The sequence below is a fragment of the Coregonus clupeaformis genome, chromosome 9, assembly GCF_020615455.1.
Source record: "Coregonus clupeaformis isolate EN_2021a chromosome 9, ASM2061545v1, whole genome shotgun sequence".
NCBI classification, from domain to species: Eukaryota; Metazoa; Chordata; class Actinopteri; order Salmoniformes; family Salmonidae; genus Coregonus; species Coregonus clupeaformis.
This window is the reverse complement of record NC_059200.1, coordinates 38,443,836-38,508,546: the sequence shown is the minus strand read 5'-3', so window position 1 is coordinate 38,508,546 and position 64,711 is coordinate 38,443,836. Positions and strand designations below refer to the sequence as shown.

The window sequence follows — 64,711 nt, the reverse complement described above, 5'->3', positions numbered from 1 at the left end:
TTTACATTGCCTTAGGAAAGTATTCACACCCCTTGACTTTTTCCACATTTTGTGTTACAGACAGAATTTAAAATGGATTCATTGAGATTTTGGTTAATTGGCCTACACACAATACCTATTAATGTCAAAGTGGAATTATATTTTAAGACATTTTTACAAATTAATAACAAATGAAAAGATTAATTGTCTTGAGTCATTAAATATTCAACCCCTTTGTTATGGCAAGCCTAAATAAGTTCAAGAGTAGAAATTTGCTTAACAAGTCATATAATAAATTGCATGGACCGTGTGCAATAATAGTGTTTAACATGATTTTTGAATGACTACCTCAACTCTGTAGAGAATTTCAAAACACAGATTCAACCACTGTCACGATCGTTAACGGAAGATACGGACCAAGGCGCAGCGTGATAAGCGTACATTTTATTAAGTACTTGACACGACACAAAACAACAAACAAACGATACGTGAAGTCCTAGGTTACACAAAACAAACCTTTACGGAACAAGATCCCACACCGACTAGTGCCAAACAGGCTGCCTAAGTATGGTCCCCAATCAGAGACAACGAGATACAGCTGCCTCTGATTGGGAACCACCCTGGCCAACATAGATCTAAACAATCTAGAACATCAACATAGAAAATATAACACAGAAACTACACACCCTGGCTCAACATTTCAGAGTCCCCAGAGCCAGGGCGTGACAACCACAAAGACTCTCAAAGAAGGGCACCTATTTAAAAATAAAATAAAAAAGCAGACACTGAATATCCCTTTGAGCATGGTGAAGTTATTAATTACACTTTGGGTGGTGTATCAATACACCCAGTCACTACAAAGATACAGGCGTCCTTCCTAACTCAGTTGCAGGAGGAGAAGGAAACCACTCAGGGATTTCACCATGAGGCCAATGGTGACTTTAAAACAGTTAGAGTTTAATGGCTGTGATAGAAGAAAACGGAGGATGGATCAGCAACATTGTAGTTACTCCACAATACTAACCTAAATGACAGTGAAAAGGAGGAAACTTGTAGAGAATACAAAAACATGCGTTCTGTTTGAATAAGGCACTAAAGTAAGACTGCAAAGAAGTTGGCAAAGAAATTAACTTTATGTCCTGAATACAAAGTGTTGTGTTTGGGGCAAATCCAACACAACACATCACTGAGTACCACTCCATATTTTCAAGCATGGTTGTGGCTGCATCATGTTATGGGTATGCTTGTAATCGGCAAGGACTAGGGAGTTATTTAGGATAAAAAGAAATACAGGTCAAATCTTAGAGGAACACCTGGTTCAGTCTGCTTTCTAAAAGACACTGAGACAAATTCCCCTTTTTAGCATGACAATAACCAAAAACACAAGGCCAAATATACACTGGAGTTGCTTACCAAGACAACGCTGAATGTTTCTGAGTGGCTTAGTTACAGTTTTGAAGTAAAAACGGCTTATAAATCTATGGCAAGACTTGAAAATGGCTGTCTAGCAGTGGTGTAAAGTACTTAAGTAAAAATACTTGAAAGTACTACATAAGTAGTTTTTTTGGGTATCTCTACTTAACTATTTATATTTTTGACAACTTTGACAACTACTTCACTACATTTCTAAAGAAAATAATGTACTTTTTACTCCATACATTTTCCCTGACACCCAAAAGTTCTCGTTACATTTTGAATGCTTAGCAGGACAGGAAAATGGTCTAATTCACACACTTATCAAGAGAACATCCCTGGTCATCCCTACTGCCTCTGATCTGACGGACTCACTAAACACATGCCTCGTTTGTAAATGATGTCTGAGTGTTGGAGCGTGCCCCTGGCTATCCGTACATTTTAAAAACAAGAAAATGGTGCCGTCTGGTTTGCTTAATATAAGGAATTCAAAATAATGTATACTTTTACTTTTGATACTTATATATATTTTAGAAATTACATTTAGTTTTGATACTTAAGTATATTTAAAACCAAATACTTTTAGACTTTTATTCAAGTAGGATTTTACTGGGTGACTTTCACTTTTACTTGAGTCATTTTCTATTACGGTATCTTTACTTTTATGACAATTGGGTACAATTTGGTACTTTTTCCACCACTGCTGTCTAGCAATGATCAACAACTTGACAGAGCTTGAAGGATTTAAAAAATAATAATCTACAAATATTGTACAATCCAGGTGTGCAAAGCTCTTGGAGATTTACCCAGAAAGACTCACAGCTGTAATCGCTGCCAAAGGTGATTCTAACATGTCAGTACACTGTATTGACTCAAGGTCTGAATACTTACAGTATGTAAATATAATATTTATGTATTTAATTTTCAATAAATGTGCAAAAACCTCAACAACAACAAAATCACTGTAATTATGGGGTATTGTGTGTAGATGGGTGAGAAAAAATAAATATTTAATCCATGTTAAAATGTCAATGGGTATGAATACTTTCTGAAGGCACTGTATATTCAAAATAGAACTGTTTGCCCATAATGACCATCGTTATGTTTGGAGGAAAAAGGGGGTGGCTTGAATGCCGAAGAACACCATACCAAACGTGAAGCACGGGGTGGCAGCATCATGCTGTGGGGGTGCTTTGTTGCAGGAGGGACTGGTGCACTTCACAAAATAGATGGCATCATGAGGAAGGAAAATTATGTGGATATATTGAAGCAACATCTCAAGACATCAGTCAGGAAGTTAAAGCTTGATCGCAAATGGGTCTTCCAAATGGACAATGACCCCAAGCATACTTCCAAAGTTGTGGCAAAATGGCTTAAGGACAATAAAGTCAAAATATTGGAGTGGCCATCACAAAGCCCTGACCTCAATCCTATAGAAGATTTGTGGGCAGAACTGAAAAAGCGTGTGCGAGCAAGGTGGCCTACAAACTGACTCAGTTACACCAGCTCTGTCAGGAGGAATGGGCCAAAATTCACCCAACATTGTGGGAAGCTTGTGGAAGGCTATGTGTGGAAGTGTATGTACACTTCTGACCCACTGGGAATGTGATAAAAGAAATAAAAGCTTAAATAAATCATTCTCTACTATTATTCTAACATTTCACATTTTTTAAATAAAGTGGTGATCCTAACTGACCTAAAACAGGGAATTTCTACTAGGATTAAATGTCAGGAATTGTGACAATCTGAGTTTGAATGTATTTGGCTAAGGTGTATGTAAACTTCCGACTTCAACAGTATCTAGGAAAACCGAAGTACCAAAGGCTGGGCCTAATATTGTGTATAAGAGGTCATGCAATAAGTTTTGTAGTGATTCCTATGTTGTTGATGTGAAGAATATGTGTTGGTCCGTGGTGTGTAATGACGAGCAACCAGACGCTGCACTTGACAAATTTATGAAATTGCTTATCCCAGTTACTAATAAGTATGCACCTATTAAGAAAATGACTGTAAAACTGTTAAATCCCCGTGGATTGATGAGGAATTGAAAAATTGTAAGGTTGAGAGGGATATGGCAAATAGGTCTGGCTATACAACCGATTGGCAAACGTACTGCAAATTGAGAAATCATGTGACTAAACAGAATGAAAAGAAGAATAAACTACACTATGAAACAAAGATAATGACAAAGAATGAAAGTAAAAAGCTTTGGAGCACCTTAAATGAAATGTTGGGCAAAAAGGCAAGCTCCGCTCCATCATTCATTGCATCAGATGGCTCATTCATCACAAAACACACTGATATTGCCAACTACTTTAATTATTTTGTCATTGGGAAGATTAGCAAATTTAGGCATGACATGCCAGCAACAAACGCTGACACTACACATCCAAGTATATCTGACCAAATTATGAAAGACAACCATTGTAATTTAGAATTCTGTAAAGTAAGTGTGGAAGAGGTGAAAAAAGTATTATTGTCTATCAACAATGACAAACCACCGGGGTCTGACAACATGGATGGAAGATTACTGAGGATTATAGTAGACATATTGCCACTCCTATTTGCCATATCTTCAATTTAAGCCTACTTGAAAGTGTGTCCTCAGGCCTGGAGGGAAGCAAAAGTTATTCCCCTACCTAAGAATAGTAAAGCCACCTTAACTGGCTCAAACAGCCGACCAATCAGCCTGTTACCAACCCTTAGTAAACTTTTGGAAAAAATGGTGTTTGACCAGATAAAATGCTATTTTACAGTAAACTAATTGACAACAGACTTTCAGCACGCTTATAGGGAAGGACATTCAACAAGCACAGCACTTTACAAACACAGAGGGTGTTCTTTAATGGAAGCCTGGCCAACGTAATCCAGGTAGAATCAGGAATTCCCCAGGGCAGCTGTCACATACTTTTTTCATATCTTTACTAACGAGTAAAGCCAGTGTGTCTATGTACAGTGGGGAAAAAAAGTATTTAGTCAGCCACCAATTGTGCAAGTTCTCCCACTTAAAAAGATGAGAGAGGCCTGTAATTTTCATCATAGGTACACGTCAACTATGACAGACAAAATGAGAAAAGAAAAACCAGAAAATCACATTGTAGGATTTTTAATGAATTTATTTGCAAATTATGGTGGAAAATAAGTATTTGGTCAATAACAAAAGTTTCTCAATACTTTGTTATATACCCTTTGTTGGCAATGACACAGGTCAAACGTTTTCTGTAAGTCTTCACAAGGTTTTCACACACTGTTGCTGGTATTTTGGCCCATTCCTCCATGCAGATCTCCTCTAGAGCAGTGATGTTTTGGGGCTGTCGCTGGGCAACACGGACTTTCAACTCCCTCCAAAGATTTTCTATGGGGTTGAGATCTGGAGACTGGCTAGGCCACTCCAGGACCTTGAAATGCTTCTTACGAAGCCACTCCTTCGTTGCCCGGGCGGTGTGTTTGGGATCATTGTCATGCTGAAAGACCCAGCCACGTTTCATCTTCAATGCCCTTGCTGATGGAAGGAGGTTTTCACTCAAAATCTCACGATACATGGCCCCATTCATTCTTTCCTTTACACGGATCAGTCGTCCTGGTCCCTTTGCAGAAAAACAGCCCCAAAGCATGATGTTTTCACCCCCATGCTTCACAGTAGGTATGGTGTTCTTTGGATGCAACTCAGCATTTTTGTCCTCCAAACACGACCGAGTTGAGTTTTTACCAAAAAAGTTATATTTTGGTTTCATCTGACCATATGACATTTTCCCAATCCTCTTCTGGATGCACTCTAGCAAACTTCAGACGGGCCTGGACATGTACTGGCTTAAGCAGGGGGACACGTCTAGCACTGCAGGATTTGAGTCCCTGGCGGCGTAGTGTGTTACTGATGGTAGGCTTTGTTACTTTGGTCCCAGCTCTCTGCAGGTCATTCACTAGGTCCCCCCGTGTGGTTCTGGGATTTTGCTCACCGTTCTTGTGATCATTTTGACCCCACGGGGTGAGATCTTGCATGGAGCCCCAGATCGAGGGAGATTATCAGTGGTCTTGTATGTCTTCCATTTCCTAATAATTGCTCCCACAGTTGATTTCTTCAAACCAAGCTGCTTACCTATTGCAGATTCAGTCTTCCCAGCCTGGTGCAGGTCTACAATTTTGTTTCTGGTGTCCTTTGACAGCTCTTTGGTCTTGGCCATAGTGGAGTTTGGAGTGTGACTGTTTGAGGTTGTGGACAGGTGTCTTTTATACTGATAACAAGTTCAAACAGGTGCCATTAATACAGGTAACGAGTGGAGGACAGAGGAGCCTCTTAAAGAAGAAGTTACAGGTCTGTGAGAGCCAGAAATCTTGCTTCTTTGTAGGTGACCAAATACTTATTTTCCACCATAATTTGCAAATAAATTCATTAAAAATCCTACAATGTGATTTTCAGGATATTTTTTTCTCAATTTGTCTGTCATAGTTGACGTGTACCTATGATGAAAATTACAGGCTTCTCTCATCTTTTTAAGTGGGAGAACTTGCACAATTGGTGGCTGACTAAATACTTTTTTCCCCCACTGTATGCGGATGACTCAACACTATACACGTCAGCTACCACAGCAACTGAAATGACAGCAACACTTAACAAAGAGCTGCAATTAGTTTCAGAATGGGTGGCACGGAAGAAGTTAGTCCTAAATATTTCAAAAACTAAAAGCATTGTATTTGGAACAAATCATTCACTAAACCCTAAACCTCAACTAAATCTTGTAATGAATAATGTGGAAATTGAGCAAGTTGAGGAGACTAAACTGCTTGGAGTAACCCTGCATTGTAAACTGTCATGGTCAAAATATATTGATACAACAGTAGCTAGGATGGGGAGAAGTCTGTCTATAATAAAGCGCTGCTCTACCTTCTTCACAGCACTACCAACAAGGCAGGTCCTACAGGCCCTAGTTTTGTCGCACCTGGACTACTGTTCAGTCGTGTGGTCAAGTGCCACAAAGAGAGACTTAGGAAAATTGCAATTGGCTCAGAACAGGGCAGCACGGCTGGCCCTTGGATGTACACAGAGAGCTAACATTAATAATATGCATGTCAATCTCTCCTGGCTCAAAGTGGAGGAGAGATTGCCTTCATCACTACTTGTATTTGTGAGAGGTATTGACATGTTGAATGCACCAAGCTGTCTGTTTGAGCTACTGGCACACAGCTCGGACACCCATGCATATCCCACAAGACATGCCACCATAGGTCTCTTCATAGTCCCCAAGTCCAGAACAGACTATGGGAGGCGGACAGTACTACATAGAGCCATGACTACATTGAACTCTATTCCACATCAAGTAACTCATGCCAGCAGTAAAATAAAAAAACAGATAAAAATACACCTTATGGAACAGTGGGGACTGTGAAGCAACACAAACATAGACATATGCATACTAACACACGATAACATATGCACTATACACACATGTACACATGGATTTTGTGTTATAGATATGTGGTAGTAGAGTAGAGGTCTGAGGGCACACATTTCATATGTTCTGAAATCTGTTATGAATGTATTGTAATGTTTTTAAAATGTATAGTTACCTTAATTTTGCTGGAACCCAGGTTCAAGTCTGGGCTCTGGCTGGATCACTCAAGGACATTCAGAGACTTGTCCTGAAGCCACTCCTGCGTTGTCTTGGCTGTGTGCTTAGGGTCTTTGTCCTGTTGGAAGGTGAACCGTCACCCCAGTCTGAGGTCCTGAGCGCTCTGGAGCAGGTTATCATCAACGATCTCTCTGTACTTTCCTCCGTTAATCTTTTCCTCAATCCTGACTAGTCTCTCAGTCCCTACCGCTGAAAAACATCCCCACAGCATGATGCTGCCACCACCATGCTTCCCTGTAGGGATGGTGCCAGGTTTGACGCTTGGCATTCAGGCCAAAGAGTTCAATCTTGGTTTCATCAGACCAGAGAATATTGTTTCTTATGGTCTGAGAGTCCTTAAGGTGCCTTTTGGCAAACTCCAAGCGGGCTGTCATGTGCCTTTTACTGAGGAGTGGCTTCCGTCTGGCCACTCTACCATGAAGGCCTAATTGGTGGAGTGCTGCAGAGATGGTTGTCCTTCTGGAAGGTTCTCCCATCTCCACAGAGGAACTCTAGAGCTCTGCCAGAGTGACCATTGGGTTCTTGGTCACCTCCCTGACCAAGGCCCTTCTCCCCCGATTGCTCAGTTTGACCGGGCGTCCTGCTCTAGGAAGAGTCTTGGTGGTTCTATACTTCTTCCATTTAAGAGTGATGGAGGCCACTGTGTTCTTGGGGACCTTCAATGCTGCAGACATGTTTTACTTCCCTTCCCTAGATCTGTGCCTCGACACAATCCTGTCTCGGAGCTCTACGGACAATTCCTTCGACCTCATGGCTTGGTTTTTGCTCTGACATGCACTGTCAACTGTGGGACCTTATATAGACGTGTGTGCCTTTCCAAATAATGTCCAATCAATTGAATTTACCACAGGTGGACTCCAATCAAGTCGTAGAAACATCTGAAGGATGATCAATGGAAACAAGATGCACCTGAGCTCAATTTCAAGTCTCATAGCAAAGGGTCTGAATACTTATGTAAATAAGGTATTTCTGTTTTTTATTTTTAATACATTTGCAAAATTTTCTAAAAATCTGTTTTTGCTTTGTCATTATGGGGTATTGTATGTAGATTGCTGAGGATTTTTTAAAAATTCAATCTGTTTTAGAATAAGGCTGTAACATAACAAAATGTGGAAAAAGTCAAGGGGTCTGGGTATTTTCCGAAGGCACTGTATGTTTCAGTAAGATTGGATTTTTTGCATTTATAGCAATGGTTATCAACTGTACTGCAGGGATGGAACGTAAATCACAGAACATTGAGGTGGTGGTGGCAGCTGCAGAGAGGTATTTGGGTGTGCAAGACTTGATGCCAGAAGAGTTACAGGGTGTGTTAAGTGGTGGTGTCCCATCCTTTCAGGCTGTTGGCCTGAGGTAGGACTAAATATATTTAAATAGTGGAGTAGGGTGGTGGGTTTTTAGTGATTGTAGGGTTAGATGGTAGGGTATTTGTTTATCATATATATACAACAAATTATCAAGCAAAGTATAAAGGAGTTATACTCCAGTCTAGTAGGTGGAGGTAATGCAACATTTATTGGATGCCAACGGCTGTTAAACCTAATCGAAGAAGTAGACACTAAAGAAGAAGACGGAGAAGAAGTTTACGGAAAATGGCAAGCTGGGGCAGGGTTGCTGGAGTTTTGAGAAACTTTTGGAGGAGACCTTGGTCGTACAGAACGCTGCATCGTGCCCTGGGACCAGGCGTTGTGGGGTCTGTCGTTGGAAGCGGACTGATATATTATCACTTTGAGCCGAGCAAGAGATTTTTGCCCTTCACCGTCCATGCCGAGGAGGAAAAGGTAAAGTATCTTTGGTAAAGTGGCGCAGCTAGCTGGCTGGCTATCTGTAACGCGTTAGCTAGTTAGCCACGAACTTTGAGCTAACTAGCTATCCGAACTTGCCATGAATCTTGCTAGTTAGCTGTCAGTGCCTGGTGAATCATTATTTGTATGCTAAACTCGTCTACCAGGCATTATCACAACTGAATATTAGTACAGTACACAAGTAAACAGCCATATTAAGGACGATGCGCGGCGTCCTATATTGTAGTAGGCCTATATTAAACAACAAGTAGCCTATTTAGCTAAGGCTCGGCGTACAAATAATATGGTAGCTAGTTAGCTCAATGTTTTTTGGATCCAATCAACATTTGAGAATACTGTGGTGCATTCAGTACGACAGAACGGTGTTAAACGTTTAATTAGACGGAAACGGTACTGTACTGAACGACCAGTTGAAGAACGGCATGATGATTGTGTGTGTTCTTTATATTTGGTGTATGGGTGTGCTCCACGGTTTTTGTGAAATGTCGTTCAACACAATCCGACACTCAACATAGCAAACGTTGAACCGAAGTGAACACAGATTGGTGCACCTCCCAGTTGATTCCAATGATGTCACACATCTTTGGATCATTGGTGACTCTCCTATGTTTTCTTAGCCCCACAAGTTTGCTGTCATGTAAACAGTTAATAACTTGTAAGTACAGTTATTATAACAGTAACATTCTGTCATAGGGCATAACATTGAAGAAGTGTTTGAGTTAAGTCACGCTAAAATGACTACCTGTTTAACAGCTCGTGTCCCACGTTGAAAGGTATATCCATAGTCGGTTGACAGTTCTTATTAAACCCTTACATCAGTGTTTCCCAACCCTGGTCCTCGAGGACCCCCAACAGTACACATTTTCATTGTAGCCCTGGACAAACACACCTCATTCAACTCATTGAGGGCTTGATGATTAGTTGACAAGTTGAATCAGGTACTCGAGGACTAGGGTTGGGAAACACTGCCTTACATCACCGCACCAAGCAGTGCACAATAAAGTATTAAATCCAGTTGTTAGATGCTACTTCTACTTCCTGTCTGTGGCAGCACGATGGCCATATTGCGAGGTTGATTAACTAGGACAAACGGGTGTGAAACAGACAGGGAATGTGACCTTGCTCTGAGGAGACAGGAAGAGATGGTGACTCTGGCCTTGGCCAGGGGCTGCTTTACAAGTGGGATGCACTGTTGAGCGCTACATCCCGAGGGGTTCGTGCTGAATGTACGGAGATTGTGACAGCCGGTTAAATGGCGTCCCTAGACAAGGCAAGAACTAGATGTATGTCAGGAGAAGGGCAGTACTATCATAAGAATAGTTATACTTGGAATACGGAGGAATAATGGAGGGGAAAAGAGAGGCAGAGGAGGTCTAAGAGAGAGGGAGGAAGAGGGTGAGCTTGAGTCAGTTCAAAATGGCGGGGAAAATGGAGATGGTTTGTTAAAGAAGAATGGTAGAAAGTGTAAGCAGAGTGAGTTGAAGACAAGAGGAGAAATGGAAGTGAATGAGGGAGGTATCGGAGGTGGTAGGTGTGGTGAAGTTCTCGGAGCCCGAGATTTGCACCGAGGGTCAGGATAAAGATGAGTCTGTGACAGTAGGAGTCAAGCTTTTGAAAAAGTGGATCCTTGCCTTTTGGCTGATCCATTTGTGGTTTCAGGGTGGGTGAAAACAGAGTTGGGTGCTGTGGAATCAGTGAGGGTAACCAGAAGTGGTCTGGTGATAATTGTTTGTGTTTCTGCTGGTCAGAGGGAGCAGGCGCTCCATGTTTAACTAATGGGGGCAATAGATGTGAATTGTTTTGCTCTCAAGAAAAGGGTGCCATTGAAAGGCATGTAAATATGAAAGCTGGGTAAGATTCCCAGTGTTTGTGATGCTCGTCATTTGGTGGGATGCAGACAGGGTGGCGTGAGTGAAGAAACAGAAGAGTCATTGTCTGTTCTTTTGAGTTTTGATGTTGAGTCTTTGCCCGACAAAGTGATGTTAGGATATATAAGTTATCCGGTACGAGCTTTTGTGCAGAATACATTACGTTATTACAGGTGTCAAGTTTATGGGCATGTGGCAGCAGTGTGTAGGAGGGAGGTTCCTAGGTGTGAGAAGTGTGCGGAAGGGCATGAGACAAAGGAATGCGTAGCATTGGGGAAAGTAGTGGTATGTGTTAATTTTAGGGGTGCCCATGGGGCTGGGGATCCGAAATGTCCGGTGCGAGAGAGGCAGGTTGAGGTTACCAGGGTTAGAGTATTGCAAAAGTTGTCATATGCTGAGGCAGGAAAGATGGGTCAAGGGGGAGGGATCCTGAGAGGAATGGTGTGAGTAGTAGATCTGTACCAATACAGAGGGATAAACCAACAAGTGATATATGTTTCAGTAAGATTGGATTTTTGGCATTTATAGCAATGGTTATCAACTGTACTGCAGGGATGGAACGTAAGTCGAAGAAAATAGAGGTTGTGGTGGCAGCTGCAGAGAGGTACTTGGGTGTGCAAAACTTGATGCCAGAAGAGTTACAGGTTGTGTTAAGTGGTGGTGTCCCATCCTTTCAGGCTGTTGGCCTGAGGTAGGAATAACTACTGGAGTATGGTAGTTATTATTATAGTTTTTTGTATTTTTTGAGAGTGTAGGGTATTGGTTGTATTTTTATTTATTTTTTAAAGCAAGGTATAAGGGAGTTATACTCCAGTCTAGTAGGTGGCGGTAATGCAACATTTATTGGACACCAACCGCCGTTAAACCTCATTGAAGAAGAAGAAACAAATCTCCCGACATGGGAAAAGGGCCGCTAAACAGGTACTTTCACAAGTCTGGAATTAAGTCGCACGGTTTGCTAGTGATATGCTCATAGACCTCGTTCATCGAGGCCTATGGGCTAATGTTTTCTATGTATTTGGAAATTGTGCAATCAGTAGATACATTGATAGAAGCAAGCAAATAAAATGTACAGTTGAAGTCGGAAGTTTACATACACCTTAGCCAAATACATTTAAACTGACATTTAATCCTAGTAAATATTCCCTGTCTTAGGTCAGTTAGGATCATCACTTTATTTTAAGAATGTGAAATGTCAGAATAATAGTAGAGAGAATGATTTATTTCAGCTTTTATTTTTTTCATCACATTCCCAGTGGGTCAGAAGTTTACATACACTCAATTAGTATTTGGTAGCATTGCCTTTAAATTGTTTAACTTGGGTCAAACGTTTCAGGTAGCCTTCCACAAGCTTCCCACAATAAGTTGGGTGAATTTTGGCCCATTCCTTCTGACAGAGCTGGTATAACTGAGTCAGGTTTGTAGGCCTCCTTGCTCGCACACGCTTTTTCAGTTCTGCCCACAAATGTTCTATAGGATTGAGGTCAGGGCTTTGTGATGGCCACTCCAATACCTTGACTTTGTTGTCCTTAAGCCATTTTGCCACAACTTTGGAAGTATGCTTGGGGTCATTGTCCATTTGGAAGACCCATTTGCGACCAAGCTTTTAACTTCCTGACTGATGTCTTGAGATGTTGCTTCCAATATATCCACATAATTTTCCTTCCTCATGATGCCATCTATTTTGTGAAGTGCACCAGTCCCTCCTGCAGCAAAGCACCCCCACAGCATGATGCTGCCACCCCCATGCTTCACGGTTGGGATGGTGTTCTTCGGCTTGCAAGCTATCCCCTTTTTCCTCCAAACATAACGATGGTCATTATGGGCAAACAGTTCTATTTTTGTTTCATCAGACCAGAGGACATTTCTCCAAAAAGTACGATCTTTGTCCCCATGTGCAGTTGCAAACCGTAGTCTGGCTTTTTTATGTCGGTTTTGGAGCAGTGGCTTCTTCCTTGCTGAGCAGCCTTTCATCTTATGTCGACATAGGACTCGTTTTACTGTGGATATAGATACTTTTGTACCTGTTTCCTCCAGCATCTTCACAAGGTCCTTTGCTGCTGTTCTGGGATTGATTTGCACTTTTTGCACCAAAGTACGTTCATCTCTAGGAGACAGAACGCATCTCCTTCCTGAGCGGTATGACTGCTGTGTGGTCCCATGGTGTTTATACTTGCGTACCATCGTTTGTACAGATGAACGTGGTACCTTCAGGCATTTGGAAATTGCTCCCAAGGATGAACCAGACTTGTGGAGGTCTACAATTATTTTCCTGAGGTCTTGGCTGATTTCTTTTGATTTTCCCATGATGTCAAGCAAAGAGGCACTGAATTTGAAGGTAGGCCTTGAAATACATCCACACCTCCAATTGACTCAAATGATCAGAAGCTTCTAAAGCCATGACATCATTTTCTGGAATTTTCCAAGCTGTTTAAAGGCACAGTCAACCTAGTGTATGTAAACTTCTGACCCACTGGAATTGTGATACAGTGAATTATAAGTGAAATAATCTGTCTTTAAACAATTGTTGGAAAAATTACTTGTCATGCACAAAGTAGATGTCCTAACCGACTTGCCAAATCTATAGTTTGTTAAAAAGAAATTTGTGGAGTGGTTGAAAAACGAGTTTTAATGACTCCAACGTAAGTGTATGTAAACTTCCGACTTCAACTGTATCCATTAGCTAATTGCTGTTTGCATGAAAGTCTGTCATTTGGCTATGTGCCAAAATAGTTGGTCAGGAGTACTGACAATTAATTCTATAGCCATTCTTATCCAATTTTCAGCTTTGCACTGCCCCTTAGTTTAGACTTTGTCCTCCTTTTAGTGCTAATGCTTCCTTCTGTATTATAGGTGCTTCCAGTGTCCCAGACGTCTGCCAGACGGATGCGCTTCAACCAGTTTGCCTCCATGATGTACGATAAGGAACTCTACATGACACCAAGGGATTTCCTCTTCTCAATCATGCTGGAGAATGTTGACCGTAAGTACAGTAGTATCAAATGATGGTGTCCATGTTGTAAAATGGCCTACCTGTTTGAAAAGGGATACTTTGTGATGTAATGAATGTAATTGTTTGGTATATGGCTACATTGGCTAGACACAAGCTCCCTCTGGGTAAGTGTATTGCATTTTGTTCCAAGCAAGAACTGCTCTTTACTTTTCCTTTCTTCTGCTTGTAGGTAAATTACAAAATAAAGCTCTAACCAAAAAGGTGAGTGTTGGGATCGGGTTAACTCATTGTCAGAACTTGTTTTGGATTTACTGTCGTCTTATCAACATGAGCATTACAGCAAGAGATTACTTTTAGTTGTTTCTCTTTGTATAATTTATGATACTTGGAGGAGGTGGATAAGATGCTGGATGCTGCCACACGGGCCCAGGCAGGCAACAGTCTGTTCAGAAACTTCGGAGACGATGGTACGTTTTCATGCCATGGTGAAAGAACCTCAATGGTGCTATGTGCTTTATCAAAGTAAAAAGATGCTGGCTAGTTATACTTCAGGCAGGAAAATATGTATTTGTTCAATATGTGGGAGTGTCAATCTAAACGGTTTAAATGAACACTCACTGAAATGTTTGTGTGATACAGATGGCATGTTTTGTGTCTTGCAGGTCTGATATCCTACACAGAGTACCTGTTCCTGTTGACTATTCTGACCAGTAAGTTATAGCATGATGTACAGTAGAAAAAGCCCTCCCTTTCAATGACATGCATTGAACCTGCATCCTCTCATGCTTACACAGCACATCTTACTTAATCTGAGTTGTGTCCATTAGGAGAACTGTAGCAAAATGGTTTGCAACTGAAAACAAAAAGGAGTGTTTGTTATTGGACAAGTTTAGTCGATGTCAATTGGCTAGCTCTGCCCGACTGCTGAGGTTGCTGCGGAGGAGGTCAAAGGGGGTGAGTGTAGCCTAGTATCATTCAATAGGTGACGTCACCCACTCAAGGGCCGCAGCTTTTTCATGGGTGACAGATGTCGATGTGTTCAGAGGCTCCCTGGTTTGATCCCAGGTTGGGGAAGGGAGAGGAACGGAAGCAACAGTGTTATGCAAGGACAGAATGGTACCTTCCTGTTTCACTCAGTTTCAGAACATTTTCTTCTGTTGGGTGCCTAGTGAACACAACCCTGGTTTAGCACAGATGTAGCATATAGACGTGCCAAGGCAGTGCCACATTAAAGCATGTGAGATCTCATGCACTTTTCTGCATGCACAGTCATGCCTTGGCGGACCAGCGCAAACATAATGAATGTGTGGCAACACCTTTGTACAGGAGCTGGATTGGCGAGTTTCCGTTGCCCATGATATTCTCAGGCTCTGCATCTGATTGTCTGCGCATTAGGTTAACTTAATTTATTGACAGAGTACATTAGATTAGGCTATCTATCATGTTTAGGATAGTACATTGTGTAGCCTGTTACTGTAAAACATTGTGAAAATTATAAGATGATTATGTATGCATTACTTGAATTTGTGGGATTTTCTATGCCCTCCAAAGTTTAGTGCAGTGCCTGAATAGCTGTGTAAAACTTAAATGTAGCAGGACTGACTAAACCTGGGTGGTGGGTGTTCAGTAGGCACAAAATTAAAAATAACATATTCAAAAGGTCCAATAGAACGCTAATTTTCCTTTTCTATTTATATTATTATTTTCTCATATTTAGCTATTGAACACACTGCTCATGTGGTAGTGTTTTGGTGACTTAACTTCCTAATTCAAGATGTTGCCCAGTCACCAACAATGTTGTGCTTGAATCATTATTTCAGAAGACCCTGCTGTTAACCGCTCATCTTGTCGCTGCTTTGTTCTGTCCAAGCAGTACCTAGATAAGCCTGTGATGTTATTTTCTAATAGAAAATGCATTGTGTTATTTCAGAGCCACACACAGGATTTCATATAGCTTTCAAAATGCTTGATATTGATGGCAATGAGCATGTGGACAGAAAGGAGTTTCTCAAGGTATGTTTTATAATCTATATTATAAAATGTTCCTTTTATGATATCGTCGCTCTCTGATGAAAACCTTGGAACTGCATTTGTGGCCAATTTTTTTTATTGATTGAAAGCAGTAATCCCCCTCAATGTACTCTGAACATTTCATGACTCTAGGACCAAGAAAATATATTCAAAATAGCTTCTGAAGCGTCATAATTGTATGTTCGTTAATGGGAAAATTTGGTAATTCTTTCAATTTCCTGACACATTTCTGGTTTGGAGATGAGAGGTTTTCATCAGACAGTGATGATGATATGCTTCTCAAGGAATTTATGGATTTGTATTTTCATGTTGCATATACAGTGGCTTGCGAAAGTATTCACCCCCCTTGGCATTTTTCCTATTTTGTTGCCTTACAACCTGGAATTGAAATGGATTTTTTTGAGGTTTGTATCATTTGATTTACACAACATGCCTACCACTTTGAAGATGCAAAATATATTTTTTTGTGAAACAAACAAGAAATAAGAAAAAAAAATAGAACTTGAGCGTGCATAACTATTCACCCCTCCAAACTCAATACTTTGGAGAGCCACTTTTTGCAGTAATTACAGCTGCAAGTCTCTTGGGGTATGTCTCTATAAGCTTGGCACATCTAGCCACTGGGATTTTTGCCCATTCTTCAAGGCAAAACTGCTCCAGCTCCTTCAAGTTGGATGGGTTCCGCTGGTGTACAGCAATCTTTAAGTCATGCCACAGATTCTCAATTGGATTGAGGACTAGGCTTTGACTAGGCCATTCCAAGACATTTAAATGTTTCCCTTAAACCACTCGAGTGTTGCTTTAGCAGTATGCTTAGGGTCATTGTCCTGCTGGAAGGTGAACCTCCGTCCCAGTCTCAAATCTCTGGAAGACTGAAACAGGTTTCCCTCATGAATTTCCCTGTATTTAGCGTCATCCATCATTCCTTCAATTCTGACCAGTTTCCCAGTCCCTGCCGATGAAAAACATCCCCACAGCATGATGCTGCCACCACCATGCTTCACTGTGGGGATGGTGTTCTCGGGTGATGAGAGGTGTTGGGTTTGCACCAGACATAGCGTTTTCCTTGATGGCCTAAAAGCTCAATTTTAGTCTCATCTGACCAGAGTACCTTCTTCCATATGTTTGGGGAGTCTCCCATATGTCTTTTGGCGAACACCAAACGTGTTTGCTTATTTTTTTCTTTAAGCAATGGCTTTTTTCTGGCCACTCTTCCGTAAAGCCCAGCTCTGTGGAGTGTACGGCTTAAAGTGGTCCTATGGACAGATACTCCAATCTCAGCTGTTGAGCTTTGCAGCTCCTTCAGGGTTATCTTTGGTCTCTTTGTTGCCTCTGATTAATGCCCTCCTTGCCTGGTCTGTGAGTTTTAGTGGGCGGCCCTCTCTTGGCAGGTTTGTTGTGGTGCCATATTCTTTCAATTTTTTAATAATGGATTTAATGGTGCTCCGTGGGATGTTCAAAGTTTCAGATATTTTTTTATAACCCAACCCTGATCTGTACTTCTCCACAACTTTTCCCCTGACCTGTTTGGAGAGCTCCTTGGTCTTCATGGTGCCCCTAGCTTAGTGGTGTTGCAGACTCTGGGGCCTTTCAGAACAGGGGCCTGTTGCACAAAACTAGGATAAGGGATTAAGCCAGGATATCTTGGTGATCCTGGCTCAATTGATCCGTAATCCGGTTGCACTAAAGATGGATAGGGGGCAGGAGGATATGTTATGGTATAAATTACCATGGAGATTTATTCTGTGGAGCTAGCCTGCTCCAGACCAGGCTAAATTCCAGGATCTATTTAATCTCATCCCTAATGTCAGTCAGCAGTCACCACAAATGGAAACCAATAGTTATTTCACTGCTCACTATACATTGTTATCACATATAACTAGACCCACTGTCATTATTTAAACGTTTGTGATCATTAATTTCAATGATTTTGGATAAAAAATGATTTTTAGATGATGTTGCTATCATTAGATAATTTACAGTTTCCCATAGACTATAAGGCTATATATAAAATGATAGAATATTAGGGCCACAGAGGGGGAAAAAACACAAGTCATAATATTGTAACCAGTTGTTTTAGAGGACAGTTGTTAAAATGACAGATGTGGGGCATTTCGTGAAATTGTACTTCAGTATGGTTTCATAAACAAAGACATGCTGATGTGCCAGAATATTAAGTATCACATTGTCATAAGTATCAAAACTGTAAAAACAATATGTAGCTTTTCTGCAGAAAGAACCAGCCTCATAAATTTATGACTTTATCCTTTTTCTTCAGTGTGGCCCTAGTACTCTGTCATATAAACAAATACACATTCCATATGAATATAAAAACACAATGTGTAACATTATGTTCCTTTATTGAATAAGGACAAAACAAAGCAGGTAAACCATCAGCTCCTTTCGAAACTGAAGTCACAGTGACTCTACAAGATGGAAAGCACAGAATCCAAGCATATTATACAAAATGATACATACACATTCAAAGGTCTGTATATAACACACCCTGCATGTCTGCACACTAAAATAAATGCAGGACAAATCCATACACATCAACTGAACAGACAAATGAATGGATGCAGTAGCCTCCCTGCAGCCTTGTATTACACACAGTATACCGCACAAACATCATAAGAGGCCAAATTCGTAAAAAACGAACCCAAAAAAACCCAAATTCCTCTGCCACCGCAGGACATATTTAACCAAAATTGAAAGCACACATACTAACTAAAATAATTCAACACATATTGGTCCCTCAGCAGCCGACCACTGTCGTCATCAGGGAAGATTGCCGGATTGTCCCAGTCCATGGCTGGTGGCACTCTGGGGGCCCTCTCCTTCCTCAGGCAGGCCACATTGTGGAGGACAGCACAAGCCACAGTAATATCACATGCCCTAACAGGGCTGACCCTTAATTTGTGAAGGCTGTGAAAGCGTGCCTTCAGGAGGCCAAAGGTCATTTCAACTCTGGCCCTGGTCCTGGCATGGGCATGGTTGTAGGCCTGCTGTGCTTCCTGGGGGTCTGTGAAAGGTGTCAGGAGAAAAGGCTGGCAGCCATACCCCCTGTCTCCCAGCAACACACCAGAGAATTCACCTGTCAACACAAAATCTCATCATTACTACCTCATAAACACAGTGATATTCTTGACACAGCCATGATGGTTATAAATAGGGGTTGTGTGGCTTACCTTGTGATAGGCACTGATAGATTTCAGAGGCCCGAAAGATTCTGGAGTCATGGACTGAGCCAGGCCATTTTGCCACAACATTGCTGATCACACAGTCAGCATTGCAGACCATCTGAAATCATAAGATGAGGAATATTACACCAATCAATGCACATCACTGGCAATGCAGAGTGTTCGTCAATAGACAATATCAAAAAGTTATGTTCACCTGAACATTAATGCTGTGAAAGGATTTCCTATTCACAAAATCGGCCTCATGGGCACCTGAGGGGGCTTTTATCCTTATGTGTGTGCAGTCCACTGCACCAATGACATTGGGGAAACCTGTCACACAAAGTAATGAGTATCCTACTATGTGTTAACAGTTGTCCTGTAATTTGTAGATCCTCTTACCTGCAATCCTATAGAACTCCTCTTTGATGTCACAGAGTCTTCTGTGGCCAGGGAAGGAGATGAAGACATCTGCTAATGCTTTGATAGCCAGACACACACTCCTTATTGTGCGGCAAATTGTGGCCTTGTTCAGCTGTTCTGCATCCCCCACTGAGTACAGGAAGGCTCCACTAGCAAAAAAGCGCAAGGCCACACAAACCATTTGCTCCACACTCAGTGCATGGCTCCGTGCAGTGCGGTGCTTAATCCTGGGACCCAGTAGTCTGCATAGATACCTGATGCCATCTGCAGAAAACCTGTATCTTTCATATAGATGGTCATCAGGGAAGGCCAGTGGGTCCAACCGGTCCCTGAAGACCCTTTCTCGCCTGAAGGCTCTCCTCAGCACAAGTGCTTCTTCATCCACCACATCTCGCACGAATGGGCATGCCATTGTCAGAGCAGAAAGGAACACACAATTTTGGGCCTTCATATAGGCTAGTGGCCACACCTGGTGCTGGGGGTGGGCAAAAGAGGGCGATGCCTTATAACGATGACTTGGTTGTACTGATTGCTGGGAAAATAAAAAAAACCTTAGAAAGATGCCACCGTCCTGTGTGCTCACAATAAGAGCTCATATGTCATGGCTCACTTGACTTTACGAGAATATACCTAATTTTTATTTTGAGCTGTGTCATCTTCTTGGAGCTGGGGGAGGAAAGAAAAATAATGATTAATACATTTGTGTTACAGTTAGCATACAGTGTACATTGAAGGCATATCTCACCTCCCTCTCAAGTTTTTTTATTTCAAGGTCCAGTTTCCTAATTGTCCTCTTTTTTTATTTCGGACTCCAGTGCAAGATTTTCCATCTTTTTCTTCTTGTACTGAATGTCTATGTCTGCCAGTTCTATTTGGCGCCGGAGGTGGTTGCCATACAACTTTCTGATAGCTTGTGAGCTCTGTGAACACAATACAATTAGCGCAGCTGGAATTTGGCAGGATGTGGTGTCCTTTTATTAATACGCACTATGTTGCCAGGCTGGTTTTCCCACTGTATAGCATCTGGGTCCTGTAAAAGAAATTAGATTTTTTGATTTTGATGAGGACTCCTCACCATTGTAGAGTAAATAGTACTTTCACAGTCTTAACATGATACCTCATGCCTTCTGGAATCCAGAGAGATGGTCTCCTCCTCATCATCGTCTCCATCATGTGCTGTTGCTGCTGCACTGGGGCCGTCACCCTATCACATTTAATCGGATTCATATTGAAGCTAGTAGACAAGACATGCCAGGCCTACAGTATGCCTTTGATGGAGTACTCACTGGATCAGCATCGTCTGGTGTTTGTGCTGGTGGCTCTAACAGGAACACAGTGCTGCCAGACACTGCAAGGCAATAGGTAAACCAAAGTCAGACAGTCCAAATTGATTCAATATGAATGTGGTTGTATCCCATGTAGAGATGGAAGGACATACCTTGAATGAAGCGGGTGGCATCTTGGGAGGAACCTATGCTCGTCTCTTTCCCCCCAGGGATCCCCTCTAAGACGGGCCTGCCTTTATTTAGCTCCAAGGCCATGTCCTCTGCTGGGGTAAGGTCAGCCTTTGGTGACCCACCACCCGTGCCTTGTCTGTGGGTATTCTTTTTCACTGCTAAAACAGTACAGACAATGTGTGAGCAGGCACCTTCTGGGTACAATATATGCTTGTGCTTTGTTAAATATTAGTCGGGGACCATACCATTCTGCAGAATGTTCTTGTATTTGATTTTGACCTGCTGCCATGTCCGTTTTGGCCCGTTCATGTTTAATCTAACACACACACACACACACACACACACACACACACATTTAATGGAGTCACACTGCAAAAAATTACTTGGTATTTTTGTCTTGTTTTCAGTAAAAATATCAAAAAATTTATCATAGCTTTATACAGTGTGATGGAGTTACTTTACACAATTTCACTCATATCTGCAGTGCATTTCAATTAAAAATTTAACCGTTTCATAATTACAGTACAACTGCATTTTTGGAGATGTGAATTAAATATTTGAATTGTAATTGTGATGTTTCAGCGGAGCGGTGAGTGTGTAATTGTGCACTACTTACGCATTCAGGCGGTCTGCAATACTTTGCCACGCTTTTTCTCTTTGCTTTATCACTGTGGCGGTGTTGCCTTTCTTCTTAATTATATCTTTTACCTCCTCGTATGCCTCCATGAGGATTTGTGCTTCCGACGGGGGAAAAGTACGCGGCTCTAGTTGCCATGGTAAATCAGTTAATCTGTGATCTGTGGCGGGGTCTATTTGAGTGAGCCGTGAGCGCGCACCTATCCAGGATTGGTTTCACCTGGCTTAATGAATCCGTGTCTGCTCATCCTGGCTTGGTCTTTGTGCAACCAATTAAGCCTGGACGCACATGTTTTGGCTTCATTGAGCTCAGCTGAGTCATTTATCCCGGATGTCTTAATTCTACTTTTGTGCAACAGGCCCCAGGTGTGTGTGTGTGTGTGTGTGTGTGTATATACTGAGATCATGTGACAGATCATGTGACACTTAGATTGCACACAGGTGGACTTCTGAATTATGTGACTTCTGAAGGTAATTGGTTGCACCAGATCTTATTTAGGAGCTTCATAACAAAGGGGGAGAATACATATGCACGTACCACTTTTCCGTTATTCATTTTTTCGAATTTTTTCAAATAAGTTATTTTTTTCATTTCACTTCACTAATTTGGACTCTTTTGTGTATGTCCATTACATGAAATCCATTTAAATTACAGGTTGTAATGCAACAAAATAGGAAAAACGCCAAGGGGGATGAATACTTTTGCAAGGCTCTGTAGTAGTCTGTATTCAGTCTAATGTATTGTATATCAAAGTATAGTCGTGTATATCTATATCAAGTATCCACACTGTTACATTCCAAAATATTACCAACCCTTACATGGACGTTACCCAGTTGGAGGTTTTAAAATAAATGCTCCTACAAATAATTTGAGTACTATAGACTCTTGATACTAACGCAGAGAGTCACATGTTGTATGGCCAGTACCTCAAGTCTGTGCACCAATTTCTCCCACCTCAATTGGTTCCTTCTGTCAAAACATAGGCATGTTCATTCTAAGAGGTACCACATTTTATATGTTACAGAAACTAGCTTGTAAACATACTGTATTTGCTAGTTGGCTTTAGCACAATACAGTATGCATACATTGCTACAAAAATGCCTGTGACTGGTACAATTTTGTACCAAACCAATGAAAAGTTGATTCACTAATTTCGAACAGAGGCTGGTGTGGACATCAGCAACACTGGGAACCACAGGGTTTAGTTAGCGTTAAGAGACCTCTGTTGTGTGTTCCTACTGGGAAGATGGGGTCCAAAACATACTACACGTAAGCATGTTATGCACCTGACAAAGGAGAGAGAGGAGCAGCATGGATAATCATTCAGCATGTTTGAGCGGATCAGTGTGAGCAAGGCAAGTGATCACTTTGATCACATCATGAGTAGTATTTGGGATGCAAGGTGATTTGTAGATCAGTAATTCTGTGTGGTCCAACTGCTGTGTAGTCGATCTCAAACACACAGACACTGTTTGCTGTTTCATACTGGCTCCAGTTTTAATATTAGTGAGGCATTGTGGGTAGTAGGTAACCTTTTGACTAATGAACATTTCTCTGTTATTGCTGACATTTATTGGATAATTCAGATGAGTAAGAGGTATGTATGTGTTATTAGTGGGTTTATAACTGAATTTTTTTTACTGTAAGCTAGCTAAGAAATGCTCTCACTAGTAGTAAATGTTTTTAGCTTAATCTTTTGTTGTTTAGTATCTGCGTTATTATAATACAATAAATAATTGTTGCTGCTTTGTTTTGATGAAGCTCAAGAAAATCATTGGGAAAATAAAAGAGAAAGTGCCCAAGGAAGGTGCCACAGACATGGTGAGTCAACACTAAACCTTCTTTTTAAGACTGAACTCCTTAGTCATTTATGTGACTTCGTGAATGACATTGAATGGTCTTTGGGGAAATGGCCATTGAAAGCGCTAAGCCTTGCCAACTCTGTCATTGTACAATGATGTAAATGTAAACCATTGCGTACCGGCTGGAAAACTGATTGTGTTTACTCGTATTTCAAGCGTGATGGGGCTTGCAGTAATAACAAAGGCAGGAAATGTTGAAACTTGATGTCATCTTCACAGAAACCAGTCGTAGAGGAGGATGGTGTGAACACTACACTGCAGGCATTCTTCTTTGGCAGGAATGGCGAAAACAAGCTTCAGTACAATGGATTCTGCAGGTAAAATACACTACATGACCAAAGGTATGTGGACACCTGCTCATTCCAAAGTCATGGGCATTAAAATGGAGTTGGTCCACCCATTGCTGCTATAACAGCTTCCACTCTTCTGGGAAGGCTTTCCACTATATGTTGGAACATTGCTGCGGGGACTTGCTTCCATTCAGCCACGAGCATTAGTGAGGTCAGGCAATGATGTTGGGCGATTAGACCTGGCTCGCAGTCAGCGTTCCAATTCATACCAAAGGTCTCTGATGGGGTTGAGGTTAGTGCTTTGTGAAGGCCAGTCAAGTTTTTCCACACCGATCTCGACAAACCATTTATGTATGGACCTCGCTTTGTGCACTGGGGCATTGTCATGCTGAAACAGGAAAGGGCCTTCCCCAAACTGTTGCCACAAAGTTGGAAGCACAGAATTGTCTATAATGTCATTGTATGCTGTATTGTTAAGATTTCCCTTCACTGGAACTAAGGCGCCTAGCCCGAACCATGAAAAACAGCCCCAAACCATTGGTGAAGTGTGATTCATCACTCCAGAGAACACGTTTCCACTGCTCCAGAGTACAATGGCGGCGAGCTTTACAACACTCCAGCCGATGCTTGGCATTGCGCATGGTGATCTTAGGCTTGTGTGCGGCTGCTTGGCCATGGCAACCTATTTCGTGAAGCTCCCGACTAACAGTTCTTATGCTGATGTTGCTTCCAGAGGCAGTTTGAAAACTCGGTAGTGAGTGTTGCAATCGAGGACGGACGATTTTTACGCGCTTCAGCACTCGGTGGTCCAGTTCTGTGAGCTTGTGTGGCCTACCACTTCGCGGCTGAGCCGTTGTTGCTCCTAGACATTGCCACTTCACAATAACAGCACTTAGAGTTGACCGGGGAAGCTCTATCAGGGCAGAAATTTGATGAACTGACTTGTTGGAAAGGTAGAATCCTATGACGGTGCCACGTTCAAAGTCACTGAACTCTTCAGTTAGGCCATTCTACTGCCAATGTTTGTCTATGGAGATTGCATGGCTGTGTGCTCGAGTTTATACACCGGTCAGCAACGGGTGTGGCTGAAATAGCCGAATCCGCTAATTTGAAGGGGTGTCCACATACTTTTGTGTATATATACACTACCGTTCAAAAGTTTGGGGTCACTTAGAAATGTCCTCGAAAGAAAAACCTTTTTTTTTGTCCATTAAAATAACATCAAATTGATCAGAAATACATTGTAGACATTGTTAATGTTGTAAATGGCTATTGTAGCTGGAAACTGCAGATTTTTAATGGAATATCTACATAGGCGTACGGAGGACCATTATCAGCAACCATCAGTCCTGTGTTCCAATGGCACGTTGTTTGCTAATCCAAGTTTATCATTTTTAAAAGGCTAATTGATCATTAGAAAACCCTTTTGCAATTATGTTGGCACAGCTGAAAACTGTTGTACTGATTTTAAAGAAGCAATAAAACAGGCCTTCTTGAGACTAGTTGAGCATCTGGAGCATCAGCAATTGTGGGTTTGATTACAGGCTCAAAATGGCCAGAAACAAAGAACTTTCTTCTGAAACTCGTCAGTCTATTCTTGTTCTGAGAAATGAAGGCTATTCCATGCGAGAAATTGCCAAGAAACTGAAGATCTCGTACAACGCTGTGTACGACTCCCTTCACAGAACAGCGCAAATTGGCTCTAACCATAATAGAAAGAGGAGTGGGAGGCCCCGGTGCACAACTGAGCAAGAGGACAAATACATTAGTGTCTAGTTTGAGAAACAGACCCCTCACAGGTCCTCAACTGGCAGCTTCATTAAATAGTACCCGCAAAACACCAGTCTCAACGACAACAGTGAAGAGGCGACTCCGGGATGCTGACCTTCTAGGCAGAGTTGCAAAGAAAAAGCCATATCTCAGACTAGCCAATAAAAATAAACGATTAAGATGGGCAAAAGAACGCAGACACTGGACAGAGGAAGATTGGAAAAAAGTGTTATGGACAGACGAATCGAAGTTTGAGGTGTTCGGATCACAAAGAAGAACATTTGTGAGACGCAGACCAAATGAAAATATGCTGGAGGAGTGCTTGATGCCATCTGTCAAGCATGGTGGAGGCCATGTGATGGTCTGGGGGTGCTTTAGTGGTAAAGTGGGAGATTTGTACAGGGTAAAAGGGATCTTGAAGAAGGAAGGCTATCACTCCATTTTGCAACGCCATGCCATACCCTGTGGACGGCGCTTAATTGCAGCAAATTTCCTCCTTCAACAGGACAATGACCCAAAGCACAGCTCCAAACTATGCATGAACTATTTAGGGAAGAAGCAGTCAGCTGGTATTCTTTCTATAATGGAGTGGCCAGTACAGTCACCGGATCTCAACCTTATTGAGCTGTTGTGGGAGCAGCTTGACCGTATGGTACGTAAGAAGTGCCCATCAAGCCAATCCAACTTGTGGGAGGTGCTTCAGGAAGCATGGGGTGAAATCTCTTCAGATTACCTCAACAAATTGACAACTAGAATGCCAAAGGTCTGCAAGGCTGTAATTGCTGCAAATGGAGGATTCTTTGACGAAAGCAAAGTTTGAAGGACACAATCATTATTTCTAACCTTGTCAATGACTATATTTCCTATTCAAACTCATTTCATGTATGTTTTCATGGAAAACAAGGACATTTCTAAGTGACCCCAAACTTTTGAAATGGTAGTGTAGGTGTACCTAATCCTAGTAAAATCATGTTTTCTCATACGCACTGAATACTTATTGTTTATCTAGGATCAGTGTTGCCTGTTAGATCATAATATAGTTACGTGGACAGGGAGACCAGATCCTAGATCAGCATTCCTACTCTGAGACACTTTTTGAGTACGGGCCCAGAACCGACCTAGTCCCGTTCAGTGTCTTTACTCTGGATATCTCCTCTAGGTTCATGGAGGACCTGCAGGCGGAGGTGCAGGAGATGGAGTTCCTGCAGTTTTCCAAGGGCATGGACACCATGCGGCGGGAGGACTTTGCCGAGTGGCTGCTGCACTACACCAACGAGGAAGCCAACGAGGCCTACTGGGAGAACATGAGGAAGAGGATCCCTGCTGGCCAGGTAAAAAGGAACATGGCCCTGTTCCACTGCTTTGAAAAATCCACCCTTCCTTCTTTAAGGTCATCACAGATTATTAGGGGTTGTGATAGGTGAAAGCAAGGTTGCCAATTGCCACCCGATCATTTTCCCCAATCCAACCAATTCAGATATGGGGTTACTTTAATGAAGGAAGGATGCATTTTCTATTCGAACAGGGCCAGGGATAATATGCAGTCATGTCAATGTACCTTCATGTTTAAGAAGTTGTGAAATATAGCACATTTTGGGGGGGCTCTCAAGGGTTGACTTCTCAATGTACGACTTGGACATTTGTCCCTCTTCTCTTGTAGAGCATCACATTTGACGAGTTCAAAGCGTTCTGCCTATTCACCAACAATCTGGAGGACTTTGCCTTCTCTGTGAAAATGATAAGTGAAGCCAACCGACCTATTGGAATGGGTAATTTTCATTTCTACCTTGTTTTTAGTAGGAAGGGCACTTTGTATGAAAGATTCTAATTCATCATATTCAAACCAAGGACATTATCCTGATAGTCTGTTTCCCTTCCATTCTCCACAGTCCAATTTAAGCGAGCTGTGAAGATCGCCACAGGGCACGACCTCTCGGAGAACGTGCTGGACACTGTGTTCAAGATCTTTGACCTGGATGGTGATAACTGCCTGAGCCACAAGGAGTTTATCGGAGTGATGGAGGACAGAGTACTGCGTGGCTTGAAGGTAAAGGGGGCATTTATCAGTTGGCAATCACATTAAAATGTCTGTCAGGGCATTATTTGGTCTTGAGATCCGCGCTTCACTCGAACTTTCATGCAGGTCTCCAATTTACTTGTAAATAATCATTGTGTTGTGAGTTGCGGTCTCTGTATGAATTGTGCTACACAATCTGACCGAACCACCCCGTCCCACCCTCCAGGACACCTTTTCCTGTGTACTAAAGAACCTTTAAACGTGTCCTGGTGATCAAGTCACTCTGTAAAGTTGATTAACGTTATTATGTGATGTTTGTATTTCCCCAGGTGCAGCCCCAGCGTGGCATCACTGATTACTGGAAGTGTGTGAAGAGGGAGACACTGAAAGGGGCCCAAGAGGCCCTCCGGGACACAGGAAGCCCTTTCTGAGGGGTTACGTCATTGGATTGAGAAGCTCCTTACGAGGGTTCACTGGGTGACTCCAATGTAAAGCATTGATGGCTGACCACTAGTTGCTCATTATCACTTGATATTTGTCAATGGAATATAAATATGGTCCTCATGAACCAAATCAATAAGGGATGATACCAAATTCAATGTTTTTCAGGATTCCTTTTTGTTTGTGAAAATGTTATTGCAATATACATAATCTACGGGTGAGTTTTTTGTTTACAATATGTTCTAATTAGGCTTGGGCGATATACCGGGGTATTTCCAAATACCGACGGTATGATTTTCAATACTGTGCTACGCCACTGCTTAGAGCTAGCTAGCTATAAGTGTAACTATAAGAAATCTAAGATGTGTCAAATAAATTATATCCATCTTAGGGCTCCAGCTATGCATTTGGTTTGCTAACTTGCTAGATGTCAAGATCAAGCTTCTTGGTTACAGAAGAGACATTAAATCCCCTCATGGATCAAGATCCCTGTTGCCTAAATTGTTTTGTGTGTCAAAGAAATGTAAATGTTTTGACACACAAAACAATTTAGGCAACCGGGATCTTGATCCATGAGGGGATTTAATGTCTCTCTAGCGCCACTTGTGTGCACATTTGGCAATACCGTATACTCCGGTATGGTACAGAAACGGTATGAAAATCTAGATACAGCCCCAATGATTCTAATCCTGGAAATTGGTTGCGACACTTGGTGCCAGTCTATGCATACAAGGCATGTGAAATGTGAGCTCTTTTTACATTTATTGAATGTCTTTTATACCCTATTTTGCTGCGCAAATACATGTTTTGTTTACAGGTAGTGGTTTAGTGGTATCATTGGAATTTCATTAAGTTCTAAAATGCTGAATCATGGAAAAAGTCATACGTGAAAAGAGTAATGAAATATGTCCCTGTCTTCAAATTGCTATGTACAGTTGTGCTGTAATATATTTGCACAGTTCATGTTCTTCTAAAATAAGTTGTATTTGAGAACTTTGATCACACATTTGTTTAATTTAAAACTGAAATGGAGATTTTTCACTTCATGTCAAATGGCCTGGACTAAATTATTCAAACTTCAAATTAATTTGGTTGGAATCAGGTGATTCTCGTTTACGGTGTAATTTCTCACCATTGGTAAATTGCATGTGTCTACAGGGTAAAAATAGCATTTTAACCAGTTTTGAAAAGAGAAAATTGAACTTTCTCCTCCATTGGAGGCCAATATGAGTGCAACTGTATACCTTTTTCCGAGATTAATTAAATGTTTGAAAATTGCTGCATTTCTCCTGGTATGTGTGTGCCATAAAAATACAGAATCATTTTTACAAGAGGGTAGGAATAAAATTGCGGCAGCAAAAAATTCACAAGAGCAACGACTATTCTGGAATTTATTATAGAGTTGACCCCATATTAAGATCACATTTGAGTATGTGGTTTAACCATTGAAGCGTGTGTGTGTATGTATGTGTAATATATATATATATATATATATATATACACACACACACGATTTCAGAAAAAGTTAGAGACAAAAACAACCAGCTTACTTCTGTGGTAGATTAAGAAACAGAGTGACTGATACCAAAGGTTATCAGTGAATACAGCATACATAGCTACAGTAACTTTAGAGCACAAAGCCGTCTTTGGTCTTATCACTTACTATAAACTCATACATCAATTTGTATTGTATCAAAAATAGAAAGTCATTTAAAGTAAATTCACATTTTTAACATACAATATGTAATAAAGGAGCATACATTGAAAAGACGTGTGTGATTAAAATTTTCAAACCTTGGTTAAGGACCTACTGGTTTTGCCTTTTTTTTTTAAATCTATTTGTCCTGTCCAAATAATTGCATGGTTCTGGCTACCCATGGACTTTCAATATTGGTATCATTCATTGATATGACACAGTATGCAACTAAATATTGTTTTAATATTATATAGAAACACATGAAACGTTGAGAGATTGTCATTAAAGAACAGACCTGTGCTTTCAATCCTGGGCTTTTAAAACAAGGCCTCGTGAATAGCCTCTGCTGCTTCATTGGACATGGAGAATGACGTGTATGATTTTCTATAGTTTAACTATTACTACTAACCCCTGCAGATGAGCCCAGCTCAGACAAACTGTTCTGGTGCCCTCCTAACTTGTTTAGAAAGGTGGTTCTGTTGCCTCCTGGGTTGCGTGGTGATTCGGTTATTTCTTGCTGCACGTGATGAACTGCAGCCAGTTGGACCTTCCGGGTGAGATAAATAGATCAGCAAAGCACTTTCAAAGTGTTGTTTGATCTGCTGTTGAGAAAGAAGACAATTACAACATTTATTAGCAACAGAAACAACTACTGCTCTAATAGAGCTATGAAAAAAATGATGGATGTCATCGGCCTTTCACCTTGATTGGACTTGGGGGTTAGGGGTCGTTCTCCTTCTTCACCGTCACGTCGCTGTCTCCGGCCAGGATGGTGGAGATCTCTCCCTGCATAAAGGCCCAGGGCACGGTGGATCCGGCCAGGGGACAGCGCTCGCCGCTGGGGCAGTACACCTCACCTCCAGGGCCCTGACTGCGGATGGAGCCACGCGTGCATGGGAAGCAGAACTTGTGGTGCGGGACAGACGGACATTGGACAAAGTGAGTGTCTTCCAGACGCTCTCGGCAGAGGGTGCAGCAAAGCAGGGAGCCGCTCCCGGACTCCCCAGCACTGGTGGTGCTCGGCCCCCCTTGGGCACCCTGGCCCACATCTGCCTGGGAGACTGCAGCGGAGGCAGAGGAGGGACTGCCGCTGGTTGGGCGGCCAGCTGCGGAGGAGTGGGCCGAGGACATGCCGGGGCCATCTCGGGACATCTGGCTTGAGCTCAGGCTGTCGGCCACTCCCATGAGCGCTGAGATGGGCGAGGGCTGGCTGTGGGAGCGGGGCAGGCTGTCCTGGGGGATGGGCATGCCTGAGCCTAGGGGCTCCATGCCTGGATAGGCACCTCGAGGCCAGGGCTCTCTGGCTGGGTGATCCCCCATGGGCCTTCCATCACTCTCTCCGTTTTCAGAGCTCGGGGATGCTTTGCGTCGCCGTGCAGCACCCTTTGTAGGTGCAGAGCGGCCGGCAGGTGCCATGGGCATGCCGGCCTCCGTGTACGGCTGTGGGAGGACGTCGGGCATTGGTGGCTCCTTAAACGAGCGCACACCATCACTCAGGAGCTCCGTGAGTGCACGCCAGTCCCCGGCGCCCTGCCGCCTCTCATATTCCACGTAACGCAGCCCAGAGTTCACCGCTTTGCCTGCGTCTTTGTTTGAGTCGCGAAACATCTGCCTGACAAGCTCTGGGATGCCCGAGAAGACTATTCCAGAGCCGCTGGGGTACTCCACAAACACCTTCAGCTCAAACTCAGGCCCGGTGCCGGCTTCGAAAGCGAGAATGCGCCCCACCAGGTTGTGGTCTTTCCTGAAGCGCACACTGAAGGGGGCACAGCCGCAGAGGGTCACCAGGACGTCTCGTACAGCTCTGGGGCGGTTGGGCCAGCCCTCTGCCCGGCTCCTGGCACTCTCTGCCAGCTCAGCCATGACCTCCCCATTCCTCCAGCCTGCCTCCAGACCCACCAGAGTGGAGGCACCAGCCCCCAGCGACATGGCTGACATTACCTGACGCCTGCCAACATCACTCATTATTGGGCCAGAGGAACCAGCCATCTGCGGGCCCCCAGCTCTGGTGCCTGAAACGGGGGCCAACAAGCCGTGAGGGGCCCCCACTAACCCCTGGGCTAACAAAGCATGAGGTATGGTCCCATGTAGAGCAGGTACGGCCCCAGCCATAGCCCTTCTAGTGTTGGGGCTCTGCCTGCTCCCCTCTGACATACTCACATCTTCAGCTCTGTGCAGACCATTGGGGAGGCGGGGAGAAACTCCATACTCTCCCCTCCCCCTATCTAAACGCTCTGCGTGCTGCCTCCCTCCTTCCATCGGCCCACCTGAGCTGGGTTTGCCTTGCTGAGGGCCCGGGGACCTTCCGTCCAAAACTCCGTGGCTGCTCTTCAACTGCCTGGCCGTCTCAATTAGTAGCTCGATTCTGTCCGCCCCGTCGTAGTTCACGCATCCCCGGCAAACAGCTTCGCTGAATTCCCAGAGCATGGCCCAGGGCATCTTGGGCAGATCGCAGAGGTAGCACCATTGCCGTCTAGAGGATGCCTGCGAGGCGGAGGACATGTTGTTTACAGGCCCTCGCACAAACTTTCTTGAGCGGCCAACGCGTTTCAGTCTTTGTTTTTCGCGGCTTCGTCAATATTCAGTCACGTCGAGCAACATGTCCTGATTTTGTTGTAAAATATGAAACTATGCTCGAAAAGCTCTTGTTGATTGCTGCTTTTAAAAGTTAGCAACGTTTTCTTTTTCGGCCTGCCCGTGTCGGTCTGTCAGGGCGGAAGTAAAATGTGTTTAAGACACCGGATACACACACCTACGCTGCATTGCGGTTGCATTCTGGGAGCTGTAGTTGAAGTCTGAACTTCTCTCCTTTAAAGCTGGCCAGCTCACACTCGTTCAACATTTCAAGAAAAATTACTTTGCTAACTAGCTACGTGATTAATGCAATTTTCAGTCCCCAACGCTTCTACGACTAAAGAGGGAACTAGCTCATTATTGGCTGGCTTGCACGTGTGAGAGATTGAGTGCTCGTGAGGTAGCCAAGGCAACAGAAGTTACAGAATGTGTTCGAGCAGATCCGTTTTGTTAAGTCCTTGACCATCGTTGGTCACCGCCTCTCAAAGTCTGTTGCATTAGGCAAAACAATCTCCCACTTGCGCCTACATGTTGACTGCATGTACTTTACAAAAATCAGGTGCTCAAAGTTCAAATAAATGTCTGCAGTATTGGCCTCCATCATTCTTAAATGGAAGTTTGGAACCACCAAGACTCTTCCTAGAGCTGGCCGCCCGGCCAAACTGAGCAATCGGGGAGAAGGGCCAGTATAATACCGGCATTATCTCCAATGTATTGTCCATGTAAAAAACCTGTCTGATTAGGATAAATAATATCCGACAATACCTTTTTAATTCTATGCGCTATGCACTTTGCTAGAATGTTTGCATCACAACACTGAAGTGTAAGGGGCCTCCAATATTTTTAATAGACTGGATCTTTATATTTACCACACGTCCTGTTTCAGTAATAATGAAATCAGACCTTCTTGTTGAGTATCTGATAATCTACCATTTTTATAGGAGTGGTTAAAACATGCTAATAATGGTCCTCTGAGTACATCAAAAAGGTTTGGTATACCTCAACTGGTATGCCATCCAGCCCTGGAGTTTTGCCGGACTTAAAGGCTTTAATTGCATCAAGAATTCCTCCTCTGTAATTTGGCCTTCACATGAGTCTTTTTGTACATTTGTTAATTTTACATTATTAATAGGAAAAAAATCCTTACAATTAACTTCAGTTAGTTGAGATGGAGGAGACTGAAACAAAAACATTTGCTTAAAGTACTTTGCTTCCTCTTTTTAAATATAGTTTGGTGAATCATAGGTGACTCCGTCATTTGTAACAAGTTTCAGTAAATTATTTTTGGTAGCATTTCTATGTTGAAGATTTTTTTTTAAACCTGCCACCTAGTACCATACCCCATTCAAAGACACTTAAATATTTTTTCTTGCCCATTTACCCACTGAATGGCACACATACACAATCCATGCCTCAAGGCTTACAAATCCTTCTTTAACCTGTCTTCCCCCCTTCATCTACACTGATTGAAGTGGATTTAACAAGTGACATCAATAAGGGATCATAGCGTTCACTTGGATTCACCTGGTCAGTCTATGTCATGGAAAGAGCAGGTGTCCTTAATGTTTTGTACACTCAGTGTATATACAGTGCCTTCAGAAAGTATTCACACCCCTTGACGTTTTCCACATTTGGTGTGTTATGACCTGAATTTAAAACGGATTAAACTGATATGTGTTTGTCACTGGCCTACACACAATAACCCCATAATGTCAAAGTGGAATTATGTTTTTCTAAATGTTGACAAATAACTATTCAACCCCTTTGTTATGGCAAGCCTAAATAAGTTCAAGAGTAAAAATGTGCTTAACAAGTTGCATAATAAGTTGCATGGACTCACTCTGTGTGCAATAATAGTGTTTAACATGATTTTTGAATGACCACCTCATCTCTGTACCCCACACATACAATTATCTGTAAGGTCCCTCAGTCGAGCAGAAAATTTCAAACACAGATTCGACCACAAAGACCAGGGAGGTTTTCCAATGCCTCGCAAAGAAGGGCACCTATTGGTAGATGGGTAGAAAAAAAATCTAAAAGCAGACATTGAATATCCCTTTGACCATGATGAAGTTATTAATTACACTTTCGATGGTGTATGAATACACCCAGTCACTACAAAGATACAGGTGTCTTTCCTAACTCAGTTGCCGGAGAGGAAGAAAACCACTCAGGGATTTCACCATGAGGCCAATGGTGCCTTTAAAACAGTTATTGAGTTGAATGGCTGTGATAGCTGAAAACTGAGGAGTCAAGGGGTCTGAATACTTTCTGAAGGCAGTGCTCTGCTATTTCTATTGCTCTTTCTCTCTATCTGTATGCCTATAGATGCCAGCACTGCAGGACATTATTGTTTTGGGCAGTGCCTCTCGCCCTCTGTGGGCGGTGGTGGAGCGCTTTCCCATCCTCATCCTCCCTGGCATCCCTGGTTTCATAGCTATCTTGATGACCACCCCCAAATTCCAGCACATCTCCCTCATAAAGCTCAAACCAAACACGCAGCGTTAAGGCACAGGCTTTCGCTTTGACTGTTTCGCATTGACTGATAACACAGTGCCACCGACGCGGCCCGCTCCCAATAACTGTGGGCTCTCGTTCTCCGTGGTCAACGTGAGTAAGACATTTAAGCGTGTTAACCCTCACAAGGCTGCCCAGACGGCATCCCTAGCCAAGTCCTCAGAGCATGCGCAGACCAGCTGGCTGGAGTGTTTACGGACATATTCAATCTCTACCTATCCCAGTCTGCTGTCCCCACTTGCTTCAAGATGTCCACCATTGTTCCTGTACCCAAGAAAGCAAAGGTAACTTGAACTAAATGACTATCGCCCGCAGCACTCACTGCTTTGAGAGGCTAGTTAAGGATCATATCACCTCTACCTTACCTGACACCCTAGACCCACTTCAATTTGCTTACCGTCCCAATAGATCCACAGACGATGCAATCGCCATAGCACTGCACACTGCCCTATCCCATCTGGACAAGAGGAATACCTACGTAAGAATGCTGTTCATTGACTATAGCTCAGCCTTCAACACCATAGTACCCTCCAAGCTCATCATTAAGCTTGGGGCCCTGGGTCTGAACTCCGCCCTGTGCAACTGGGTCCTGGACTTCCTGATGGGCTGCCCCCAGGTGGTGAAGGTAGAAAACAACACCTCCACTTCGCTGATCCTCAACACAGGGGCCCCACAAGGGTGCGTGCTCAGCCTCCTCCTGTACTCCCTGTTCACCCATGACTGCGTGGCAACGCATGCCACCAACTCAATCATCATGTTTGCAGACGACACAGCAGTAGTAGGCCTGATTACCAACAATGACGAGACAGCCTACAGGGAGGAGGGCCCTGGGAGAGTGATGCCAGGAAAAATAACCTCTCCCTCAACGTCAACAAAACGAAGGAGCTGATCGTGGACTTCAGGAAACAGCAGAGGGAGCACGCCCCTATCCACATCGACGGAACCGCAGTGAGAAGATGGAAAGCTTCAAGTTCCTCGGCGTACACATCACTGACAATCTGAAATGGGCTACCACACAGACAGTGTAGTGAAGAAGATGCAACAGTGCAACAGCGCCTCTTCAACCTCAGGAGGCTGAAGAAATTCGTCTTAGCCCCTAAGACCCTCACAAACTTTTACAGATGCACAATTGAGAGCATCCTGTCGGGCTGTATCACCCCATGGTACGGCAACTGCACCACCTTCAACCGCAGGGCTCTCTAGAGGGTGGTGCGGTCTGCCCAACACATCACCGGGGGCACACTGCCTGCCCTCCAGGACACCTACAGCACCCAATGTCACAGGAAGGCCAAAAAGATCATCAAGGACATCAACCACCCGAGTCACAGCCTGTTCACCCCATTATCATCCAGAAGGCGAGGTAAGTACAGGTGCATCAAAGCTGGGACAGAGAGACTGAAAAACAGCTTCTATCTCAAGGCCATCAGACTGTTAAATAGCCATCACTAGCCGGCTACCACCTGGTTACTCAACCCTGCACCTTAGAGGCTGCTGCCCTATATACATAGACATGGAATCACTGGCCACTTTATTAATGGAACAGTAGTCACTTTAATAATGTTTACATACTGCTTTACTCATCTCATTTGTATATATGGTATTCTATTCTACTGTATTTTAGTTAATGCCACTCTGACATTGCTAATATTTAGATATTTCTTAATTCCAATTACTTTTAGATTTGTGTGTATTGTTATGAATTGTTAGAAACTACTGCATTGTTGGAGCTAGGAACACAAGCATTTCGCTACACCCACAATAACATCTGCTAAAAAATTTGTATGTGACCAATACAATTTGATTTGATTTGATTTGTGCGAGTGTGTACTACTGTGTACCCAGCAGACCTGGGTTCAAATAGTATTTGAAATACTTAAGTGGTGCTTTATTGGGATTGCCTGGTGCAAGGAACCAATGGAATAGTCAAAAAGTGCAAACCCTACCAATTTGGCTCTCCAGGAATGCTCAAGAAAATGCTTAGTTTCAATTCTGGCAATTCAGGAAGTAAACTGAAATTCCAATTTCAAAGAAAAACATTGGAATTTCAGTTTATTACCTGAATTGACATGGAATTGACCCCCACCCTGGTACGTATGTGTGTGTCCGTTCTGTATACACTTAGGTGAGCATCGAGAGCTGCTGGGCGGGCTCCAGGTGGAGTTCTCCTCCATGATCCTGGAGGTCATTTCCACCGAGAGCTCCCTGTTCATCGGCCAGAACCAGCTGCTGCACCGCTTTGTGGGCAACTTCTCCCTGCTGCCGCTCAGTGCCCCGCCCTCAGGTACCAGCACCACAGCACAGTCAGACACCACTTACTCCCATTCACACCGCTTACACACTGGAATGTGACATCTGAAATCTCTAGGTCCCCTGTGGCCATGGGAGGAACTGCACAAACAGTTGTTGGTCATACTGAGACTATGGCCACACAGACGCATTAACACAGATTGTGTACATCATCAATGTACGTTTTTGTCCGTCGAAAGTTCAACTCAATTCAACTATTTCTGGACAAGCTGCATATGTAAAAAGACAGACAATTAGTGCTCTGTTGTCCATCATATGTCAACGGATGACTCCCATTGAAAAACCATTGGCTCAATTTTCTGACACAGAATCTATGTGGGGCCGTAGCCATACAATCCACACACAAAACCATACATTGCTCCATTTAAACTCTCTCTTTATACCTCTCTCTCTACCTGGCATCAGAGGCGTGGCAGCAAGTGCTGCACTCAGTGTGCGTGTCCCGCATCGTGCCTGTGTTCATCCCCTACTGAGGCAGCGAGTACTTCTACATCCTGGGAGGAGGCTGGCAGAAGTGCACCCTCTACAGGGCCCAGGTCTACAGTCAGTCAGTTAGTTAATTAGTCAAGCAGGCAGGCAGTCAGTCAATTAGTCAAACAATCAATCAACCAGTCAGCCAGTCAGTCCCACTCCTACCACCTCCTAATATTAGGTACAGTATGTAACATGTTATTTCAGATGATTTAGAGAAACTTTAAAGCCCGAAAGTCTCTAGGTCTGCGTTCAAAATGGCACCCTATTCCCTAATATAGTGCACTACTTTTGACCATAGGCCCATAGTGCACTATGTAGGGAATAGGGTGCCATTTTGGATGCACTCTATAATTTCAACGTAACAAAGGAGTGTGAGATGTAGGATGTAATAATAAGGCTGTTTCTGATCTTTGCAGATGAGAATTTCCACCTAAGCGACACCTTCCCCAAGTATATTCCAAAAGGTATTTTCAGCCCCTCTTGCATGTGTGTTGCATTTGTAACCGAGTTGAGTTGCTTTAAACTCACTCCTCAAGTTGAAATACCCACACCATTGAATTGCTAGCTTTTCAGTGGTGCAGCTGGCTAAGGGGTTTCAAGAGGACGGTCAAGTGTGTTTGCAAGATAGAGGACGCAAGATCAAGTACCAGTGCGGACTCGTGAACGAGGAAGCTAAGCTGTTGAGCGACAGCATGACCCCGTTAACACATTAATATAATTTATTATATTTTGTGAAATATTAACTTATTTTGAATGAGGATAGTGTTTGTGTGTGCCTGTGTGTGTGTAGGCAGTGGAGATTCGTTCACGGCGGTGACCAAGACTCAGGAGAACACCACTGTGACTCTGCAGCTGAGGGCTTCATTCTATAGTGCTTCATTCTATAGCTAGAAGAATCCTGTTATTTCAATTTTCTGTCTTAATCTGTTGTCATCTAATACTGTATTTTTGCTAGCTAGGGCCATATACTTTACGTGCTGCCTGTCTTCCCAGTAGCCTTCTAGGTGTGTGTGAACTGCTGACTGCTATTAACTTTCAGATTATTGTTGACACATCAACCAGGATTAAGGGGCAGGGCAATTTGCAACTGTTGTTGTCTTTGTAATATGTGGCTGTATTGGAGGGGGAGTGGTTTCTCCTCTCCTAGGCAATCAGCAATTAGTACCGGGAGGTGTGCTCTCCACCTCTGCAAGGCAATTAGCAATTAGTGTTAGTACATCAGTCTCCCCTGTTTTCTCAGTGGCAGTCTCACCAGGGGTGCAACTTTCACTGGGGACGGGGGGACGGGGGATGGGGGGACATGACATGACATGACATGACATGACATGACATGACATGACATGACATGACCCTCCCCACATTCTCAAATTGCATTTCTGTCCCCCCCCCCTAGTTTTCTCATTGCACTGTGATACAAAAATCGGTGAGCTTTAGGACCATGCGGACACCTCAGAGCGTTCGGGTCGGGTAGGCTGTTTGGCTGTATCAGCCGGCTGGATTTAGGGCCGCACGGACACCAAAGAGCGTGGGAACAGAAGCAGCTGTTGTCTGTGGGTGTTGTGCTTTTTCTCAGAGCAAGCAGAGCAGAACCTGGCCACTCTTTATTTGACTGATGTAGTTGGCAAGGTAACTGTGTTTCGCTTAACAGAAAAAAATATTTATTCCCAGTGCTGAGCTAGTAGTGTAACTGACATGTAACGTTAGCTAATGCATTACATGTTTATCCCCTCTCGACTGAAGTTCTGTCTGAAGGGAATGAAAGCTAGCTAGTAGCTACCACAGCCAGTTCTGCTCTAGCCTCTAGCTATCTGTCAGGCAGCAGTATCTAACAGCCTTTGTTTGTATGTAAATATTTTTTAGCCTTTGTTTTGACCCATTTCAACAGAAGTAAAGTAACTTGGCTAGTTTTCACCAGTTAATGTTCCTTAGAGCTAGCCAAAAGTTGACTAATGCTAGCTAGCTCACTAACTTTAGCTATTATTTGTGCCTCAATCACACTAGACCTGAATTAAATGATGAAACGCAATGTGAGTTTTTGTTAGTCAGTATAGCAATGTAATGTTATTGATCCATCAGTTTCCCTAACTAATTCCCTACTTTTCACACTGACACGGTATACACAGCACTACGGGCTTCACTGTCATGGTGCACAGTCAGTACACAACACTGTGCTCATCATGTCTCTTAGCAGGATAAGATGGTGATAGGTCTCCCAGTAGGGTCAGACAGCCAGGGAAGACCAGTCCACGGAGCTCAGGTGAGTTTTACAGTATATTATAACAACCAGTGAATGGATACAAAGTTCCATCTTGAGTTGATGGGTAGGCTACAGTTTGGGATCTGGGAATAATGGTAATTTCAATTATTGTATTCTTGGATAATATAATGTATAAATGTACAACAAGGTAATTCTTTGTCATGGCACATCTGAGCAGGATCAGATGGTGACAGGGGTCTCAGCAGGGTCAGGCAACCAGGGAAGACCAGTCTGTGATGGCACTAAGGTGAACTTTTGCAGATGCACCACTTTATTCTCTCTGTGCAGCAAACACTGGGCAAGCCAGAAGCTTCAAAGATTTAAACTATTTTAAGGCAGTCTGACAAACCTTAAAGTTCAATTCCAAACTGTATCAAGGGTTGATAGAGGCTTTTCCCAGTGACACAAAATATGTAAAACAAAAATGTGTGGAAGACCTAGGAGACTATTGATGATGATGAATAATGGATACAAATATGTTTGAATGCCCAGTCATGTTCATATAATCTGAGACATGAACTACTGCAGTTAAAGACCATCCATAGAACATACTATATGTCAGTGAAACTGAATTACATGCATTCAGAAATGTAATTCCTCTGCTGGAGGTGTAAAACACAAAAGGGGACATATTTACATGTGTTATGCTGTGAAGGCTGGCTGAATTCTGGCAAAGAGTATGTTATTTTATCTCAGCATGTCTACAGATTCTCCCTTCTCCCTGTTTTTGTTTGCTTGGAAATGTTGATACTGGAGACCGTTATCAGAAGAAACTGTGTAACCTAGCATTTATAGTGGCTTTGCCATTAATTGGAAGGTTGGTTATCCTCTCACAATGGATGGCAGAAATGTCAAGTTATGTATCACTAGATTTGATTTATTACAAGATTAAAGGTATACTGTGCAACTTTCATAAGGTCTGGATGCCTTATATGGAATACTGTACGACAAAAGGAGTCTGTATTGAAAACATGCCCACGTCAGGGGAGATACTGTACCTACTGTATTTAGGAAATCCCTAGCTGCTGGCCTGGTCAGTCCTTGCCCTGGGGGTTGGCCTTGCTGTTGGGTGTCACTCTGGCCTTGGCCCTTGGCCGAACACACCTGAAACCAAAAATTAATGTTTCACTAAGATCCTAAAGATGAGTGTGATGTGTTGGGTTGTGGACCCCTATGGGGCAGGACGGGACAATCCAGCTATATTGTGTGCAAGTAAAAAGAGCTCTACAGTACTATAATGCCTATGATATAAATTACAGTGCCCTCCATAATTATTGGGACAGTGAAGCATTTTTTATTCTTTTGGCTCTATACTCCAAAAGTTTGGATTTTAAATCAAACAATGACTACGAAGTTAAAGTGCAGACTGTCAGCTTTACTTTGAGGGTATTGTTATCCATATCGGGTGAACCGTTTAGAAATTAGAGCACTTTTTGTTCATAGTACCCCCATTTTAGGGGAGCAAAAGTATTGGGACAAATTCACTTGTATGTGTATTAAAGTAGTCAAAAGTATTTGGTCCCACATTCATAGAACGCAATTACTACATCAAGCTTCGGACACTACAAATTTGTTTGATGCCTTTGCTGCATCCAACAGACGCTCCCCACCCCTTGGCTGCAACCTTTCTAATTTAGTGTACCCTGCATGCACAATCCATGTGGAATTCCTGGTTTCTGGCAGCGTTTGGAACAGCCGATCTGCGGTCAAGAACGCAGAGTTCATCACAGCCTATGCTGCCCTTCAGTCCCTTTTTGGCCCTGACGGAGACATGGATCACCCCAGAGAAAACTGCTACTTCAGCTGCTCTCTCTTAATCTGACTGCAATTTCTCTCATAGCCTGAGGGCATCTGGTCATCACGGTGGTGGCACAGGGCTACTCATTTCTCCTAAGTGGAGATTTTCTCTATTCTCCCTCACTCATCTGTCTATCTCATTTCAATTCCATGCTGTCACTGTCACTTCTCCACTCAAGCTTAACATTGTTGTCATCTATCGACCACCAGGTTCCCTTAGAGAGTTCCTCAATGAGCTTGACACCTTGATAAGCTCATTTCCTGACGATGGCTCACCGCTCTTCGTACTTGGCGACTTCAACCTCCCGACGTCTGCCTTCGATTCATTTCTTTCCAACTTTATTTCCCCTCCTTGCCTCTTTTGACCCACCCTTTCCCAGTCCCCTCCCACTCACAAGGCAGGCAATCTTTACTAGAGGCTATTCGCCTACTAATCTCACTGCAACCCCATTCCAGGTCTCTGATCACTACTTTGTTTCCTTTTCTGTCTCCCTCTCCTCCAACCCTAGCCACTCAGCCCCTACCCAGATGGTCATGCTCCATCACAATCTTAGCTCTCTCTCTCCCACTACTCTCTCCTTTTCTATCCTATCATCTCTCTCTTCTGCTAAATCCTTCTCCCTCCTGTCTCCTGATTCGGACTCTTCGACCCTACTATCCTCCCTTCCCGCATCCTATGACTCGCACTGTCCCCTTTCCTCCCGGCCGGCTCGGCCCTCTCCTCCTGCTCCGTGGCTGAGTGACTCATTGCGAGCTTACAGAACAGGGCTGGTGGCAGCTGAGCGAACATGGAGGAAAACTAAACTTCCAGAGGATCTATCATCCTTTCACTCCCTCCTGTCTAGCTTTTCTTCCTCTGTATCCGCTGCTAAAGCCACTTTCTTTCACTCTAAATTTCAAGCTTCTGTCTCTGACCCTAGGAAACTGATCCTTAGTTCAAATAGTATTGGTTTTCTTTCAAATTCTTAATCTGTGCTTGTTTGAGCCATCTGGCACACCAGTGAAAATCATTTCAACATACTAATGAACTGTTCAAGAGCATTCTGTCGGTGTTTCTGTGATGTTTTACGTCCTGTGTTGTGAAATCTGGCTCTTGGCTGAATTGTCCGACAACCACTACAGCCACATGTCTGTGACCAGGAACGAGCTCTTCAACAGAGGGGCCATGTTATATAAGGTAACGCATGCATAAACCAAGCTTTAGATACCTCAGTATGTCCTTCACTTTATCACCACCACTTTTATTTTACAACCTACAACATGCTTCTCTGACAAATTTTCCTGTGGGAACATCATTTGACACACAGCTTGATTTTCACACATTTTCAGTTGATCACAGTGGCAGTGTGCTAACCGCTCAGTGTAATATAATAATATATGCCATTTAGCAGATGCTTTTATCCAGAGCATGCATACATTTTCATATTGGTGGCCGCAGCGGCAATCGAACCCACGGGCCACGACTCTAGCGTTGCAAGCGCCATGGTCTACCAGCTGAGCCACACAGGGCAAACAGTGTAGACCAGGGGTTCCCTAACCTTTTTGGCCTACGACCACATTTTGATATCTGAAAATTATTCTCAACTGACCATCAGACTTTTAATGTGAGGCAGTCAATTGCAAATTAGTCTGACATAATGTCTCTTATCTCACCACCACTAATGAGATGGGTGTGCTTGATGCATGTCGTGTCGAAGCTTCTCAAAGTCATGGGGCGTGGTCGATAGTGCGCACCTCATCTCTGCTGTCACATCCAACCTAGATCGATATTTGGTTTTAATGCAAACGAGAGCACTGAATCCAGCTTCACACAGATATGAGATGGCGAAGGGTAGCCTACCATGAGTTTTATGGCGCTTACAACTGGGAACTCTGAAAAATAGGAGGTCAAATCATGATGTCAGTGATCTTTAGGTCAGAAAGTCAGAGCTCAAAGAGGCCCGAGTTCCCGAGTTGGAATTCCGAGTTGGATGACCGTTCAAAATGATTTTTCCAAGTCAGAGCTCGTTTCTTTCCGAGTTCCCAGTTGTCTTGAACACACTGAAGTCGTATATTTCCGAGTTCCCTAGTTCCCACTTCCCAGTTGTTTTGAACGTGGCATTAATGCTCAGAGGGAGACGGCAGGGTATTCCCTTTGAGTCCCTTTGGCCTGCCCGCCGTCCCGTGGTAGATGGAGCTCCATCTGTGCAAAAGCCCACCATTTGAGCCCATATGGAATCTGTTAATATAGCCACGCAGCACACTGAACATCCCATATGCCGTTTCATGCTCAGGAATCGTGAGACAGAACAATATGTCCTCGTGAATAGCGTCCCCCGACGTGTATAGCGAACAAAAGTCAATGCATGGGCATCTCGGCCCTCACAGCTAACGTCCATTTGGAAAGCGTAAGCTGGGGAGTTTGAGTCATTCAGTCAGTTTCCTTATGATTGCTACAATAGCATAAAGTCTTCGTTTAACAGTGTTATCTGACAAAGGTATTGCTGTGATATTCTGTGCCTCTACCTCCCCACACATTGTTTTCACCCTATCAGTTGCGGCCGGTAATATCAAAGTCTCTGCAATAGTGTATGGTTTCATAGCGTAGCGGGCCTAGCCATTCACCAAGAGAATGATTCAAGTGCTGCCTTTTCCCATGATGCTCTCTGGTTGAATTTTCATTTAGATTTAAGGTTGACCACATTACAATGATTTTGAGATACAAAGACGATATAATATTTGTTTGTATATATAGGCCTATATATTCTTTTTCCCAGGCTTTTGGAAATTCTCCCATGACCCCATTTTCATATCAGGCGACCCCACATCGAGTCGCGACCACTTCTTGGGGAACCGCTGGTGTAGGCCATTACTATTACCAAACAAAGTGATGTTCTTCCGTGTTCCCATCTGATGGTGACAGAATGCCTTTCCAGTATCATGTCTTTACTCCATATACGCTGTCCTTAGTGTTGGCCTCATTTATTAGGTTAAACTTAAAGACAACCTAATTAATTGAAAACACTGGTGCTTTAGGCCATTTAATGTATTGAGAGCCATTTGATGCTTGGATATTGTCTTTTCACATTGTCCTTTCCAACACTGTTCCAACTCTGTTCCAACTATGGTAGATGCGTAACCAGGCCACCCCAATACAGCTCGGCTTGGCCCTAAAGTGTGAACCAGGCATACATGTCTCTGCCACCTGTAAATTATACTGAACAAAAATATAAATGCAACATGTAAAGTGTTGGTCCAATTTTTCATGAGCTGAAATAAAATATCCCAGACATTTTCTATACACACAAAAACGTATTTCTCTCAAATGTTGTGCACAAATTTGTTTACATCCCTGTTAGTGAGCATTTCTCCTTTGCCAAGATAATCCATCCACCTGACAGGTGGGGCATATCAAGAAGCTGATTAAAAAGCATGATCATTACACAAGTGCACCGGGTGCTGAGGAGTATTTATGTCTGTAATAATGCCCATTTGTCATGTGAGATCCATAGAATAGGGCCTAATGAATTTATTTCAATTGACTGATTTCCTTCTATGAACTGTAACTCAGTAAAATCTTTGAAATAGTTGCATTTACATTTTTGTTCAGTAAATATATTCCCTTTGCTTTGCACCAGCACTCAGGCGCTGCACAGGGTACCATCTACATCGGCTGCCCTCCTGGCAACCGCCTGGCGTTTGACATCACCACCACCCTGGAGCAGTGTGCCCGCAATAAGGGCTACTTCAACTGCCCCAACCCCGACCCCCTCATGCTTCTACTACGAAGACTGTGAGACCATGACCTTGAACTAAGCCTGTTATGAAATTGTTACATTTTGCAAAGACACGTTTTGACCCTTAACCTAAATCTAAACTAATTACCACTGTGGCCCTCTACATGTCCTCTGTTTTGTCTCTGTCTGCAGTGTTCTATCCCTTCTTCTTGATCCAGGACATCAGTCTCATCCCCTCTTGTCCTGCTTTTGTTTACTGAAACAAAAACAAAACATTTGTATACATGAATTGCTGTTAAAGCCCATGGCTTGATATCATACAGTCTCTATTTATTACACTACAGCTAGGTGGAGGAGCTTACTCGAAAGATCACATCCACCTCTACACTCCAGAGGTGCTGCTGATATACAACAGCCTCAACTATAGGTGATGAAGTTGCACTGGAAAACACACAGGAGGACCAAAATGTATCATTTTAGTATATTAGAACAAGGTTGGCGTGATATACGCTACCAATAGAGATGCATATTTGTTGGACTCCCCCTGGAAAGTCCCCCTGGTTTCTCAGTCTATCCCAGAGGACACTGGTTTGGATGTTTGAAGACATGGACAACAATGTCAACGTCACTGAGGAAGGATTTATGGTCATGCATGGCACTACAAACAAGATTTGATAACCCTCCATATAATCAGTATACTAAAAAGATACTCTTCCCATTCTTTCACCCTCTTGTCTGTAATGCTGTGAATTCATCTGAGCATACTAAGGTGCATCTTTATGAGTCTTGGCATAGTTTCTACCCTGGTCCTGTTTGTGCTGTATAGCCTGAACTCATGTGGTCTTTGTCAATACCAAACCTTGAGTTGGCTATACAGCACTAACAGGCTACATACTGGTCTACCTGGGGATGTGTGTTGCGGTGCAGTTGGTGTTCTGCGTTACATGTGTATAGGGTTAACTGTTAAGTGCCCTGTGTTCCTCTTTAGGGGTATACATTTGAGTACGTACTGTGACTATGCATTGCGGTTTATACTCCACATGCATGGATTCCTGTTGGACCCCACCAGAGGCCTGTTCTACATGCTGGTGTGGTCCCTGGCGTTTTCAAAATGGTTAAATTAATAAATTAAACGGTACCCTATTCAGTGCACGACTTGCTCTAGTCAAAAGTAGTGCACTAAATAGGATGCCATTTGGGATACAACCATGGACTCAAATAGAATATAACCACAAATCATGACATATCTCCCCTTTCAGTACTGTTGTCAAAGTATTACATTTGGTTGACCTGTTGTTTCCTTCCTCCAGATGACCCTGGCCACCATGACCATAGTTGGAATCCTCTTCTGCTTCATTGTGTATAACTGCTGTGTTCCAGGCTTGAATAACCTGTTTAAGGCCTTATATCTACTAATTGAAAGGAAAGATCACAGCCCTGTAGTTCACCATTAACTTTATTAAAACAGACAGGCAGTATTAACATGGAATTTTTATTTCAGAATAGGAGCAGTTCTTCCTTCCAAGGTCAAATGTACAGAACAAATCAAATTCAACATTAAGTTTTTTTAAACGATACACTCACTGGTACAAAATATTGCCCGTAATATTATCACTTAAGTTAAAGGAAAACGCTTGTCGGTCTCATACATTTTGTTTCTGATTCATACAGGGGACTTGTAGAAGATGTGAATGCAATATACACTATGCATGGACACAGAGCATTACAGATTTGGGAGGGGTCAGGGTTATTTCTAGTTGGCATGCTGCGCGGTTGAGAAACACAGCTTCAGTGTGTAGGGGTACGGACCACCTGGAAGAAAGGGGAGGGGGGAGGTTAGCCAACTGGAGAGATTGTGTCAGGCCGGAATAATACATTAACTAGTCTGGGGTGGATTCCCAAAAACAAAGATCATCTTTAGCATTAAGATCATAGTTACTCCATTTACGCTTGAGCCAATATCTGCAGCGTTTACCATGAATTTGATCTCTGCGAACATAGTCGGTAGGGTAGTGCCGTGCCTTTGAATGAATCCCGGCCTTAAGATGATCTTAGTGCTAAAGATTATCATGTTTTTGGGAAAGTCACTCCTGAAGGACAGACTAGTTACCGTGTATTTGCTCACCGTTGGTATCATTAGCTGTGGTGTTGTTATCGCAGTCGGAGTACTTACTGGGGTTCTTCATCTGGTAGTGGTTCATCATGGCCAGAGCCTCCATGGCATCATTTATAGACTCCCACTCCAGCAGCCCGGATGAGCTCCGCTCACCTGTCGCGCCACCCGAGGCGAGACACACACATTCCAATTTATTGACACTGCAACACCCGACCCACAGGAATTCACTCCAATTTAAAGACCAGATAAAACACTATTCATGCAAATAAAGTTCATATCACTCACTCTTTCCGGTGAAGAGTTTGATGCTGGATGGGTTCTTCACACCAAGTTCCTCACAGACCTGAAAGGATAGATAAAGGGTTTGTTCATGATAAATACATTTTTCCCCCAACACACACAAACTAGGTAAGTAAACTTGTAACGTTCAACTCTCCAAGAAAACCAACAACCCAATCCAAAGCTCCCAGCCCCTGAATCCTCTCCAGTTGTCTCACCCCGTTGAATACTTCCACGGAGATGTCAGGCTGCCCGTTGAAGAAGTGCAGGACGTTGCTGGGGTGCTGGATGCGGTTCTTGGCTGCCTGCTCCGGGGAGGTGAAGCGGTTGTTGCGGGAGCCATGGAAGTCTTTGAAGCTGCTGGAGCCGTCCTCCAGTTCGTAGGACTGACCAGGCATGATGGCCTGCTGCTTGGACACACTGCGGACCGTGGATGGACAACATTGAGTCTCCGTGTACATCAACACCACAAACCTGTGCTCGTCTGTGTTACTAGTCAGTTTCTGTGGATGTCAATGTGTATGCAGAGTTTGAAAGCAGCACTGACCAGACGTTTAGCTTCTGTCCAAACAGGAAGTTGTTGTTGAGGTGGCTGATCGCGCGGTCCACAGCGTAGCAGTCGCCCATCTCCACCATGGCTGCCCCCGGCTTACTCTTCATGAACTTCACCTGAGGACGGAGGTTCAGAAACACTATCCTACTACCCACCTCCAACATGGCCATAGAACCCCAGCAAGAACATGACCATGAACAGTCTATAAACCCTGCCTCAGTAATGCACTGCTCCCCTGTCTGGACTCACCCGCTCCACGTTGCCGTAGAGACAGAAGACGTTGAAGACCTTGTCGGCGTTGATCTTCGCAGGCTCCAGGCCGTACACCATGACAACGGGGGAGTCAGCGTGGGCGGTGTAGTCACCGGGGGGAGGTGGGCCGTGTCCGTACCCAGGTCCCCCGTAGCTTCCACCACGTCCGCGGCCACGCCCTCCCATCGGAGGCCCCATGCGGCGCCCGCCCTCATAGTGAGGAGGAGGAGGGGGGCCGTAGCCACTTTCATCATGGTAGCCGTGATAAGCACTGGTCGGCCCGCCTTGTGAGAGGAATGGACAGACTGAGAGGTGATTACTGGGCAAACCGACCCAAACCGTTACTGGAGTCATTCTAGACATACCAACTCAGTTGACCTGTGACGCTCATAGTACAATGAACTTCTCTGCCTATACTTACCATACTCTGGAGGGTGGTCTCCTAGTAGAGCTGGCGGTCTCGCACGCTTGTTGGGGTTGGCATTGGGATCTGAGAGCAAGAAATAGCAATAAAGTTAGCCCCTGAATGCTGATAAGACAGTGTATCAAAAGAAGAACTACAAACTATGGGGCAGTGTTGTGATTAACATGCACAAGAAGCTGGGTTAAGATATTTACTGTCTTTAATAGAACCATAAGTTAAAGGTTTATGCAGGCCCTCATACTATTTGTTACCATAACTAAAACAAAATGTAACATACTGGAGATTTGTATAGGGATTTAACAGCAGCATAGCGAATGGAACGGATACTTACACACTAACGTATCCCTTCATTATTACTCAATCATTATCATTCGAACTCACACACACACACACCTTGTGAATTGTTCCAATTGCCTTCAGCGTCAGCATCTGTGCAGGTACATACACATGTCAAAATCAAAACAAATGTACAAACTTAAACTCTAAACAAATATTCAACCAAAAGCAAGACATTCTCAAATTAACATTTATCAGTAACATGTTGCAAAAAATGTAATTCCATCTAGGAAAAACTAGAACAACCCCGACAACTAAACTAATTCAAACACTAACGGCTACATGTATTACGATTTTTTACAAATCAGAACAATTCTATTAAAAATGTACACATCATAGTCATTACTCTGGTTAAAAGGAGCAACCCTTCTCCCCAGTTAGGAGTAATGCGATATAGCACTAATAATAAATTGAATATAATTTAGTAGCTAAGCTTAATGTTTATTTGATTCTAACATGAGTCGAGTTTCATAGCCTGACAACAAATGCAAAGCACCCCACCCATGGGCAACAGTCTGAAAAGCATTTGACAAAAACAAGGCCTGGAATTTCATATTCCCATGGACTAATGCTGGACCTGTGTGTGTGAATTAATATATATTACATTGGCTAGCTATAATATACAGCTACACAACCAGAGACATTTCCTAAAATGTCCAGTGAATTGTGATTTTAGAAACTACAGTGAGGGAATAAAGTATTTGATCCCCTGCTGATTTTGTACGTTTGCCCACTGACAAAGAAATGATCAGTCTATAATTTTAATGGTAGGTTTATTTGAACAGTGAGAGACAGAATAACAACAAAAACATTCAGAAAAATGCATGTCAAAAATGTTATAAATTGATTTGCATTTTAATGAGGGAAATAAGTATTGACCCCCTCTCAATCAGAAAGATTTCTGGCTCCCAGGTGTCTTTTATACAGGTAACGAGCTGAGATTAGGAGCACACTCTTAAAGGGAGTGCTCCTAATCTCAGCTTGTTACCTGTAGAAAAGACACCTGTCCACAGAAGCAATCAATCAATCAGATTCCAAACTCTCCACCATGGCCAAGACCAAAGAGCTCTCCAAGGATGTCAAGGACAAGATTGTAGACCTACACAAGGCTGGAATGGGCTACAAGACCAAAGCCAAGCAGCTTGGTGAGAAGGTGACAACAGTTGGTGCGATTATTCGCAAATGGTAGAAACACAAAAGAACTGTCAATCTCCCTCGGCCTGGGGCTCCATGCAAGATCTCACCTCGTGGAGTTGCAATGATCATGAGAACGGTGAGGAATCAGCCCAGAACTACACGGGAGGATCTTGTCAATGATCTCAAGGCAGCTGGGACCATAGTCACCAATAAAACAATTGGTAACACACTACGCCGTGAAGGACTGAAATCCTGCAGCGCCCGCAAGGTCCCCCTGCTCAAGAAAGCACATATACAGGGCCGTCTGAAGTTTGCCAATGAACATCAATGATTCAGAGGAGAACTGGGTGAAAGTGTTGTGGTCAGATGAGACCAAAATCGAGCTCTTTGGCATCAACTCAACTCGCCGTGTTTGGAGGAGGAGGAATGCTGCCTATGACCCCAATAACACCATCCCCACCGTCAAACATGGAGGTGGAAACATTCTGCTTTGGGGGTGTTTTTCTGCTAAGGGGACAGGACAACTTCACCGCATCAAAAGGAACGATGGAAGGCCAGGGCATTGAAAATGGGTCGTGGATGGGTATTCCAGCATGACAATGACCCAAAACACAGCCAAGGCAACAAAGGAGTCGCTCAAGAAGAAGCACATTAAGGTCCTGGAGTGGCCTAGCCAGTCTCCAGACCTTAATCCCATATAAAATCTGTGGAGGGAGCTGAAGGTTCGAGTTGCCAAACGTCAGGCTCGAAACCTTAATGACTTGGAGAAGAGTGGGACAAGATCCCTCCTGAGATGTGTGCAACCCTGGTGGCCAACTACAAGAAACGTCTGACCTCTGATTGCCAACAAGGGTTTTGCCACCAAGTACTAAATCATGTTTTGCAGAGGGGTCAAATACTTATTTCCCTCATTAAAATGCAAATCAATTTATAACATTTTTGACATGCGTTTTTCTGGATATTTTTGTTGTTATTCTGTCTCTCACTGTTCAAATAAACCTACCATTAAAATTATAGACTGATCATGTCTTTGTCAGTGGGAAAAATCATACAAAATCAGCAGGGGATCAAATACATTTTTCCCTCACTGTACTTCAGCTTATACATCTAACAGTGGTCTGCCTCAAAATATGGAAAACTAGAAATTCACTTCCATTTTCCCCCTTTTCAGAAATGTTGCTGTGAGACTACACATTTTAAAGCAATATTACAGAGGATAGCCTAAAGAGCACTAGCAGCAATCTCAGTGAGGAGATTCCAGACCTGGAATTTGATTAGTCAACGATTCACATATGGGGTTGACACATAGTCAATCACAACAAGCAGACATTTACATTACAATCATTCTCTATCACCAGGTCAGTCATGTCTCTTTACATGTACTTAAAGCACCAGACATGGAGAACACATGATGCAGAAGGCAGGTAGGGGGCACTCTTCAGTAAGGATCCTACCCACCAAACCTGTGACTCCAGCTTCAACTCACTGGTTCCACATTTCCCCACCAGAGAAAGAGAATCCACCAATCTTCCACGCTTGGCTTCAAGTTGGTTGCTTTGTTTTTTAAGTGTTGCCATTTGAGGCACATTTCCAGCTTACCGTGCTTTGACCGCAAAGCCGGAGGACATTTGCACCATTTGATTGAGGCGTGTCTTGTCGTCAGACACACAGAGCCAAACCTGCATCACACGGGAGGCGTTAGAGGCATCACTACAGGCCAGTTCAGAAAGAATTAACAACGTAGTAGAATCAACACAACAGCACAGAGAGAATAGGGGGGAGGGGAGGGTAAAAGGGAAAAAACAGAGCACCCGAGTCCATCAATGCAGAGAAGTTTGGGAAATGCTGAGGTTTCTATCAGTTTGCCTCTGTGCTTGTATGCTTGGCGGGTGTTTGATGCTTGTGTCTTCGTGGTCCCCCTTGGGTTTTGTGCAGTGCGTCTTCTCATGTAAGGGGCCGCACATGTGCTGCTTGTTTTTTTTGTACAATAGATGTGGTCCCCCCATGGCGAAGTGAGGCATCTAGTGCTTGGCAGTAAAATCATCTGGAATGGCATTGTCTGCGTGGTGGTGTGTTGTCATGGCGATTCAACTTGGTGTGTTGTTGCCGTGAGTATTCAGCTCGGTGGTGTGTTGTGTTGTTCAGCACAAGAGGGGAGAGTGATAGTAAAAGGAAGCCCACACACCCAAGTCAAGAGACGGGACGGCATAGGGGTAAGTTTGAGAAAAAGTGGTCTCTGCCTCTGTATATTGTCTCAGTATGTAGTGTCATCTGTTCCCTTCTCAGGCTGTTTTGTGTGTTTTGAAAACTCCTCTGTTGCTCGCTGAAGTGGTTGGTGTCTGTGACAGTTGGATCCCGAGGGCTGGGAGGAGTGGCCTTATCGGCCGCACACAAGACTTCCGCCCCATTAAACAAAATGTGTTGTGTCAAAAGGTGAGATCTTCAGCATTCTGGAGATGGGATAAGCTGTACTTGTAAGAGGAGGATGGATGGATATCAATCTATCAGATCAGTCTGTGGTGGTGGGTAATGCTGGGTGTCTGCTCACAGACTCTTGGGAGTCTCAGGCCCTCAACATGATCAAAACAGGATGGCTACCTTTCCCAAACCAACAGCGAGTAACATGTTTTTTCCTTGCAGAGGTGGAGAGAGTGGTGGTGGAAATTGGGATTAGGAAGAATTCAGGTTGTGTGAATTCCAGTGTCTGCTGCCCCCATTGTGTCCGATGTAAATCGAGGAACTGGTTGGTTTGGAATGCCTGTGGGTGGGTGCTGTTGCAGCATGTGTCTGCTTAGGGCTGTAGGCGAGTCTGTATGAGTGTGCACAGTAAGGACACGAGGAGGAGCGCCGGCTGCACCTTAACAGGGGCCGTCTAAACACTGCCGTTCTTTTATCTGTTACCTCCCGAGTGTCAAATGTCTGAAATGAAGATGTGGCCATGGTGTGCATGAAACTACAAAGACCAAAACACATTGTGGCTAAAATATGAGAATCTGAAACACCAAACATTACAGCTCACCACAGTGGTCAAATGGACTACCACCTCAACTAAAAATGTGTTCCCTTTTGCATAAAGGGATCAGGGCATACAGCTAGAAGCAAGGCAAATGAAATACTGCTATTTCACTGTGTCCCATCAGATGCCAAATATTCTGCGCTGTAAAAGGTTGAACTAAGAGAGCAATGTTAGATGAATGTATCTACCAAGCATCATACATTACTGCAGGGTTCTTCAATTCCGGTCCTGGAGGGCCGAAACACCTGTTTTTCATCCTCTCCTAATCAGGGGCTAATTGAGACCTGAGACACCAGGTGAGTGCAATTAACTACCAGGTAGAAATAAAAAATAGAAGTGTTTCGGCCCTCCAGGACCGGAATTGAAGAACCCTGCATTACTGGGATACTAGGATTTTATTTTGGCACTCAAGGCAGCACACCATCTACAAATGGAGACAACAGAAGGACACAAGAAACCCTGCTTGGATTCAAAACAGCCATCCACAAATAGTCAGAGTGAACGACTGATTGACAGGTCGTAAACTGGACTTCTTGAATGTTCCAGGAATACCATGGATTCCTTGAGCACTTGTCTCTGCAATGTTACCATAGAGGTTCCTAATGAAATACAATTTAACTTAAAGGCCACCCAAAAAGCAGGGAAACCTGGTCCATGAGAGCTACAGGGTCAGAGGTTGTTAACACCCCCCGGGTGGAACAAAAACCTACAGACACTTTAGCCCCAAGGAACAGATTCGAATGTCTAAACCTGACTTTACCAGAGATTGGTCAAACTAAAAACACAACCATAAGCGTTATTTTTCAAACAAAATCTCCAATATGTTTTGAGATTAAAGGGTGCAGGGGCATTCCAAGCGAGACACCTAGGGTGTAACAAGGTGCTTGGGTGCGGACAGGAGCTTGACGTGTGGAAGTGAGGTGTGACATGCACTGCGGGGAATGTGAACCTGTGAGACGAGACCCCAGTTGCTTCATTGTGACATAACGAGGCATTCATCAGTTTCCCCAAAAATGCATGCAGTGGTCTGCGATGAAGGAGAATGTGCTGCAAAATGGCTGCCCCTCAAGGTCACTCCGCGTGCCCTTACTGTCTGTGGTGTTGTGAGAGAGCATGAGGACACGGGGTGACGCGTCACAGAAGTAGTGCCTCACCCGCATCACTGCTCGTCGTGGCCAAAGTCACCATGGAGCAGGGCGTTCAAAGGCACTACGCCCGGAGGCCTGGGAACCTACCCATCCCACAATGCCATAAGAGCAGGAGGAGGGGAAGAGAGAAGGGGATGGGGAGGGATGAGGGGCTGTGTGTGTTTTACCTTGGCCACTCGGGTTGGGGTTTGTGTAGTCCCAGGTGTCCTGGTCATTCTTGAACACATTGAGGCGGGTTGGCTGTAAAGAGGGACATTCAAGCATTTTATTATTTTGTCCATCGCAGTGTTCATTCAGTGAAATGACCCCAGTGTTTAGATGGACAATTGGAGATAAGCATGTAACCACTCACCTTGGCATACTCTATCTTCAGTGTGCAGCAGCCAGAGTAGATGTCTGCCCCATTTAGAGAGGCTTTTGCCCTCTGGGCACTTTGCACAGCGTCAAATGTATGGGAAGTCATGGAAACTACGGGTAATAAATGCATACTACGCCTACTTTACACATTCCATGTTCCTTTTGTAATTCAAAGCTCTACTCACAAAATGAGCACTTGTTACACAACTAGATTTACAGTGCTATGACAAAGTATTTGCCCCCTTTCTAATTTTCTCTACTTTTGCATATTTGTGATACTGAATGTTATCAGATCTTCAACCAAAACCTAATATTACATAAAGGGAACATAAGTTAACAAATAACACAACAATTACATATTTATTTCATAAACAAAGTTATGCAACACCCAATTCCCCTGTGTGAAAAAGTAATTGCCCCCTTACACATAATAACTAGTTGTGCCACCTTTAGCTGCAATGACTCCAACCAAATTCTTCCTGTAGTTGTTGATCAGGCTCTCACATCGCTGTGGAGGAATTGTGGCCCACTCTTCCACGCAGAACTGCTTTAACTCAGTGACGTGTGGGTTTTCAAGCATGAACTGCTCGTTTCAAGTCCTGCCACAACATCTCAATTGGGATTAGGTCTGGACTTTGACTAGGCCATTCCAAAACTTCCAATTTGTTGCTTTTTAGCCATTTTCATGTAGACTTGATTGTGTGTTTTGGATCATTGTCTTGCTGCAGGACCCAGCTGCGCTTCAGCTTCAGCTCACAGACGGATGGTCTGACATTCTCCTGTAGAATTCTCTGATACAGAGCAGAATTAATGGTTCCTTCTATTAATGCAAGTCGTCCAGGTCCTGAGGCAGCAAAGCATCCCCAAACCATCACACCACCACCACCATGCTTGACCTTTGGTATGATGTTCTTACTGTGGAATGCAAAGTTTGGTTTTCGCCAGGCATTACTGGAACCATGTCGTCCAAATAGTTATACTTTTGAATAATCTTCTTCCAAGAGTATTGATGATCATCCAGGTGCTTTTTGGCAAACTTGAGTCAACTTTTTGGACGAGATGGGTCCCATTATGCCTGGCGAAAACCAAACACTGCATTCCACAGTAAGAACATCATACCAAAGGTCAAGCATGGTGGTGGTGGTGTGATGGTTTGGGGATGCTTTGCTGCCTCAGGACCTGGACGACTTGCCTTAATAGAAGGAACCATGAATTCTGCTCTGTATCAGAGAATTCTACAGGAGAACGTCAGACCATCCGTCTGTGAGCTGAAGCTGAAGCGCAGCTGGGTCATGCAGCAAGACAATGATCCAAAACACACAATCAAGTCTACATGAAAATTGCTAAAAAGCAACAAATTGGAAGTTTTGGAATGGCCTAGTCAAAGTCCAGACCTAATCCCCATTGAGATGTTGTGGCAGGACTTCAAACGAGCAGTTCATGCTTGAAAACCCACACGTCACTGAGTTAAAGCAGTTCTGCATGGAAGAGTGGGCCACAATTCCTCCACAGCGACGTGACAGACTGATCAACAACTACAGGAAGCATTTGGTTGGAGTCATTGCAGCTAAAGGTGGCACAACCAGTTATTGAGTGTAAGGGGGCAATTACTTTTTCACACAGGGGAATTGGGTGTAGCATAACTTTGTTTATGAAATAAATATGTAATTGTTGTGTTATTTGTTCACTTATGTTCCCTTTATCTAATATTAGGTTTTGGTTGAAGATCTGATAACATTCAGTATCACAAATACGCAAAAGTAGAGAAAATTAGAAAGGGGGCAAATACTTTTTCATAGCACTGTATATCAAGCACAAATATTTACTAGCCACCATCTGCAGATGACGACTGTCAGGGGTGCTGACAGGAGCTTCAAGTGTGGCATGCACTGTGGGGAATGTGAACCTGTGTGTGGTGACGAGATTCTGGGCCCGATATGACATTTAACAATATGAGATTTTGAGCAAAGGATATTCCACCATGGCCTGAACTCCATTCTTCCTGAAGATGACAATCCTTTGCACGGGCCCACAGTTGTTACAGACTGTGTACAGCACATCCTGCAGAGCAAAGAGACAAATGGTATGATAAACAACGCAACGCAGTGAGCCAAACAATTGTGCCTTGTCATGGCAATGAAACAGCTGCCTTGTATAATAGTGGGTGTGTTACCGAGGTGATGGGGTAGATGGGGTTCATGATGGTGAGCAGCAGCACATTATTGACACTGCGCGAGTCATCTGGGTCTCCGGGCCGGGAGATCTTCTGACTGGTGGAGTAGTTGATGAAAGCAGGGTGCCCGGCAATGTAGACCTGGTTCTCGGCTGCATAGGTCACAGCATTGCAGGATCCATTCATGTCCTCGTACTCCACCAGGGCCTGGCGCTTCTTGGGCATCATGACCACATAACTGTGAATAGAATGGAAGTTGGAATAATTTGGTTTCTATGCACTGCATGATAAACCTACAGGAACAAGACTTCGCCAATGAATTTGGAATGGTGCAAAATAAAAAATAAAAATCTGGTCCAAGAAAAGGATAATTCAAGTGTGTAGGATAGTCACCTTGTGGTCCCAAACTCCTGCAGGGCTTCCACTAGATCTGTCTCCATGATGCCATCGACAAGGCCCCTGATGTGGACCACTGGGGAAGGGAGCGTTTTATGGGGGTCATCATAGCCCTCCTTACAAACAAGACCAAAAAGTTGATTAGAGAAAACCAGTACAGATTACCAATGCAATATATACATCCCCAGGGTATGTGCTACCAATTAAAACCAACCTGCCATTGATGACAGGGCACCACAGGAACCACCCAAGAGTACAACACAAATCCAAGCTAACTAAGCAATGATGGGAAAGGCAAGCAACGTGTGTACTTGATACGAACACCACATCATAAACATAATTTAAAGGGTGGTGGGCTTTGTATAAAGCGCCTGATCTTCTTGAAAAGCCAATCCCGTGCATAAGTGAGTGGAATGGCTGTCTGTCTGTCTGCCTGCCGCTTGGTTGAATTATGGTGAGCCTGCAGACTAACCTTCATCGTACAAGGCTAACTTACGTTCGAAACCTAGTTAGCCAACTAGCTAGCTTTATTAGCCGCACATCTGCAACGAAAAAAATACGCAAGAAAGCAATGTTAGCTACGTTTAATAAAGTTGACTAGTTTGCAAAACTGGAAAAATACATAACAAATAGCTAACTAGTTTAGCTAGCAAAAATACCGGTTGTGAGGCTAGCTCCTAGCTAGTAGTTACCTTAGCTAGCTAGTTCCGCCTGGCTCAGGTTAGCTAGTGTTCAGCATTCATGTTGTTGCACACTCAAGTTCCAAAACACTGGATAAAAAATAAAAAAATTATGCATGCACTTTTCCTTCCCAACGAAGTCGCCAGTCAATGCTTACCGTCGTCATCCCGTCTTCGGTTTTCTGTCTTTTCGTTGCTCTGCCACCCTCGTTGTAGTAGCGACCTGCTGCGGCAGCCATGTTGTCTTCTTCTTCTTCTTCTTCTACAATATTATGGCGTTCCGCCAACAAACGTTATAGGTGCATGCCGCCACCTACTGTACTGGAGTGTGTAGTCAATCACAGTTCACAGACTGAAACCGGGAGTACACCACACGATTTTGGCCCCGATTTAACTGTCTCAGACAAGTTCTTGAGATCAGAGACAAAATCCCCATGTTGTTGCCTACTCGGGGCGGGCGGCCGTAACCAACGCTCCTTAAATGTGAGCGTACGGCTTATTCCACACGCGGTGTTGTGGCCCTCTGTGGGAGTGGAGGATATTTTATCCTTTATTATCTCTTATGCCTTGATCACCCCGATAGCGTCATTGCGCAAAATAGTATGCAGCATCATCTGGATATGTGTGCAACAAAAGTTCAACATTCACCTTTTTCTACCATTTCTGACAAGCCATCTACCCTACAGTTTGACGCATACATCGAACGTATGCACCACACAGAACACACTGCAACTACCTCTGCAACGCAATATTGCAAGGCAACGCAGCTTTTCATTGGAAATGAATGTACTTCTGGTGTACCAAAATGCAATAATGCTGTCGGTGTGATCAAGGCGTTAGATGTGTCCTTGAGCTCACTTGTGCAGTCTACTCAGCAATGCTGAGAGGACTAATGCCTTGATCACACTGACAGTGTCATTGCACAAACTGTTACGCAGCATCATCTGGATGTGTGTGCAACAAAAGTTAAACATTCACCTTCTGCTACCATTTCTGTCAAGCAGTCTACACATACAGTTTTGACACATACATTTGATAAATCCAACATATGCACCACACAGAACGCACTGCAACTGCCTCTCTACTGGGACATAAACACAAAAAATGCTGCATGGAGACAAGTGTCCACGATAGCAGGATTGCCAGGTCAGTTTAGTAGTGAGCTTGTGCTAGATGTGGCTAGTTAGTACACACACACACACACCTCATTGGCTAGGTTAGCAAGCTAGCTAGATGAGGTGTGTGTGTGTGTGTGTGTGAGAGAAAGAGTCATATCAATTATGCTATTTACTACCCCTGATAACTTGGCCAAATAATCATGTTTGAAAGAGTGTGAGTGTGTATGTGAGAGCGTGTGAGTGTGTATGTCAGATAAATAGTAATAGAAATGATGGTAGATACTACCCCTGATAATTTGGTCAGATAACCGTGTGTGTCTGTGTGTACAGTAGGTGACATGTCCATGATAGCTATCTAATAACTGTAGTTATACTAATAATCAAGTAATGGTTTGGCTTATCATGTTCATGTCTATGTAGAAGAAGACTGTAGGAGGAAGTGGAGAGGACTCAGGGACAGGTATCAGAGAGAGAGAAGGGCAGAGAAAGTGAAGAAGAGGTCTGGGTCAGCAGCTTCAGGCCAGTGGCCTTGGCGCTTCTGCCACATTCTTTCTTTTCTGGATCCATTTATTGTGCCTAGGGCAACGAGTGGCAATTTTACAGCCAGAACCTCTACGTCATCCACAACTGTGGGCGCCACCGGTGCATCAAGACCCTCTATGTCATCCACATGTGTGACCACCGCCGCCACCAGTGCAGCGAGGCCATCTACGTCATCTACTAGTGCGACCACCGCCGGTGCAGCCATGGAAGATGATGAAATGGAGGAAGCACCTCTGGATCAAGGATCCGGTGAGATTATTATGACCCTGACGGAAGTGACCACTGAGGACCTCATTGAACAGGATGTGGCCGTGGAGACAAACGGGGAGAGAAACGAAGAGGAACAACATCACACCAGGCGTCATCAGAGGTACCAGCCCCCAGATCCTCTCAACTCATTTCAGCAGAGGTTCTTCCAAGCCGTCTAGAGGGATGCAGCCCAACCTGATGCTCACAAGAAGGATGAAGAGACCCTCTTTGCCATGAGCCTGGTGCCAACCCTGGAGAGGCTGCCTCAGCAAAGAAAAGCAGCGGTCAAGGTTAAAATTCATCAGCTGCTTTTCGAAGCTCAATGGTACATTTTCTTTAATCCACAACACAGGTAGTGTCATAAGTACTGGCTCCCCGTGGGAATCGAACCCACAACCCTGGCGTTGCAAACGCCATGCTCTACGAACTGAGCTACACCCCTGCCGGCCATTCCCTCCCCTACCCTGGACGACGCTGGGCCAATTGTGCGCCGCCCCATGGGTCTCCCGGTCGCGGCCGGCTATGACAGAGCCTGGATTCGAACCAGGATCTCTAGTGGCACAGCTAGCACTGCGGCACTAAACTACACCATACATTTTGTAAAACCGGTAACAGGTTACCTTCAGATGAGTCCCATGATACTTGTGGGGGTGTTCAAGTATCATGGGACTCATCTGAAGGTAACCTGTTATGGTGTTCATGAGTCTCCCCTTTCCATAGTGGGGTCATATTATACGTAAAAAATAAATGCAACACGCAATAATTAACAATTTTACTGAATTATAGTTCATATAAGGAGGGCGCATGGGTTGGCCTGGGAGGGCATAGGCCCAGCCAATCAGAATTAGTTTATCCTCCCACAAAAGGGCTTTAGATAGAAATACTCCTGTTTCCTCAGCTGTCCGGGTGGCTGGTCTCAGACGATCACGCAGGTGAAGAAGCCAGATGTGGAGGTCCTGGGCTGGCGTGGTTACACATGGTCTGCGGTTGAGGCCAGTTGGACGTATTGCCAAATTCTCTAAAACAACGTTCTATGGTAGAGGAATGAACATTAAATTCCCTGGCAACAGCTCTGATGGACATTCCTGCTCGCTCCCTCAAAACTTGACATCTGCGGCATTGTGTTGTGACAAAACTTGGAGGGCCTTTTGTCCCCAGCACAAGGTGCACCTGTGTCATGTCTATGCTGTTTAATCAGCTTCTTGGTATGACACACCTGTCAGGTGGATGATTATCTTGGCAAAGGAGAAACACTCACTAACAGAGATGTAAACAAATGTGCACAAAATTGAGAAATAAGCTTTTAGTGCATATTAAACATTTCTGGGATCTTTTATTTCAGCTCATGAAACCAACACTTTACTGAACAAAATGATAAATGCAACATGTATAGTTTGTAGCCAAAAACAGTTCAGACCGAAGTACTGATTTCAGACTTGTGAGAAGACCGATTTTCTCCTGGTCTAATAAACAGCGCTGTGGCTGCCATTTTCCACCGCAGACGCAGAATGCCGACATACGCGGATGCGGTGGCTTGAGAAGCAGCCCATACAAAAACGATCTCTAGTTTAAAGACCGATTTTAAAAAGTGGATTTTATTATTATGTTAATTAATATTGACACAGCGGTGAGTCAATCGACTTAAGGATTAAAGCCACTTCAGACAATCATATAAATCAGATCGCTAGTGTGTAAAGATTCATTTTATTAAAAAGATACCGCCATTTACATTAAATGAAATAAAACCCTAAATCATTCTGCTTCTAGTACAGCGGAGTACACTTCAATGCACTCGACTGGAACTGCTATATTGCCCAATATATCTGTAAAAAAAAAAAAAAATGCAACAAACACTGGGCAAAGACTAACAAATTAAAAATGCACAGAAAGCTAAAAACATTTCTCACCACTGTAAAAAGAGCCATTGAAATGTACATGGAAAAAGGATCGCTTGGGAATCTGTTGTACATACAGATTAAATAATTCCAAAGCCAGAGGATGAACACCAAGGGATAAATAAAGTAAATGACAGGAGGAGAAAGAAATCAAAATACAAATGGACAAATGTGTAAAATGGCTTCAAGCCCTGAGGCAAATAGGGATAGGAGGGAATGAAGCGGTTTCGCCCCCATGGTCAGTCAGCATCAGGTATGGGGCTTTTCCTCTGGCTGGGAGACCTGGATCGGCTGAAACAAGGCAGGAAGACAATTCGCATTTTCAGTGGAGCACGACCTTTGAAACAAAGCATGAACATTAGTATAGCTATTTCATCAACAGTGCACCAGGCACTACTCCTAACTCAAAATCATCATTGTGTTTAGACACTGGGGACAAAAAAAAAAAGGTAGAACCTGAAAGTTGTACAAGCATCTGGTAATCCCCATAACTAAGCAATAGCAAGTAATCTGGGATGCAAACTGGAGAAAGACCACATCTGTGGTGCAGGAGAGGGAAAACCAGTGTATAGACAGAGGCGACCCATTTTGACTGAGTTGAATTTAAGTTAGTCTCCAGTACCAAATGCATGAATAAAATAGTCTTACTTCAGTGCCACATGACAGAATGTGTAGGGCAGCGTTTCCCAAATTCAGTCCTTGGGACCCTGAGGGGTGCACGTTTTGGTTTTTGCCCTAACACTACACAGCTGATTCAAAACTTGATGATTAGTTGAAATCAGCTGTGTAGTTCTAGGGCAAAAAATAAACATGCACCCCTTGGGGGTCCCGAGGACAGAATTCGGGAAACCCTGGTGTAGGGGTATGAGGAGATTCTGAAGTTGAATACCTGTTCCTCTTGGTGGTGGCTGAGCGGGACCTGGAGCGAGATCTGGAGACGCTCCGCGCCCTGGGGCGGGACACTGACCGGGAATGGGAGCGACTGCAGAAGAAACAGCATTGGCGTCAGTGGGCAAGGAGGGGTCTCTAAATCCTCAATGCAATACTGGTTGTAGGTCTGTACAATATGGGCAAAAAAAAATCTAATTGTGATGTTTGTACCAAATATTGCAATTTTACTTGCGATCATAGATTAATTCCAACAGTTTACCTGTGTTTTAAGAAATATAATAAAATTAGAATGATCATTCTAATTTTAAAGGTTGGAATACAGTGGGCAGTTGGAATGCAAATAATGAAAAGGGGAGGAGATGGTTGTGAGTGTATGAACCAAAGTGTTGGTCAGAGTTTCCCATGGGACCCTAATTAGATAAAACATTCAGACAAAGATTTTAGAATATTATTCACCTTTTCTTCAGATTAAGAACAAGCTGTTGCACAAACAATGCTGCTACAGTGGGGAAAAAAAGTATTTAGTCAGCCACCAATTGTGCAAGTTCTCCCACTTAAAAAGATGAGGCCTGTAATTTATCATAGGTACACGTCAACTATGACAGACAAATTGAGAAAAACATTTCCAGAAAATCACATTGTAGGATTTTTAATTTATTTATTTGCAAATTATGGTGGAAAATAAGTATTTGGTCACCTACAAACAAGCAAGATTTCTGGCTCTCACAGACCTGTAACTTCTTCTTTAAGAGGCTCCTCTGTCCTCCACTCATTACCTGTATTAATGGCACCTGTTTGAACTTGTTATCAGTATAAAAGACACCTGTCCACAACCTCAAATAGTCACACTCCAAACTCCACTATGGCCAAGACCAAAGAGCTGTCAAAGGAACCAGAAACAAAATTGTAGACCTGCACCAGGCTGGGAAGACTGAATCTGCAATAGGTAAGCAGCTTGGTTTGAAGAAATCAACGGTGGGAGCAATTATTATGAAATGGAAGACATACAAGACCACTGATAATCTCCCTCGATCTGGGGCTCCACGCAAGATCTCACCCCGTGGGGTCAAACTGATCACAAGAACGGTGAGCAAAAATCCCAGAACCACACGGGGGGACCTAGTGAATGACCTGCAGAGAGCTGGGACCAAAGTAACAAAGCCTACCATCAGTAACACACTACGCCGCCAGGGACTCAAATCCTGCAGTGCCAGACATGTCCCCCTGCTTAAGCCAGTACATGTCCAGGCCCGTCTGAAGTTTGCTAGAGTGCATTTGGATGATCCAGAAGAGGATTGGGAGAATGTCATATGACGTGTACCTATGATGGTCAGATGAAACCAAAATAAAACTTTTTGGTAAAAACTCAACTCGTCGTGTTTGGAGGATAAAGAATGCTGAGTTGCATCCAAAGAACACCATACCTACTGTGAAGCATGGGGGTGGAAACATCATGCTTTGGGCTGTTTTTCTGCAAAGGGACCAGGACGACTGATCCATGTAAAGGAAAGAATAAATGGGGCCATGTATCGTGAGATTGAGTGAAAACCTCCTTCCATCAGCAAGGGCATTGAAGATGAAACGTGGCTGGGTCTTTCAGCATGACAATGATCCCAAACACACCGCCCGGGCAACGAAGGAGTGGCTTCGTAAGAAGCATTTCAAGGTCCTGGAGTGGCCTAGCCAGTCTCCAAGATCTCAACCCCATAGAAAATCTTTGGAGGGAGTTGAAAGTCCGTGTTGCCCAGCAACAACCCCAAAACATCACTGCTCTAGAGGAGATCTGCATGGAGGAATGGGCCAAAATATCAGCAAGTGTGTGAAAACCTTGTGAAGACTTACAGAAAACGTTTGACCCGTGTCATTGCCAACAAAGGGTATATAACAAAGTATTGAGAAACTTTTGTTATTGACCAAATACTTATTTTCCACCAGTTTGCAAATACATTCATTAAAAATCCTACAATGTGATTTTCTGGAATTTTTTCTCTCATTTTGTCTGTCATAGTTGACGTGTACCTATGATGAAAATTACAGGCCTCTCATCTTTAAGTGGGAGAA

At 43.6% G+C, this 64,711-nt stretch overlaps 4 protein-coding genes and 2 long non-coding RNA genes across 11 annotated transcripts in view; 3 read left to right on the top strand and 3 right to left on the bottom strand.

The window, feature by feature from the left end:
- The first annotated feature begins 8,439 nt into the window (after nt 1-8,439).
- Nucleotides 8,440-28,112, top strand: LOC121573968 (calcium uptake protein 2, mitochondrial-like). The gene is made up of 12 exons (XM_041886396.2): nt 8,440-8,797; nt 13,543-13,672; nt 13,872-13,903; nt 14,034-14,109; nt 14,305-14,352; nt 15,573-15,655; nt 23,131-23,190; nt 23,451-23,548; nt 26,451-26,622; nt 26,952-27,060; nt 27,181-27,338; nt 27,638-28,112. Exons 1-12 carry the CDS (start codon nt 8,609-8,611, stop codon nt 27,737-27,739), a joined length of 1,257 nt encoding a protein of 418 aa, XP_041742330.1. The 5' UTR covers nt 8,440-8,608; the 3' UTR covers nt 27,740-28,112.
- Nucleotides 28,113-29,128: 1,016 nt separating this feature from the next.
- On the bottom strand, nt 29,129-32,246 carry LOC121573969 (interferon regulatory factor 2-binding protein 1-like). Of its 2 annotated transcripts, none has more exons than XM_041886398.2 (2): nt 30,148-32,246; nt 29,129-30,044 (listed from the first exon to the last, which is right to left on the bottom strand). In XM_041886398.2, exon 1 carries the CDS (start codon nt 31,945-31,947, stop codon nt 30,166-30,168), a length of 1,782 nt encoding a protein of 593 aa, XP_041742332.1. In that variant the 5' UTR covers nt 31,948-32,246; the 3' UTR covers nt 29,129-30,044; nt 30,148-30,165. The 2 variants fall into 2 exon arrangements, with proteins under 2 accessions (XP_041742332.1, XP_041742331.1); XM_041886397.2 differs by having other exon boundaries at nt 29,129-30,047; nt 30,148-32,245.
- Nucleotides 32,247-38,849: 6,603 nt separating this feature from the next.
- LOC121574422 lies at nt 38,850-39,838 on the top strand. The gene is made up of 3 exons (XR_006002192.1): nt 38,850-38,943; nt 39,506-39,574; nt 39,753-39,838. It is a non-coding gene; the product is annotated as an uncharacterized LOC121574422 (long non-coding RNA).
- A 5,145-nt stretch (nt 39,839-44,983) lies between these two features.
- LOC121573972 lies at nt 44,984-46,832 on the top strand. The gene is made up of 2 exons (XR_006002125.1): nt 44,984-45,143; nt 45,280-46,832. It is a non-coding gene; the product is annotated as an uncharacterized LOC121573972 (long non-coding RNA).
- On the bottom strand, nt 46,526-58,212 carry LOC121573970 (heterogeneous nuclear ribonucleoprotein L). Of its 4 annotated transcripts, none has more exons than XM_041886399.1 (14): nt 58,113-58,212; nt 57,272-57,390; nt 56,879-57,116; nt 56,681-56,766; nt 54,701-54,797; nt 54,516-54,588; nt 49,105-49,140; nt 48,709-48,777; nt 48,285-48,571; nt 48,030-48,151; nt 47,701-47,902; nt 47,489-47,546; nt 47,213-47,368; nt 46,526-46,899 (listed from the first exon to the last, which is right to left on the bottom strand). In XM_041886399.1, the coding sequence occupies exons 1-14, from the start codon at nt 58,191-58,193 to the stop codon at nt 46,841-46,843; spliced, it is 1,683 nt and encodes a 560-aa protein (XP_041742333.1). In that variant the 5' UTR covers nt 58,194-58,212; the 3' UTR covers nt 46,526-46,840. The 4 variants fall into 4 exon arrangements, with proteins under 4 accessions (XP_041742333.1, XP_041742335.1, XP_041742334.1 ...); XM_041886401.1 differs by having other exon boundaries at nt 47,261-47,368; XM_041886400.1 differs by having other exon boundaries at nt 47,213-47,356.
- Nucleotides 58,213-61,549: 3,337 nt separating this feature from the next.
- Nucleotides 61,550-64,711, bottom strand: part of LOC121573973 (serine/arginine-rich splicing factor 7-like) — a 12,978-nt gene continuing 9,816 nt past the window's right edge. Inside the window, exons 8-9 of one of the 2 annotated variants that reach the window (XM_041886404.2) lie at nt 62,649-62,741; nt 61,550-62,096 (exon numbers count right to left, since the gene is read on the bottom strand). In XM_041886404.2, coding sequence (XP_041742338.1) covers nt 62,009-62,096; nt 62,649-62,741 — 181 coding nt within the window. In that variant the 3' untranslated portion in view covers nt 61,550-62,008. The remainder of the gene's footprint in view (nt 62,097-62,648; nt 62,742-64,711) is intronic. The other variant, XM_041886405.2, reaches the window with a different exon arrangement.

Coding starts and splice junctions, on each gene's coding strand:
- LOC121573970 (XM_041886399.1), bottom strand. CDS start 58,193: ATGGCTGCCGCAGCAGGTCGCTACTACAACGAGGGTGGCAGAGCAACG. Junction 49,141..54,515: donor CCCCAACCCGAGTGGCCAAG/GTAAAACACACA, acceptor GTACCTGCACAG/ATGCTGACGCTGAAGGCAAT. Junction 48,152..48,284: donor TCTACGGCAACGTGGAGCGG/GTGAGTCCAGAC, acceptor CTCCGTCCTCAG/GTGAAGTTCATGAAGAGTAA.
- LOC121573968 (XM_041886396.2), top strand. CDS start 8,609: ATGGCAAGCTGGGGCAGGGTTGCTGGAGTTTTGAGAAACTTTTGGAGG. Junction 13,904..14,033: donor ATAAAGCTCTAACCAAAAAG/GTGAGTGTTGGG, acceptor TGATACTTGGAG/GAGGTGGATAAGATGCTGGA. Junction 23,191..23,450: donor AGGAAGGTGCCACAGACATG/GTGAGTCAACAC, acceptor TCATCTTCACAG/AAACCAGTCGTAGAGGAGGA.
- LOC121573969 (XM_041886398.2), bottom strand. CDS start 31,947: ATGTCCTCCGCCTCGCAGGCATCCTCTAGACGGCAATGGTGCTACCTC.